This window comes from Rousettus aegyptiacus, unplaced genomic scaffold, assembly GCF_014176215.1.
Source record: "Rousettus aegyptiacus isolate mRouAeg1 unplaced genomic scaffold, mRouAeg1.p scaffold_m13_p_1, whole genome shotgun sequence".
NCBI lineage: Eukaryota > Metazoa > Chordata > Mammalia > Chiroptera > Pteropodidae > Rousettus > Rousettus aegyptiacus.
Genome location: NW_023416284.1, coordinates 45,993,618 through 46,065,706, shown reverse-complemented (window position 1 = coordinate 46,065,706; position 72,089 = coordinate 45,993,618).

Genomic DNA, 72,089 nt, shown 5'->3' with positions numbered 1-72,089 from the left:
TGCAGTGAGCAAACTGTTATCTGACTGTCCATTATGAACACTTTACTCCCGTGCTTCATGGACCATATCAGTTTGTGGCAAAGTGATGGATTGTGTTTAACATTCTCCTGTTGACCTATAAGGATTTTTGCCATATGTTCTAGCTCATCCCCTTAAGATATAGGATGGGGAGGGCACATTAGTATCACTGGCCACTAAGCAGAAATGTGTCATGGATTTTGCTTTCTCAGCTGGAACGTCACCCTTGTCAAGCTGTCCCTCCTTATTTAAGGAAACCATCACCATCAAACACAACAAGTCCTATTTATAGACTCATTTGATTGTTTATATTTTATGCCTGTCTTTTAGGGACGTTTTAAAATTTCAACGTAAAGATCTATGTGGCTACTTTGCATGCACAGCAGACATAATAAATCTAATTTGATGTCCTTCCAAGAATGTAGCTTGAATGATACATAATCTTAGGCAGGTTTTTTACCCTCTCCATACCTCAGTTTCTCCATTTGTAAAATATTTTTGAAAAATTGTTTTGGAAGAGAACCCTTTCCTCAAAAGAAATAGTAGGCATAATCCCCACATATAGATAGATAAAAGCAAAAGTACTCTACCTGAAGTAGCCAAATGGAAGTGGGGCTGACGGACAGAGGTCTGTAGGTTTAGGCCTTCTCTTATCCCCTCCCCCTACTATACCCATGGTCTTTGAGATATACACAGTGGTCATAGCTGGAAACTGAAAAGTTTGTTCTATAAGCGCCTTCTAGCTCTAACATTTTTTGCTAATTAATTTTGTTATTCTAATAATTATTCCATAATTTTCGGCAGCCATCAAAAAATTTCTAATATCTTACTTTACCACACAAAAAAGTAATTTTTCAGGGCCTTAAAATTTTAATGACCAGATAATTTGCCAAAAGAATTAAAAACACATTCATATTTTTCTGCTTTGATACCAATTTCTAAAATTTTCTATTCATTTCAGTAGGTTAGTTAGGATTGTGTTACAACTTGCCTTATTAACCTTAATATATTGCCTGGTTACCAAATGCTATGGAGTATGATTTGGCACTGTGTCTTAATAAACAGGTCGCACCTGGGAGCTAGTGGGAACTCTCCCATCTGAGAAGAAACAGCTACAACAGATGGTAAAACGACTGAAAACCAGGTGGAGTCATTGTTTAATGACCATCTGAATTAAGTTTGGTTAATTTGGCGTGTCTTTCATTATCCCTGGCAACTGGACCCTTGACTCCATTTTATAAGTTTGGGTTCAAATCTTTTACATAAACTATCAAAACAAGTCCATCTGTGATCCTGAAGCTATATTTGCCTTAAATCCAACCACAATGTAAACCTGAATTTCTTTGGTTCTAGCTGTGAGGAGCCCTTAAATGCAGGGCTTGGGCATCACTCTGCAATTTGCTTTTTCTCGGGTTACTTCTTGTCATCCACGAACTGAACATTTTCTTTCATTCTTTTCTAAGTTTTTATTAATAAAAATAACTTCCTTTTAACTTAAAACACTTATTAACATAGTTTCTAAACATCTAATATGTCAAAATTTCAACCTATCTGCAGAAGGAATTTCTTCTCAAATTTGTATGCAGCAGTGAATTGGCTTCCAGGGATGTTTCAAAACATTTCTAACTGGATTGAGATTTATTCATGAAAACAGTTAATATGTTACATACTTATCATATGCTTGGCACAATGATAAATTCTTATTTAAAAGGCAGACCCCATCTTTGAGGTCAATACCGCTATTTTCATTTTCCTGCTGAAGAAACTGTGACTTATTGGAAAGGTTAAGCTAGTCACTAGGTCAAAGGACTCCTATTTAAGTGGCAGAGCCAGAATGCACATCTGTGAGACTCCAGATCTCACTGTCTTAAGCATGGGTATTCTTCCTTAAAACAGAGAAAGTATCACACAGTATCAGAGCAAGGTATTCAGAATGCAGACTCTGGGTTCAGGCTTGGGCACCCTAACTTCTTTTGTCTCTTTCCTGAGTAATAGTAGTACCTACCTCATAAGTTTATTATGATAATTAAATAACAAGACACGTATAGCACTTACAGTGCACGGCACACAGAATGCCATATGTGTTGATTATATGGCACTCATTTTCCAGTTCCTACTCTGATTTTCTTCATTTCTAATTTCTTCATCTAAGTAAAATGTTGTGTTTCCATTTTCTCTGACATTTGCGGCATCGTCACTAATGGTAAAGTACTGGACTTCTCTGTTTCACCTAATGATGTGAAAAATTCTATTGAATTTTAATACAGCCACAGAAGACTCCAGTATACGTGTTTCCTTTCTAACAATAGATGTACCAAGCTTTCTCCATTTGAGCATTTTATATCTTTATGTTGTTTTGATAGCCTGAATGATGTACTTCTGTGTGCTAAGGAAAGGGCCTGATGTTTTTCAAACCCTTTTCTTGTGTGTGTTTAATACAGAACAATGAGTTTCTCAAACTGTAGAATAATCTTACATTTCTTTTATCCTCTGAGAGCTTCCTGTATTTGTGAACTCATTTCAAATCAGCAACTGCAGCCTCAACATCTGGGCCCTCCCTGCTGCAGGGAACATAAATTAACTGGTAGTATCCTGTAAATGTTATGGGCTGGAGCTTGGGGAGTACACAGAGGCAGGCTAGGGTGCTTTCAGTATCTAGCAGCTGGTCCCGATGTAATGCCTCAGAACTGGTTTTAGCTGACGTCAGATAACGCTGATGTGCACCAGATTGGCTTGTAGTACCAGTAAAGCTGATCCTTCCCACTTCCCCTCCTGCCCCTGTGCTTGCCAGAATGCTGGAGACCAATATGAACTCACAGTTGTCATTTGATCTCCATCTGGCTGCTGTCACTAAAGCTGCCTTTTATCACTTGCCAAAAGTGTAAAGCTAAAGACATTTCTCTTTCTCACAGATCTTTGCTTCTAGTCCTTACTGTTCTAATTTTCTGGGTAGTTTCAAATAATTCTCCTTCTGTCTGAATCTGTGTACTACCATCAGGAAACTAACAAAGGACCCACTAGAATATTTACCCACATGTCTTCTTGGTGAACTAGATTTAGCAATAGATTTTTAAGACGTGTTAGAGGTGGGCTGTGGCTTTGTTGACTTCAAATATTATGTCTTAAGTTTGATGTGGTTTGAATTTCCGATAAAAATATGAGATTTGCGTGTCTGATCTTATGCTGTGGTAAATTTTATGGAGCTGTAGATCACCATAGTCTAGCCATACAATTATATGGGTCCTGTATTGAATTAGAATCTACATGAATTAAACAATAAATATAAGGGTTACATGCCATAAATTGGATTTTATAACAGTTTAATAATCTGTGGAGGATAGAAGAATGAATTCTGAGGTGATCTTTAACGTACTTAGTCACTAGAATGTTCTTAGTTAAAGCTGATCGTAAATCTGGTACTAGCTTAAAGATTTACTTTTGGTGATTGTTCAGTAGTTAAGATTTAGCAATCTTAGCACCACAGTCTGAAGATTATTTTTGGTCACGAAACCTCTTTAGAGATGACATTTCACATTCAATAAGTGTTGATGGTAACGATGATGAAAAATCATAGGCTCTAAAAATTTTGAACAAATTTAGGATCCTGAATTTACTTAGTTAAGCAAATTAATCTCTTTAAAAAGTAATTATAAAGACGCTTTTTATGTATGCTCTTAGTATACCGTTCATCAAAAAAAGCAAATTATGAGGCACTACATTCTGTTTGAATCCATATTGTGTGTTTATGTATAAAAAAATGAAGTAATTTGGAAGGACACAGAACACAATGAAAATAAAGTTCCTCTTTGAATGACAGAATTACAGATCATTTAGATTTTCTTATTTGGGATTATTTTTATTTGATAATGTTTTGTATAATAAGCATGTGTTCCTCTTTTAAGTAGTATTTTTAATAGAGGTAAAATTTATCTTTATTGAAAGAACCAGATCACAAGTGTACAATTTGATGAGTTTTGACAAATCTATACACTCATGTAACCTGATCGAAATGTTAAGTCCAATCAAGATATAACCCCAATAATAATATAACCCTAGTCGAGATATATAACATTTCATTGCCCCTTTCCAGTAAGTCCTCACACCCAATAAGAAACCACTATTCTGATTTCTATCATCATAGATGAACATATCACTTTTTAAATTAAAAAAAGTATCACGCTATTTTTTTGTTTGTTTGTTTTTTGTTTTTTTTTTAAGCAACTTCTGTGTATACTAAGATAGGAACCAAAAGAAAAAAGTTGAAAAAGTTCCCTGCCTTCACGCATCTTACCTTGTCAGTGAAGAGATGAGAAAAATAATAGAGAGAGTTTAGGAGAGAGAATTTAAGAGCTAAATCATGTAGCTCAAGAAAACTCAGAGAAGAACAAGATAATCATGAAAGGTTTTAGAAGATCTTGAATCCATAATTTCATTTCAGTAGAAAAATAGGGAAAGTCTACTAGACTATAAGCCCTAACAAGTTAGAAATTGTGTTTATTTTGTTCACTGTATCCACAGTGCCTTAGACATTACCTGGCAAAGGTACTAACAAAAAATATTTGTGGACTGAATAAATCAATACTATTATTCAGTTACTCAGCCAACAAAGATTTATTCACTCTTCCAACAAATACTTATTTACCTGTTACCATGTGCCAGGGATTATGCTAAACCCTGGAGGTAGACTGGTAGACAATGGTCCCTAAAAATGATAGACATAGCCTCTACCCTCATGGAGCTTATAATGTATCTTGTCAGGAAGACTTACATTAACTGTTTTTAGAAGCAGACTGAATGGCACTTGTAAGGGATTAAAGAGGAAGGAGCTTAGTGAGCCTGAGGAATTGAGAAAAGGGCAGTGCAGTGAGCGAGAGTGACGAAGCAGGAGATGGGGCTGCAGAGTTAGTCAAGGACCAGATGATGCCAATGGGACCTTGTTGGTTGTCAGATGAATTTGTAATTTTTATCCCAAGGACAACAGGGAGCCATTGAAGGATTTTAAGCAGGGGAAGGACACAATCTATTTTGTGTTTTTAAAGCATTTTTCTGGCTCTTGGACAGAGAAGGAATGGCTTAGACAAAGGCAAGGGTAGTCTTTCTAGACTGGTCAAGAGGCTATTATAGAAAGGGAAAGTTGGTTGAGGGCCTTGGAGAGGATTGCAGCAGGGAAATTGAAAAGGCATATTCAGAGGTAGAATAGAGCCTTGGCAGATGATTGGTTGTGATGAATAAATGAGCAGAGGTGTCAAGAGTGACTCTAGGTCCTGGCCTGAGCAACTTGGTTCATGGTGGAAGCACTTCATTTTTTTTTTTCTCTCTAAATCATTATGCAAAAGAAGCCAAGCTCATAGATTGACCACGGTGAAAGTTAAACCTCTGATGGGTAGAATCAAGCCACAGATCTACAATCAGTCTATTGCATGCCTGAGGTGCAAAGGTGGCAATTTGGAATGGCTGGTGTAGGGCAAAATAGTGAGGGTGGAAGGATTTTTATGTCCACAACCTGTTCTCTTGGGTACATTTTCTTGCTATTGCCCATGCTCCTCCCTTTCTTCCACCAACCCTCATATCCTTTTCTGGTACCTGAGAACTCATTCCTACTAAGGTAATTACTGATAACTAAAGTTTTAAGGTAGGGCTGCCTTTTCCCTACTTCCTAAACCCCACTTACTGTGAGTCTTTGCCTTTTAAGAAGAATCGAATGGGTATTAGGAAGATAGGATGAGTCACAAAGCTAGTTGTTGCAGTTGCAATTTCTTAGAGAAATAAGGCTGCCCTCAGCCTTTGTAGGCTGGACCCATCTTATTGCTCTTTATTTATCTTGTTTTTTCTTCTTTGCCCTTCTCCAGTATTTTCTTTGTGCTCTCTGCCTGTCAATTGTCTTTATTTAGGATCCCAGCTCTGTGGCTTTAGAAAGTATACTTAAGATCTCTGAACCTCATATTGAACTATAATTGGAAGATAATATCAACATCAGTGGATTTAATGTCTTCTACATGGTAACTTCTCACTATTAATGTCTTCTACATGGTAGCTTCTCACTATTAATTGCTTTCCCTACCACTCAGTTATTGGTTCCATTACTTGGAGTCCTCAGGAAGTAGATTCAGGAAGCCACTCTTAGGCACATTTAGTATTTATAGGCAAGCTTAAAGGTACCATCACAGTGAATTTGGAAGGTGTTTCTCTTATCTCTATTCTTCTCCTTACTTGCCCACTGCACGAAGACATACCTTCTTTGAGAGACGGTCATTTGTTTCACCAAGTTGTAAGTCTATGCTGTTGGACACAAAAATTATTAGGGAAGATAGTTAGGCTAGATCCACACAAATTCATCCTCATCATAAGAAAAGCAATTCAATAAGTATACTGTATTGATTACCAATCACAAATATTATTGTATATGAAGACTAGGCCTTTGTTTGAAAAGTACACATATGAATCAAGCAAACTAACCTGTATCATTTATATCTATGAATAATATATGTTTCTATAGATCAATGGGACAGAACAGAGAGCCCAGAAATAAACCTATGCATTGTCAATTATATGGTCAATTGATTTATGACAAAGAAGGCAAGCACATGTAATGAGGAAAGGAAAATCATTAACAAGTGGTGTTGGCAATACTTGATAGATATATGCAAAAAATAAAACTGAACCACTATATTATACCATATACAAAAAAAATCAAAGTGGATTAAAGACTTAAATGTAAGATATGAAACCATAAAACTCCTAGAAGGAAATATTGGCAGTAAACTTTTTGATATTGGTCTTAGCTATATATATATATATATATATATATATTGCTTTATCTTCTTGGATAATGACCAAAAAAGCAAAAATAAACAAATGAGACTACATTACAATAAAAAGGTTTTACACAACAAAGGAAACCATTAACAAAACAAAAGATCCATCCTATAAGGGATTATATACAAAATAAATAAAGAACTCATACAACTCAATGTCGTAAAACAAATAATCCAGTTTAAAAATGGGCAGAAGATCTGAATAAACATTTCCCCAGAGGAGACATACAGATAGACACCAGTCATATGAAAAGATTGTCAAAGGCACTAATTATCAGAGAAACGCAAATTAAAACCATAAAATGTAATTCGCACCTATCAGAATTGCTATCATCAATAAATTAACAAGCAACAAATGTTGGTGAGGGTATGTGAAGACAAGAGAGTCCACTTGCACTGTTGGTGGAATTATAAATTTGGTGCAGCTGCAATGGAAAACAATTGGGAAGCTCCACTAAAAATTAAAAATAGAACTACCACATGACCAGCAATCACATTTCTGAGTATTTATCCAAAGAAAATGAAAACACTAGTTTGAAAAGATAATATGCACCATATGTTCACTGCAGCATTATATACAATAGCCAAGATATGAAAGCAACCTAGGTATCCATTGCTAGATGAATAGATAAAGAAGATGTGACATATACATATGGTGATCATATTGTAAACTACATAAATATCCTATCACTATGTTGTATACCTGAAACTAATATATTGTTTGTCAACCATACTTTAATGAAAAAAAAAACACAATATATGTGTTTATTTAAATTAGTTAACAAGGGCTCAGCATCTACTCATTTAGTCATACATTGTTGTTATATATGTACAATGGAATATTACTTAGCAATAAAAAAGAATGAATTTTGTCATTTGCAAAAACATGGATGGAACTAAAGGGTATTATGCTAAGTGAGGTAAGACAGACAAAGAAAGACAAAACGCCATTTGATTTCACTTATATGTGAAATCTAAAAAAACAGCAAACAAACAAAACAGAAACAAACATATAGACACAGAGAAAAAACTGTTGATTGCCAGAGGGGAGAGTATTGGGGGAGATGGGTAAAATGGCAAAAAGGAATAAGAGATACAAACTTCCAGTTATAAAATAGTTAAGTCATGGGCATGTAATGAATAGCATAGGGAATAAAATCATTAATATTATAACTTTGTACAGTAACAAACGGTTACCAGATTTATCATGGCAATCACAATGTAAGATATATACATGTCCAATCACTATGTTGTATACCTGAAACTAATATAATATTATATGTTGACTATATTATATAAAAACAATATATGCATTTATCCAAATCAGTTAACAAGGGCCCAGCATTCACTCATTCATTCAGTCATATATGGTTGCTAAGCACCTACTATGTGCAAAAGTGTGCAGTAGGATCTGGGTCCACAGTGATGAACAAGACAGAATTTCAGTAGACTTCACATTCTGTTGAAGAAAATGCACTTGAAACAATAATTACAGAATTAATCGCTCGATTATAATTGTGGTAAATTCTACAAAGAAACAATTACAGTTTTCTAAGAGAACTTAAAGCAGGGAGAACTGATCATGTGGGGAGGTCAGGGAGGCTGGGGGAGACTTCTGAAGAAATTACTAGTAAGCACTGAATATGAAGACTAAAAGGCATTTTCTGGGAAGAAAAGGGTAGAGCCCTCTAACTGTTTGGAGGCTGAAGATTCTGAGTTTCCCAACGCTGGTTGGTGCTGTCTCAGGGTATGACTTTCCATGATTTGGTGTTATGAGGCTGGAATTTGTAAGAATCTTCCCACCCAGTTACACCCAAATTGGGGAAACCCATTCAAACACTGTCAGAAACAATCAGCGAAAATTGGGTAAAGAGTATAAAGGTATTAAATTTCGTTAAATTTCCCTTCCCAAAGGGATATATACAGAGGCTACTCCAAAACCTCACTTTATTGAAGGTCTGCTTTGAGACAACTATTTTACACATATGTGAACTTCTTCAGTCCTCTATTCACCTTGCAAAACCCTCACATCCAGAGTAACTGAGAGCGTGATTAGGAGAGTTTCTACAAATGTGACAAACCATGAAAAACTAAGTGGAGGAACATACCACCAGAGGATAAAGAGAAGTAGTTTGGTTGTGTGAACTATTGTCAGCCTCTCACGATCCCTGTATGAAACTGATATTGCTGTCTTTACACTGAACTTCTATTTCCAAAGCACTAATGTGTTATTTAATTTTATCCTTATTAGAGATTATATTCAAATAGCACCAGAAAACCAAAAAGAACTCAGGAAGCTTCTTGGGAACAGTTTGGCAATTGAGTAATTACATCAGAAGGGTTTGATGATCATTTCTTTTTCTATTTCATGGGAAAAATTCAAGTGACCCAAAAACCCATGGTTCTTTGGAATGAGATCAAGAAACAAATAAATAGAGTCTTCATGTGCTGCTTTGCTTGTGGGAGTTGCAGAAATGGAAGTCTACACAAGGACTTTATTTCTTGCAATTTGTGCATTGACCTTCTCCAGGACTGGGGGTGTCCCTGATATAAATGATGTTAAATAATTACATAAGTTAATTTTAAAGCAGTGCTGTAAATTGGACTGGCCAGGCTTAAACAAAATGGTGAAATGTTCTCTTGAACCCCAAAGTCTTGGTTGAGCCTTTTAGTCCATTCCTCTTTCCTCGCAGGCTTCTTATCCACTTTGAGTGGTAATTCCTGCAAACTATGCCTTCTATTCATTTCTTATGATAAATAACATGCCCACTGAAAAGGCTAAGTTCAAGATATGAGCTTCTCTGGCCCATATGATTGCTACTGGTGCTGTGCTTTTCCTCTCATACCCTTCATCTACTCCAACAGCTGCCCCAGAAGTATCTTTTTGCAAATTATCCAATCAGGTTGCATCACTGCTGAGAACCCTACGATGGAACAAAGTTCGAGTTGCTTAGTATGGCATGTGACCAGATCTCTGCTGGCTTCACAAGTGTCATTTCCTGCCTCATAAAGTATTTCTGCCCCAGGTACTTCTTGTTCTAGCAAGAAGCATTTATGGTGCCCAACAGGTCTGGTTTTATGGACATGCAACCTGTCCCTTTGCACAGGTCCCTGTGCTTAGAAAGGCTGTCTGATTTAATGCTCTGCTTTAATTGCTGAAATTCTTAATAATTTATGAACAAGGGGCCCTGCATTTTCATTTTGTCTGGGCTATACAAATTACATAGCTGGTCCTTGTGCCCAAACTTCATGTTGCTTCTTTCTTCTGTGTGTTGCACGTACACTTCCCCTTATCTAGCGTGTCCATCTCAAATGCTCTTCTTAGACTTTCAAATGTAATTGAGTGCCACTTCCTTACGGAAAACTTCCCTGAACACTTGTCCTCCACCTTTGAATATGTTAATCCCTCCCTCCTCAGTGCTATTCCTTTATATTGCTCAAATGTCTATTACAGTTCTTCCATGTTATATGGTGATTAATCACTTACCTGACTGTCTCCCTTTACCAACCTTTGATCTCCTTGAGGACAGGGTCCATGCAGGGCCTAACAGATGGAGCATAATGGTTAAGAACTCTGGAACCAGACTATCTGGCTGGGTGTGACCCTGGCGAAGTCTCCTGGCCTCTCTGTGTCTTCGTTCTCTCACTTATCAAAAGGAAGATAATCATAGAATCTATCTTGAAGGGTTGTTGCTTGAGATGTGAATAAGATAATCTACATAAAGTACTTGGAATAGGGCCTGGCATATAGTAAGTGCTCAATTAATGTTTCTTGCTCTTACACATTATTCTTTTATGATGTTTCTGGAACACAATACACTTGTTTTTGAACATTTATTGAATACCTACTGCACACCAGGCTCTGTGCTGGCTGACTGAAATAAGAAGTGAAATAAAACACGGTCTCTGCTCTCAAAAAGTTTAATTTTACTCAAGGAGAGAGATAAGAAATTAACAATCATAGCATGATAAAATACTAAATGCAAGTTACTTTGAGAACACAAAAGGAGGCCATCTGAATCAGACTGGGGAGGTGAAGCCTGATGTGAATTGTACAGAATTCATAGGAGTTAGCTAAACATAGAAAAAGAGGAAGATTATTTGGGAGAGAGAGAACAACATAAGACAAGGCACATAAGTGTGAAAGTCTCACATGTTTAGGAAACTATATGACATTCTATGTGGCTGAAGCAAATGATGATTGTTTGGTAATATTTTAGGAGACCAGAGAGATAGACTGGCAAGACTAACAAATAGATTTTAGCTCTGGTCTATTGGTAATAGCTGCCTGGAACGTTGTATTGAGAAGGAGCCTGAAACCACATCCAGTCTCTGTAGGAAAGAATGATGGGATGCATTAGTTCTATTTGTTATGGGAGCAGAAGAGGGGAATAGACACCTACATGTCACATATCTGCCATTATTGATAGATTATGTAGGGCCTCATATGCTGTTATTAAGAGGTTTGATTTTATCTTGAAAACTGTAGGGAATAATTGAACAATTTTAAGTACTGGAGTGACACGATCGGTTTACATAATAGGCGTCCCATAAATGCTTGAGCCCCACTAACTATGAGCCCCACTTCACCTATTAATGATTTAGTGTGTCAAATGCACCCAAATGATCTGAACCCAGCAAATAAAACATGCATAACTGAGCCAACCCTGCTCAGAGCATTGTGCTAAGTGCTGAAAGCATTTGAGCAACATCTAATGATGCTTAACATGCTCCCATGGTGTGGTTTACACAGTAAAATAGTCTGGTTCGTGCTGCAGTTTCAAATGGAGGATTAAAGTGGTGTTAATAATTTATGCAGCTATAATATTTCATGCTATGAGCTGGATGTATCTCAAAAGAAAGACTTTGAGGGGTTTTTTTTTTTGAAACTTTAACCATACTGCTGATTACAAATCAAGCAGTAAGGAAATGATTCAAAGAAACAAATTGTAATGCTTTAAAATAGGACTATATTGACATATATTTTTATGAATATTCCTTTATTATTATTATTTTTATTATTATTTATGCCTACAGTACCTGGTCTTCCTAGGTAGTCTCCCATCCAAGTACTAACCAGGCCTGACCCTGCTTAGCTTTCGAGATCAGACATTGGGCTTGTTCAGGGTGGCAGGGCCATAAACCATGGACTATGGCTCCACTGGGGTGCAAACCCAGGACCTTTTGCATGTAAAGCAGACTTGCTAACTGCGATACTATTGAACCATGTCTTGAATATTTCTAATAGGTATTTCATTTGTAATGAGGTAGAATGGGCTCTGACATTTGGGCTATTAAAAAAAAAATAGACTTCTTATTAAGAAAATAAATTAAAGCCCCATAAAATCGGCATTTGTTATTGCAAGCGTTATCTTTTAAGTGTAACTGGTAAAAAAAAAAAAGTTTTTGAGAAGCTGTGCTTCTGAAAGAATACAAAAGGGAGGTTATCCTCAACAAATTAAGTATTATAGCCAAAGGTGTATATTTCTATTGAGTTTTCCTTGACTCCAAAAAGATTTAAGATAGCATTGATTGATGCAAACAATATGGCAAAGAAAAATTAATTTAAAATAACTACAAATGATGGGGCAGAGAAAATTCGAATGTAAGGAAACCCAATGACTTTCATATGTGATTAGGGCACAATATAAGAAAAAGCACATGTATCTCAAGACTCTCAAGCCAAGCAACACTTGAATTCTTATCATGTACCACAAAGAAGACTGAAGTAAATGACATTTCCGATTTAGTTATTATAAGTGAAAAGACTAAAAGCAGATTTTTCAGATATTGCCTAAAAATGATTACAAGAATCAGTGAAGATATTGAGGTTAAAATTAAAATTTGTACTACAATGACTAACCATTTTACTCTTCTGTATCTGTTTTATCTTTGTAGCTTTCTGGCATTTCCTCCCTTGGACTTCCTATCATTATAAAGGCTGAGAATGGTCACAGATAAGTATGATAGAGTTTTGTCTTTGTAAAAATAACCTTTTTCCCAGTCACTTTTCAGGGTTTGAGGGTAAGAGGAAATGATGTAGACTGCAAACAACTTGAACAGACAGTGTTATGTCTATATTACTAGTTTCTAGCACAGTTCCTAATATACAATTGATCCTTGATAATTGTGAGTTGAAAGAAGAAATGAAGCTTCACAGAATTTATTAATCCTTACAAAATGCATAACCACTAAGGACTTATGACTATATAGTACATGCATCATAGCTCCCAAAACACAATTCTTAATTTATATGGTCCTGTTACCTGGACATTTTGTGCTAAATGCATTGCCACTACAGTGCAGCCCTAAGAAGGTATGTCAGGAAGACAAAAAATGAAAGTCAAAGAAAAATCAAAGAGAGGGAATACAGCAACTCCTCTTCCTTTGCTGCTCCATTATTTGTTGTTTCCTTAATTCATGCTTTTGTGAAAACAGGAAGACATCCAGGGCCTCAGACAAGACTCTTCCACACCCACCCAGCCTTCCTATACTCTCAGAAAGAATTTTTTTAGTTTCCTTCCACCAAGACTCTAGAATGCACAAGAGATTTGGGAGGGAAAGAGGAGATCACTTTTTCTTTTTGTATCTAATGGGCATTAACATTGTTTTTTATATTTCTATTACATTTGGTATTAACTGTTATCATAACAGATCAATCCAGTTGGCCAGGTACTTTACAATGATCTATTGTTTAAGCGGAAAAAGGAGGCCATGGCAAGTATACAGAAAAATACTTCATGTACTATCATGAACACGATAGATCTCTAGTTCCATGAGTTGACCATTAAAATGTGTTATTCAAATTACCAGTATGAGATAATAATGATGAAAATGATGACGTTAGTAACATTCTCATTTCGTGAACATTTAACATATGTCAGGGATTGTTTTAAACACTCCTGTAGTTTAACCTTGATAATAACCCAACAAAATAGGTGTTATTGTCTTCACTTTACAGACGAGAAAACTGAAGCTCAGAGTTGTAACTTACTGAGTTCTTAACAGTACTAAATGGCAGAGTTGGGTTTAAACCCAAATTTGATGTTGATGCCCCTATTTTTAGCCATGATGCCACATAGCCTTTCTGTAGTAACAATTGACATTATGTTGCTGTCCCTTAGATTTTAGTTTTACTTTCATGTCTCTACCAGAATTTGTTAGATCTTTTTTCTGGGTGTGTGTGTCTGTGTGTGTGTGTGGGTGGGTGTGTGCAGTGTGTGGTTGTAGTTAATTCTGCCATAAGGGAGAATTCTAACAACAATTCTACAACTCCAAGCGTCTCCTTGGCCAGAATAAACTGGTTTTTCACACAACTTAATTTTACTATAACTTACAATGCTTCCTTTTTTATAATGATCTCTAGAACATGCTATTTTAATACTTTATTTCACATATGTATATGTGCATATATATGTATGTTCACATGCAATATGAAAAACTTGTGCATATAATCTCAGTGGCATGATTTTGCCTTTCAGATAAAATAAATGATGTCCCCTCTTATAACCCAGCCTCTGCCGCTTTTCACTCATCTAATATTTTGAGTACCCACTGTAAGTTAGATACTCTGCTAGACATCCAGGACACAAAGATGTAAGGACATGGTTCTCACACTCAAGGAATAGATAATAACTTATTCTAGTTCACATTTGAAGCATGGATAAGATTGATCTTATTAGTAGAATAGTCCTAATTTAATTATAGTCCCAATAACTTTGTTTCCCACTCTCCAAAGAAAGCTGGAAATAATTTATAAAGTATGCAGAATAAGAGATGTCCGATAGCCTATGGATGAATTTTTGTAAGTCCCTGCTCAAGGATTTACCCAAAGTTCTGGAACACAAGATATTGAAGGAGTTCCAGAAACTGAGATCACCTTCATGACTGTTAGAAGAGTCTATTATTTTAACTGCATTATTCAAAGCTTTGAAAAGCATGCCCTACAGGCAAATTCTGGCTTCTTCAGCCACTGTCTATATCATATTGTTATATTATATAACTTTTCCTGAGCCTTGATATCCTTTTTTATAAAACAAATAAAATGTCTTTTATTGGTTTGCTTATCATGCAGAAAATATTTTTAAAAATCATCCAGAAAACATTAAAAAAAAAATACCCACTGAATTCCAGACCTTCAGCTAAGGTACTAGATAAACAATGTTCAACAAGACAGACACTGTTCCTGGCCTCATGAACCCTACAGACTGATGATGGAGAGAGGCAATAAATGAACTGGGTGCTACGATAGAGAATAAAGGGAACAGACTACTTCAAAGTAGGTGGTCAGAGAAGGCCTCTCTGCAGAGGTGACACTTTGACATCTAAATAATTCAAAGAGCACACTTGTAAATAGCAAGTGGGAAAAGTGTTTCAGGTAAGGGAAGTGGTTTGTGCAAAGGCCCTGGGTTAGTCAAGAGGAGTTAAGAAACTGAGAGTAGCTTAGTAGGCTGAAAAATGAAAAAGAGAGCATTATCCTAAAAAGTCAATATTGTCTACCCTAAATCCCAGTAATTCCATTTTGGGGTTTATATCCTAGAGAAATTCCTGCCTGTCTATTAGGAGACACATATAAGAACACTTCTAGTAGCATTAACCCTTGTTCATAATAGCACAAAACTAAAACAGTACAAACATTGACAGAAGATAGAAGTAAGTTTTGGTGTATTCATTCGATGGAATGTTATACAGTGGTGAAGATGAATGAACTGTAACTACTTGGACCATCTTATAAACATTATTTTGAGTGGAGAAACAAATGATTAAAAAAACAATTTAGGGTATTATTTATCATGTATTTAAAGTCACCTTAGAATACCCAAAATTTTAAAATATGTTTGTGGATACATATTATATTGTAAAAGTATTTTTAAAAAGCAAAGAGATGGAAATTTCTACTTCTGGCTAAGATGTTGGCTTTAAACAACTAGAAAACTATAAAATTATAGAAACAAGGGTTTTCAGAAATTGGACAATAGCCAAGAAAGATGGCAATGCCTGAGTAAAGGAAAACAAACTAGGTGGTAGGGCAGAAAGGGGAAATGCAGACTCCAGTGGTCTTGCTGAGTGGAGGAAACAAAGATTAAAGTTAGCAGAGAACCAGGCAGCCACAATTTGCTGAGCAGATTACTACAGAGGAGGGAGATGTGCAGAAAGAGAGCTCCAGAGATCTGCAGAGGAATTACCTTAATGTAGTTGGCTGAGTACCTGTCGATACTTGAGTAAGACTGACTTACCCGAGGTCAGGGAAAGATCTATAATAAAAAAAAAGTAGGCAGAACAATTCCTGGACTTCACATGGAACTGGGAAAAGCTCTTGTTCCTTTCTACAAGCCAGAATAGAAAGATCTCATAAGATCTGGGACATCGGGTAAGAACTTTAGAAGTCCAACACCTTAATAGTGGGTCTAAAACTTTACTAAAAGCTAAAATAAAAAATTTAAAAAGCAAGCCTGAAATGATCCAATGTGATCCAAGTAACTTAACCGTGTGTCAGGAAGAAAAATAACTTGATTTAAAGGAATACAAGAAAATCTAACAATCAGAACATGAATTCATTAAAAATGAATTTGATTAAAAATATTTGATTAAAAATACAATACATGCAAAAAAAAAGCAGGAAAATAATTACTCAGAACCTAGACAAAAACCGATCAATAGGAATAGGCAGAGAAATAATATTAATGATTGAACTTGTGGATAAGGACATTAAAACAGCTATTATAAATAGGCTCCATATGTTCAAAAAGTAGAGGAAAATATAACCATAATAAAGAGAGAATTTAAAGATGTGATAAAAACCCAAGTGGAACTTCTAGAGATGAAAAATAAAATGTCCAAAGTGAAAAACACACTGGATAGCTTTTTGCTGCTAAATTTAAAGTGCATGTCTGGTAAAAAATATATATATATATCTTGAATCTTGCTTTTTAAAATCCAGTCTAATAATATCCAAATTTTGGAATGTTTAGGACACTGATATTAAATATAATTACTAATATGGTTGAATTATGTAGAAAATTTTGCTATCTTTTTCTTTTTATCTCATCTTTTTTGTTGTTGCTCTTCATTCTTCTTTTACTACTTTTTGTGCTTAGAAAATTATATTTTCTATTCTATCTTAATTCTTTGTTAATTTGATAGCTATATTTCTTTTCCTTATTTTTAGTAGTTTCTTTAAAGATGTACTATACATCTTTAACTTATTCCAATCCACCTCAAGTAAACACTAATGTGCTTATGACAAATTATAGGAGCTTATCACCAGTCTCGTGACATTTCCCTCCCTTTTGTGCTATTGTTGTCATATATAGGACATTTATATTGTTGTAAACCCCACAATAAAGTATATAATGTTTTCTTTAAAGATTTGGATATCTGTTAAAGAATCATATGTAATTATAATTCTCTATATGTAAGTATAATTTTTTTATATTTATGCACATATTTATCAATTCCAGTGTTTTTCCTTCCTTTCTGAGAATCTGAGTTACCATCTAGTGACATTTTCCTTTTGCATTTCTTATAGTGCAGATACACTAACAACAAATTCCATTTGTTTGTTTGGAATTGTCTTTATTTTATCTTCATTTCTAAAGAATAGTCTAGATATAGAATTCTTGGTTGACAGATTTTTCTTTTAACATTCGAATTGTTATTCCAATGTTTTCTGGATCCTATTGTTTCTGAAAAAAAGTCAACCATTAATTGTATTGTTTTCACCCTTTATTCATTCAAATATATTTTCTGCCCCTTTTTCTTTCCTCCCCTTTTGGGATTTCAACTACATGTAGAATAGACTGTTCCATGTGATCCCACACAGGTCTCTGAGATTTTGTTATTTTTCTTTAATCTTATTTTTCTCCCAAATATCCAGATTTATAATGTCTATTAATCTGTTTAAGCTCACTGACTTTCTTATTTCACATCAAATCTGTTGGGCTCATCTAACAACATTTCGTTTCAGTATAGTACTTCTCAGCACTAGAATTTCCATTAGGATCTTTTTCACAGGGTCTGTTTTTCTGATGAGTTTCCTTATTTATTCACTGTAAAAATGTTAACATACTTGCCTTAATTATTTAGAGTTCTACTCTTTTTTTCTATTCTTTACACATCTTTATAATAGCTGCTTTGAAGAACAAAAAAAAAATTTACATCCAACACTTGGGGCAATTAGGAATCAGTTTTTATTGACTGGTTTTTATTCCTTATATATGGGTCATACTTTTCTGTTTTATTGTTTATATAATACTTTTTTTATTGAAAAGCAAACATAGAAAAATAATGTTTAATAATTTTAGATTCTGTTTTATTCTTGTTATGATTGTTTTTTGTTTTAGTTGGCCTTTACTGCCTTCAAAATTGCAAAATTCGCTTCGCCCAAAGTGTACAGCCATTGATATCTCTGCTCAGTTTCATTTTGCTTTGTTTTCCAGGAAGATGAGTGCTTGTCTAAGTTCTTCCCTACACTTACATACTTTATTGGTAAGTCAATGATTTGGGCGGAAGTTATGCTCAGATACCTCAAATCAATGAGGTCTTCACTCTCTGCTGTCTGAATTATGTGTAGGCTGAGGAGCACATTTAAATTCACAAGTCTCCCCAGACTTTCCATTTTCACTGGGTTCTTTAAGGTACATACATAGTTTAGCACTTACTCATAGCTATGTCGACATTTTATTAAATCAGCCCTTCTGTGGCTCTCTCAATTCTAAAATATCCCTATGCTCACTATTCTGCTATCTTCCCAAACCAAGGTGATAAAGCTGTAGGTTTTTGCTATTCAACAGGAGGTTGGAGGTCTGCATCCCCAGCATGAAGGCCATAAACTAATTATCCTTTTGGGTATGATAGAGTTTTCATGAGTAAAACTTCTCTCATTGTTACTTGAAATGGTTCTTGCTAATAATTTTGTCGTTTTATACTAGTTCGCTGTGGAGGAGAATTTCTCTACTTCTTCTTCATGCCACCATTATAGAAAGTAGAGTCTCCAAACAGGCTTTATTTTCCTTTTTGTAGAAACTGACAAATTTATTCTAAGAGTCATATAAAAAAGCAAAGGACCCAAAATAGTTAAATAACTTTGAAAAAGTAAAAGAAACTTATTTTATGTGATTTACTATACAACTAGTGTGATATTAGCCCAAGGAGAGACACATAAGATAGGTAAATGGAAAAATAGAGTCCAGAAACAGACCTGCTTATACATGGTAAACTGATTTTTGACAAAGGTGCCAAGGTATTTCAATGGGAGAAAGGACAATCTTTTCAACAAATGGTGCTATGACAACTGGCCCTTACCCTACAGTACATGCAAAAATTAACTTGGAATGTATAATAGACCTAAATGTAAGAGGTAAGATTATTAAAATTATAGGGGAAAAAAACTTAGAAGAAGATCTTTGTGACTTCAGAGTAAGCAAGGATTTTTTTGATGAGACACAAAAAGTATAAACTCTAAAAGAAAAAAATGAATAAACTGAATTTTGTCAAAATTAACAGCATTTGTTCTTTGAAAGAGTTTGTTAAGAAAATGGAAAGGTAAGTCACCAACTGGGAGAATATTTCTTAAAACAGATATTTGGTAATGACTTGTATCCAAAATGTATATATATAAAAACTCCTTTAACTTAATAAGAGGATAAAAAGCTAACTTAAAAGATAGGCAAATAATATGACAAGGTATTTCACCAAATAAAATATATGAACGACAAACACATAAAAAGATGCTCAACATCCTTAGCCAATAGAGAAATGCAAATTTAAACCGCAATGAAATGCCACTTCATGTTCACTTGAATGGCTAAAGTTAAAAAGATCCTTACAATAACTATTATAGTGCCAGGTGGGTACTAGACTAATCAGGAAGATCACTTCATAAATTATATAAATGTCTAACCATAATTCTGTATACCTGGAACTAATATAAAATAATATTGAATGCTAACTCTAACTGAAAAATAAAAATTAAAAAAAGGGATTAATTATACCAAATGTTAATGAGGATATGGAACAAATGGACCTCTCATACATTACTCTTGGGGATGAAAAAATGGTTCAATCATTTTGGAAAAATCTTGGTCATTTCTTATAAAGTTAAGCAAGAATCCAGCAATCCCACCCCTGGATATTTACCCAAAAGAAATAAAAACATATATTTACACAAAGAAGTGTAAACATGTATTTACATATATGTTTTGTATAAACTATGTTTACACAAAAGACTATAAATTGCATGATTCCATTTATATAAAATTCTCTAAAAGGCAAGACTATAGTTACAGAAATCAGCCGTTGTTAAGGGTTGAAGGTGGGTGTGGAGATTGACTGAAAAAGGGCAAGAGAGAACTTTTTGGGGTAAAAGAAATGTGCTAGATTATGATTATGGTGGTGGTTGTATATGGTATATCTTTAACAAAATTCACTGAACTGTACTCAAATTACATGAATTTTATTGCATATAAATTACTTGATAACACATCTAATTAAGAAAAAGTAAAGGAATGATAAAAACAGACAGTGTTTACCTCTGGAGGAAGTGCAGGGAGATGGCATATGAGAGATACACATAAGAATCTTGAGTACTGGTGATGTTGTTAATAGTTTTTTTCTGTATGTTAAATTAAAGTGAACAATAATAAGAGGAAAATGAGTAAATAAGAGGGAAGAAATGTAGACAAGTGCAGATAACCTGAGAGAATTAAGGCAGTGGCTACAGAAAAATGTGACGCCAAAGCTTTTGTTTTTAGATATAGGAGATGCTAGAGCATGTTATGCCAATGAGGATAACTCACTAGAGTAGGAGAGAATAATGATGGAAGATAGGAACAAAAAAGAAGCAAAGTCCTTGGGAGGGTAAAACAAGATGGCTTCTGGAGCCAAGTGGAGGGGTTAGCCTTCGGGCATGCAAAGGTCTCTTCCTTTACGGTAACAGTAAGGAATAAGGAGATGGGTATAGATTCAGTTAGGCTGAAGAACTTAGTGGTGGGAAGATGAAGTGATTTCCTAATGAAGATTTCTCTTGTCTCAATGGAGTATGAGTTAAGGCCATCAGCAGAAGTGGAGAGGAGTAGCATATTTGAGGAGAGGTATGCTTAGTACCTGGTATACTACATCTCTTCCTTCGGCATCATGTACCCACTTTGGCTAAATTCAGTGCCTCTGTTGGCCGGGGGGTTATTTACTCCTTGGCTGTGGTCTGGAGGGAAGAAGTGCTCAGTATGAGTAAGAGTCAGCAGAGGAGGCAGCTGTCTTCCTGGCAGTCTCCTTGTCCTGGATGTGCAGTCAAAAACATTGCTAGAGATCTGTTTACAGCATTTTGTAATCCATGGAGAGCAAAGGAAGTCTCTTCTGAATAGTTAACTTGCTAATCTGATATTTCCAGCTAGGCCACTGTTTAGCAGAATGTTTCTCAGGTAGTTTTGTTTTGGGTATTTGGACATGGTGCTTTTGATGGGTACAGGATCGACCAATTGGTTGCTCCATTTGCTGTGCTCCCACTCTCTGTGCCATGATATAGATTATACTATATATTATTTCCTACTTTAATATAATTTGGGCTTTACCTTTCTGTCTGAGGTTATAGGCATGTAATAAATGTGGAATGAACTAATTAGTCAATCAAGATGTATTTACTGAGCACTTGTTGCAGTGCTTGGAAGACAAGCTTTTACAAGAAGTGCAGACAGACACTGCCCTCATGTCACCTACAATCTGGTTGGTAAGACACATATATATTAAGGAGATAGTGTGGTATAATATCAACATACAGAATTTAAAGTTGAATTTGACATCCATAGAAATTAACTATATTTATGACCTTTATGACCTTGGGCAAATTGCTTTACTTTCTGGGCCTCAATTTCCTTGTTTATAAAAAATGAGGGTTTGGATTGTTGTGAGAAACAAATAATAGTTGAACTGATTAGCATAGTACCTGAGTATAATCAGAGCTCAGTGAAGTTGACCCTGCCACGTGAAAAAGTCTCTTTGCTAGGTCTATCTTATTCAAAGTGTGCACAATCGTTTTCTCATCTGTAAATGGGACCACAGCAGCACCCTCTTCTTCGGATCATTATGGTAATTGTGCTATAACAATACTAAACTGATTACCTGTTTTATTTCATGTGGTCTTCATAATAACCCTGTGATGTGGGAGGATCATTATGCCCATTTCACAGATGAGGAAACTAAAATATAGAGAAATTAATTACTTTCCCCAAGGTCACACAACTAGTACATGGTAGAATTAAGGGATAGAAACCCAGGCAGCCTTTTCACTAGATGTTGGTAATAGTAGCAGTTTTAATGATATTAGCAGTCTTACTGGTAGGAGTAGTAGAAGTAAGAGTAAAGAGAGATCACATACATATGAAATGCTTACTTTACAGTGAATACTTAATTAAAGTCACTTCCTTGTTTATAGACAAGACGATGAGGGTCAAAGATGTTAAGTAACTTGCCCAGGTTCACAGAGCCAGTAAGCATTGGAGCTAGGACTTGAACATAACTCCTTTGCTCCCAGCTTATTTCGTTTTCCACACTCTACATTGTCTCCAATGTAGGAGGAAGGTTCCCAATTGGATTCTGAGGAGAAAATAAGGGCAGTGAGAATACTTGCAGCTACGTGACAGGCACAACAGTCAGTGCTAGAAAAGTATTGACTGAATGAGCAAACAGAAATAGAGAACTAATAGCGTATTTAAAGCCAGCAGCTGCAACAGAAAAACCTTATCAGAGCATGGCAAAGGTACTGAAAACTCCAAATTCTCAGTTGGTTTAACCTAGTAAAGGTTTGTTTTTCACTCACAGCAAGGCCAGTGCTGGTCAGGAGACCTTTCTCTGTGGTTTGTCTATAAAAGGCAGAATTTGCTACAGATGCCAAGAAAAGGGAGGAGAGAGCTGGAGCTTGGGGGTTGGAGGATTTTAGGAGTAGCCTGCATCACTTCTTCTCACACCCCATTTGCCAGAACTCAGACATATGACCTCAACTTAACAGGGAGTGAGGGAGGAGAAAAGATCTACTCCTGGGTGCCCAGGAAGAGGAAAGTGAAGGCTAAGTAAATCTATAACATTATCTCTGCCACATGGAATGTGCCATGGTGTTTGGCAACTAGAAACTCACTGTAAACCTTAAAAAAGATGAGTATAAGCATGAGGAGTTAGGGAAAGGATAGAGATATTTAAACTCATCAAATATTTTAATCGAGTGAGCAGGCGGTCCAATTGCAAGAAGGAGTGAGAGTGGAATGGGTTGTAAAGAAGTGAAGGTAACTCAACTCTGCCTCCAGGAAGCCTTCCATGCTGCCCACCTCCATCCTCTGACCCCGGGGCTGAAAATCGCCCTCTTGTTTCCCACACATCCTTTGTATTTGTCCATCCTTCAGCTTCATGAAAAGTACTAGTTCCCTTCAGTTGGTCATTAGCTCCATAAGGAGGGGATGGTGTGTGCTGATTATCTATATCCCCTGGCTCTAGCACAGTACCTGGCATAATCATTATCTGTTAGATGAATGAAAACCATTCTCTATTCTGGAGATTCTGATATAAGGGCTCTGGGGTGGAGAAAGGGCATCCTTCCTTTTTATTTATTTATTTATTTATTTATTTATTTATTCATTTATTTATTTATTTATTTTTTAATTGTGGTAAAATGTGCATAACATAAAATTTACCATTTTAACCACTTTTAATTGTATGGCTCTGTAACATTAAATACATTCTCATTATTCTGCAACCATTATCACCATCCATCTCCAGAACTCATCTCATCTTGCAAAACTAAAACTCAATATCCATTAAACAGTAACTCTTCATTCCCCCTCCTCCCTGCCCCTGGCAACCACCATTCTATTTTCTGTCTCTGTGAGTCTGACTACTCTAAGTACCTCATATAATTGGAATCATATAGTATTTGTCCTTTGCAAATGGATTATTTCACTTAGGATAATGTCCTCAAGGTCCATCCATGTTGTAGAATGTGTCAGAATTTCTTTCCTTTTTAAGGCTGAGTAATATTCCACTGTCTGTATACATCACATTTTGTTTATCCATTCATCTGTAGTAACTTGGGTTACTTCTACCTTTTGACTATTGTGAATAATGCTGTTATGAACATGGATATACAAATATGTTTTCTAGACTCTGCTTTCAGTTCTTTTAGGTGTATTCTTGCTTTTCGAATGCACTTTGGGTGATCTGAAGCACAGTCAGGGTTGAATACTTCCCTTTCATATAAAAGAGAAAGAGTTGAAGGGAATGATGACGAATGTAGGCGTTTGGGGGAATAGGTGACAGACAGTGCAAGCATCAGGTGGAAACAGGCAAGGAGAGATCCCTGAGACCGGCACAGAGAGATCCTGGGTACAGCAGAGAAGCTTATTGTGGCCAGGAACCAAGGAGAGACAAGGAAGAGAGTCACAGGACTCCGAAAAGAGAGGATATCAGATGAACTAAATCCTAGAGGTGATATCATCTGCTGACCAGAGCAGGAACCAGGGTGAAAGTGAGGTTGGATCTTGAAGAAAAAGGGGATTTAGAGCAGTGTTGAGCAGAATGCAATTGGGAGATAAATGATTAAAGGACAGAGATGAGGAAAGGACCCAGTAATATATGTTTATTGGAAGAGAATGGGTGGAAGTAAAAGGAATTCTTTTTTATTAAAACCAAGCTCATTTGCGGGCAGAGAGTGAAGAAAGTTAGTGGCAAGTGTGCTCAGAAATGGACAAGAAATCATTAGAACGCTAGAAGGTTGTTTGTGAGGGCCCAGACGTATGGGCATGTGGCAGGCCAGGTCACGTGGTGGGCTTGGGGGCTCCATGGTAAGGTGGAGAAAATGGATTGTGGAAGTGATCCAGGTTTGGAAATGGGCCAGAGGATGTGGCAGAAGGTCAAGGGGGAGAAGGGAGGCTAAATGCCAAAGAAGTGCTGAGCATTGCATACCTAAACAAACCCATGGCCTCACAGAGGTTTCCTAGTACACATAAGGAGGGTCACTAACGCATACTCAGACACTATTATCTAATTCTGTCAAATCAATCGGAATGTCCCTCTGAGCCTTCCCTCACCAAGATCCCTCTCTATCCCTAGACTGCCTGTCTTCCTAGCCAGAGAAAACTTATAGATCAAGGCTGCATTCAGGATCTAGAATTCTCCCTTTGTACCTGCCTCATTGCTCCATCACTACAGCCTGCAGTTCGATCCAGGGCCACCAGCAACAGTTATCTAAGATCTTAAGGAGTCCCTTCAATGAGTCATGGCAGTGACTTTGCACTTCTAGAAGTCCTTGACCTTTCTACTTTGCTATGACAGCTGTAGCCTGCAGTAACAATGTCCCTAGTGATCTCATTGTGAGCTCATCTTTGTAAAAAAAAGAAGTTTTCTAAGCAATTGTACTGAAAAATCCATTCCCATCCTCCTCTCTTCCTCCTCAATAAACCAATCTATCTTTTTGATCTGGAACTTTCTTTATCTGGTATCTTACGGCAAATTCAAAACTTCGCTCCAATTTCCCTCCGATGCCCCCGTTTGCCCCTGTCTTTGTTGGCATTGCTCCATCTCTTTTCACTGCTCTGCAGGTCTCAGCCCCATCCCTGTGTAATTGCTCAGACTACCTCCTGCCTGCTCTGAGAAATCTGTCAGCTGCTGCCTGCTGCTTGCTGTCTGTTATCTTTTATTTGCTCCACTGGGTTTTTGGCTGCCCTGTGGACATTGCTGCTGTTCTAGGACTAGATATAGATCTGTTTGTTTTTCTAAGTAGACTCTTACACTAGCATTTTGCTGTCCACATTTTATTGCCTTTCTCTCTTTTTCCCCTCTTCTTGCTTACTTCCAATTGAGAAGGGGCGTGTTGGAGGCGCTCTAGAAGGCAGCAGCCTAGGGAAACCACTGTCTTACTAGAGTCCTTGGAAGTGTCCAAAGTGATAGTGTCCTTCACTTGCAAATGTGCAGACAGCCTGGCAACTGGCCAGCTGACTCTGGGACAACAAAATCCTCAGCTCATATAAAGGAAATTAATTTCGTTTAATAAATAGGATAGCTAGACAAAGTCAACTGTAAAATCTGTGAGGCTGGGAAAAGAAAAAGATGTGAAATGAAGTGTCATCTTGATTTTTCTTTCGCGTATGCCAGAGCAACACTTTCGTATGTCACGTGGTTTCTGACTGATAATGGGAAGCGAGGTCACTCCAGAGCTCTTCTTAGAAATGCCCGTGACCCTCCTTGCTCCATTTCCAGCCTGTTTCCACTTCATTCCAGCTTCTGCAGAGCTGTTGACCTTTGATCCTTCTCTTTAATTCTAGAAACTGGTGTTGGCCCTTGGCTTCCTGTGTTGTACCGTCAGCACTCCTTGAGAATATGGACTGTTTCAATTCTTGGATGCCCCAGGCAGAATAGCTCACACTAGTTTCAGTCTCATTTTGAACTAACTCTAGGCACTATAGTCAGGCTTTTCCTCTCTGTCCAGGCCCCCAGAAGCTGTTAAGTGTGGGAAATGTAGTTTGCAAGGAATATTTGACTGATGCTTGTCCCTGGGTGACAAAAATGCGAGAAGAGAGAGTTTTTAAGAAAGAAGTGGAAAGAGGTTTAGAATAAGTCCTTTGTAATGAGTAAATGAAATACAAGTGGGGAATTAGAGTATTAGTCAAGCAGTTAAGAATATCATGAATCCAAAATTGGTAAAAGTCTTAAGAAATAGAGATAAACATTGAGTCAAATATTGGAGTTGAACGTAAGAATCTGTGTAAGAATCAGATATGTGTAAAATGTAATAACAATAATATAGACAATTAAGTCACAACTGGTTTAAACTGTCTAAGGTAAATACTGCTCTACAAGCAAAAGAGTGGGGCTCTCTGGCCTCATTCTTTTATTCTTTCACAGACCTATTTTATAGATATTTTGGAACACCAGCCAAATACCCGACTTCTGCTAGATACCATGGGAGATATAAGAGACCAGAACACTTAGTGCATGCCCTCAAGACAGACACATGAAAAGTTAAGTTAGGATAAAGAAACAAAAGGCGCTGCAAGAGAATAAGATTAAGTATTGATTAAATAAGTTCAACATGACCAAGGTCACTTAGAAAGACTCAGAATTGAGTGTTTCCCTTGATCCCACTCTCTCTTTCCACCATTCCTTGTAGTCTCCTCTATACCACACCGTGCTTCCTGCTCACATTCTCACGTCCACCCATAGGACAGAAGCCTTCCTCATGGAGGTGAGCTCTGCAAACTGATGGGAGGGAGGAACATCTGTGCTGCGGTTCTGTAAAGGCAGTGGCTCGTAGAAAATGGAGCCTCTTTGATGGAGAGAAGGAGATGATTTAGAATGCCAGATCCCTGAGGAAGCTTTTGTTTCATATTTTGCCATTTCTGGGTATCTTTTCTGAGCTCTCCAGTCATCTCATTGTACGTTCTCATTCCAAAAGTTCTTTCAGTAAAAAAAGTGGTTTTACACTTCTGGGCAGATTTCTTATCATCCCCAGGGCTTTGGTGATACAAAACAGACGGGAGTAATGTAGGCTGTATGCGCACAACTGGAGGAAGGGTGAGAAACTGCGGCCACCCACACTGCTCGCCAGAGAGGCTGGGCACTCCTGTGGCTCAGAGAGCATTTACTTTGTTAGACCCTGCGCCAGAAGATTTGCCGGCACTCTACTGAGACCATGGCCCCAGACTGCAGTCATTACAGAACTTCACTTCTCCCAGAGAACATGCACAAAGCCATCTGGGCCTGTGAATCATACAATAAAGTGAAAGCACAGTAATTTCATAATTTCACTCTTAGATCCTCATGTTCTTGCTGGAAGTGTCTTCGTTTAAGGACTTCATTCACTAGACATTTACTCAACAAATATTTATTGAATGTCTGTTTTCTGTCAAGCAATGTGAGGTGCTGAGATAAAACAATACTGATTTATTGGTCTGAACTACATATAAATTACATATTTAGCTGAACTATAAATAAATTATGTATAAATTTATCTAAACTATCAGAGGTAAAGAGAGGCACAGATAATTTTTAAGAGTATAATCCAGGATGCATCTTTATATAAAATAGTATTCTTGCCATCATGGTTCAGTAGTATACTCACCATCTGGACCAATTCTTTGTCTCTGACAGTGATATTAAAACATGTAGTATAATTCTAGGAATCTATCCTAAGGAAATAATCAGATAGGCAATCAAACATTTACTTATATGGGTGATCACTCAATGTCAGCAAAAAAGTGGAAACCCTCTAATTGTTGAATAGAGAGGTTTGGTAAAATATGGGCCTGTCTATATGATGGCAAATCATTATAAATCATTATAAATACAGTTTCAAAGAATATTTAATGATATGAGAAAATACTTCCCTTTTGGATTAAGATTTAAAACTCAAGATATGAAAATATACATGGTGTATGTTTTCAGTTAGGGGGAATATCTATGTATGCAGAGCAAAAAAAAAGACTAGAATGATATATAATGAAATTAATGTATCACAAGGAGTGAAACTATGCGTGCTTTCATTTCCTTTACACTTTTTTTTAATGTTATCCACAATTTTTACTACTTTTGTAATAAAAAAAAACATAAAAACAAACCTTTAAAAGAAATTTGGTGCAGTGACATATTTTCCTCTATAAAATTAATTTTTAAATATTAAAAAAAAAATCTAGTCTCTCATTGACATCTCTACATTTCCTTAAATACTCATTCTGGATCTGTCACACCTAACTTTATTTAAAACTTTTGAACCAATTTGTAACATTGTGTCAAGTTATGTTTATGACACATTAGGTAGGCGATTAAATCCACAAACTTACTTTCTAATATCACATGAAGTAATACTACTTACTTCCCCCGGGCTACTGGGAAAACTAAATGATACAAAAACTGTGAGGAGCGATGTTCAGTCCCTGGCCCCTAATGAGCCTCACTACTGGTTCCTGCCCCCTCTGCTTAGATTTATTCCTCTCGCTACTCTCTGCATTGTATAATGTTAGTTTTTTTTTTTAATAATGAATAATTCATTTCTTTTTTTTATTGCGGCAAAAATATAAGTAACATAAAAATTTACAATTTTAACCAGTTTTAAGTGTCCAGTTCTTGGCATAAAGTATATTTACATTGTTGTAAATGACCATTATTCATGTCTAGGACTTTTTCATATTACCAAACTATACCTCTGTACCCATTAAACACTAACGCCTTATTCCCTCCTCTCCCCAGCCCCTGGCAACCACCATTCTACTTTCTGCCTCTATGAATTTGACTATTTGAGGTATTTCATATAAGCAGAATCATACACAATTTGTCCTTTTGTAGCTGGCTTATTTCATTTAGCATAATGTCCTTAAGGTCCATCCATGTTGTAGCATGTGTCAGAGTAATATTCCATTGTATATATCATCTATCGAAGGACAATTGAGTTACTTCTACCTTTTGATTATTACAAATAATGCTATGAGCATGGTTGTACAAATATCTTTCGAGCAATTATTTTCCTCAAAGTAGAGGTCACTGGATCATACGGTAATTCTATTTTTAATTTTTCAAGGATTTGCCAACCTGTTTTTGTTCGTGGTTATACCACTTTACATGTTATAGTGTTATTTTTATTCACTTTTCTTCTCCTTAATTAGCTCGATAGCTTTTTGAGATGAACTGAATCCCCCAGAACAACTAGAAAATTGCCTGAACCATTGTAGATGCTCAATATATACTTAATGAATAAAAGTTTATTATTATTATTATTTTAGCATTTGAAGCTCATCCCCATTTAGTGTGTTCCTTCTCTCTTCATCATTCTTCCATCTGTTCCACTAGATCTACTGTGATTTAGTAAACCTCTACTAATAATTTCCATATCTTTAATGATTTATAACCTGTGTCAGGTAACTTCTTCTTTTGGTGCCATGCAGCTGTTAAGAGCATGGCAAAGGAGTCAGAAAGACCTGGCCTCCGGTCCTGGCTCTGCTCCTTATAACCTATATGAGACTGGAAAAGATTCCAATCTCTTCCTTCAGAAGTTTTTGCTGCATAACAAAACTCTGAAACTTTGTATCTTAACACAATAACCATTTTATTATTCATTATAATTCTGTGGGTCTACTGGGTTAATTCTTGTACTTCATCTGGTATCTACTGGGGTCACTCATTTATGACCCCAGCTATGATAAATGGCTGCACTTATTATGGAGCTTGGCTAGGGTTCAAATAACTAGGAAGGCCTCACTCATGTGTTTGGCGCCTCAGCTGGTGTGGCTAGAATCACTGGAGGCTGGCTGGGTCTTTACTTCTTTCTTCTTTTTCTTTCTTGAAAACTAGGACCCTTCATCTGTGTGATCACTCGCAATAATTTAGTCAGACTTCTTACTTTATATGGTAATTGGCTTCTAAAAGAACAAAGATGAAAATTGATATTCATCTCAGGACATAGGCCAAACAGGCCGAGCACCACTTCCAATCAAGATCAGTTGAGACTTAATGGGAAGCCAATTAGATTATAGATTCAGCACTTAGTGGGAGGAGGACCATGAGCATACTGGGATGGGATGAATTAGTGGCCATATTTATAGACAACCCATCATTTCTAAGCCTCTATTTCCCTCTCTGTAAAATGAGAGATAACAATAGTAGCTATCTTTTATAAGATTAGAGTGAAGATTCAGTGTGATAATGCATTTATCAATATTATAATCATTATTCTTATTGCTATTTTATTCTAATCAGGGTGGAAGTTGCTCAGGCTCATTCTGAAATTCACCTCTCTTCTCTTTATTTATTTAATGAGATCAACGCTGTGCTAATCATTACCCCAAAGAGTACTGGAATCAACACAAAAATCCCTACTCTCCCTGGCACAAGCCAGGGCTGACCTCCCCAGGAATCCTCAGGGCTTTCCAACCTATATCTGCTCTCCACTTCCCTCCTGAGGTGTGGCTCTTGGAGTGAAAGGTCATCACTGTCTTTGGAGTTTACCTTCAAAATGTAAGAGTTTCCACAATGTGTTTTTTATAAAATCAACATTTTGCTCCTTGGGAAGTCTTAATGCCTTCTCTCTGAACTTTGCGGCTTTCATCATGTGCTTTCCTGAAAGAAAAATAAAAAGCAGAGAGCGGCACAAAATGCACTCACCTTATAACTCAGACATTTGAAAAAAATGTCATTTCCATGTTGATCTGGTCTTCCTCATTAAATTGTGTCTATGGATGAGTGGGAGGAAAGATTTGCTCAAGAGTCAATCTGCTTAAAGAATACTCTAATTTGATCATTTAAGCAGTTTCTTTTAGATGGTATACCGCATCTCTTGGGAAAAAATGTTCTGTCTCTTAGACACTCTTTCCTTCCTCCTGGTTTCCTCTCTATGATGGTCTCTGGGTGTAAGGGGGGCAATATGGCTATTGATGCTTCCTGGACAAATGGAAGAACTAGAGTCCTTGGGGCCACATCCTGTCCCTCTTCTGGTCTCCCGGATAATGCCCTTGTCCACTTCCTTCCTCTTGCTGCAGGCATTGGCAGCTGAAGTCTGAAGCTGGTAACTAGTCATTTCATCTTTCGGTTAGGGTGGCACTCCTAGTTGTGCCATCGGCCTGATTCAATTTTGACTGTGTTCCTGTGGGGGCTGTGGCTACTCTGAGGCCTGGCCATGGCTCCCAGGCCACCTATCTCGGGCAGTCAGCTCTGTAGCCCTCTCTTGGGAACAACTTTACCCCAATACAGCAACCTCTCTGGCATTCTCCATGGCCCAGTTCTCAGCCCCTTCTGGATCCAGCCTTCCCCTGGTTGACCACGCTGCCAGTGTCAACCAATACCTCATTCTTTAGAAGTTTTTGCTCTCATAAATAATGCCTTGGCGAACATATTATATGTGTCTAGTGTTTTCCAGGAGCAGATACAGAGAAGTGGGATTATAGTTACATACATTTTTATATCTTAAGATAGTCCCATTTTTACCTCCAAAGTCACTATTACCAATTTATACTTTATTTTCCCACACTCATGTTAATTCTAAAGATCATCAAACTTTATAAAGTTGGCCAATCTGATGGTTATTGAAAAGAGATTTTCGTATTGTCAAGCATTTTTCTTGTTTATTGACATCTATTCTGTGAATTTCCTATTTATAACATTGACTTTTTTTTTTATCAAGTTTTTGCCTTTTTTTTCTTACATATGTATATATCCAAATGCATGTAAGCCTGAGCTACCATAACAAAATACCTACGATGGGATGGCTTACACAACAGAAATTAATTTTCTTACAGTTCTGGAGTCTAGAAAATCCAAAATCAAGGCGTCTGCCAGGTGGGTGTCTAGTGAGAGCTCTCCCCTTGGGTAGCGGTCTTTTTGTGTGTACTCGCATGACTTTTCCTCTGTGCATGTGTGTGGAGAGTGAAAGGACTCCCTCTTATTCTTCTACAAGGCCACCAATCCTATCAGACTATGATCTTTTAAACTTAATTTCCTCTTAAAAGCTTTATCTCCAATTAACATCACAGTTGGGTTAGGGCTTCAACATATGAATTTTGGTGAAGACATAATTCAGTCCATAGCACCAGGGTACTATTCTTTTGCTTGTATAAATTTGCACTATATGTGTGTATATGTATTTTTGTGTGTATTTTTGTATATGTATATATACATAGACGTATAATGCAAATATTGTCTCCTAGACCATAACTTGCCTTTTAATTTTGTTAATCATGTCTTTCGTCATACAGAAGGTTTTAGCTTTAATATATCACACTTGGTCATCTTTTGTTGCTTCTTACTTTCATTATTTGTTTAAGAAGACTTTCTACCCTAAAGGTCATAAACATATTATTGGTTCTTCCACATTTTAGTAAGCCTTTTGAGGCTGATGCCCTTTGCAAGGTCAGGAAAGAGATACATTTTTAACTAATAGTTCATTTTCTTTAATGGTTATTAATATTTTCTATTCCTTCTTGGACAAAAATTTTTTAAATATTTTTCTAGAAAATCGTTCATTTCATTTTGGTCTTAAGTTTATGGTATAAAGTTGTTCATAACTTTCCCTTTAAAAATTATTCTTTATATGTGTACACCTGTCACTTTTCATGCCCGATATTGCCTATTAAGTATTTCCTTTTTTATTATTTAATCTAGTCAAATAATTTTTTCCCTTAAAAAAACAAACCTGTGGTTTTATTAATTAATTTTGCTGATTTTTTCCATTTCATTAATTTCTATTTTTATATTAATTCATTTCTTACTACATACTTTGACTTCATTTTGTTTTTCTTTTCAATCATTTTTATGTTCTCATAAATAAATGTAAAACTAGAGTTTTCTTCTGAAAATTGCTTTGGCCATATCCCTTTGGTTTTGATGTGTGCTGTTTTCATTGTGGTCCAGTTCCAAGTAGTTTATTTCCTCTTTAAACTAAGAGATCTGAAGAAGTATGTGTTTATATTCCAGAAGTATAGACCTTTTTGGCTCCCTGTTTGTTAATTTCTAAATTTATTACATTCTGGTCAATGAATGAGTCCTGTATAATATCAGTTTTTTGGTTTTTTTTTTTAAATGTGTTGCTATTTCCTTTAGGCATAGTGCAGAGCCAAATTTGGTGAGCTCTGCATGTGTGCTTTTAAAATAAAAAAAAAAAAAAAAGCTTACTATTACATATTTTTACCTTCCAGTGTTGTCATAGCTTCTAATAGGCTATAATTTAGTTGCATTTGATAGCGAAACTATTATTGACTCATTTACTCAACAGATATTTATTGAATGCCTGCATGTTCTAAGCACCATAGGCTTTGGGGGACACAAAGTTGAGCAAAAACAGACATTATCTGCCTTTATGAGTTTATAGTCGAGTGGGAAAAGCAGACATGAATCACATGGTCCCTTTAGTGAAACAATGGGCCAAAGAAAAAAAGCATTTGAGTCTGTGAATGCATATCACAAAAGATCCTATCCTAGGGAAAGTTTCCCTGATATTTGAACAGAGAGCAGAAAAGGGAGTAAAAATTAACTAGGAAAAGGGCTGAGAAGGGAGGAGAAGAGCATTGCATGCAGAACAGCATGTTGCCAGCCCTTTGTGCAATGTGAACGAGGTGTCCCGGAGTCCTGGAAGCTGGCCAGTATGGCCGCAGCACCCAAAGCAGCATGTTCACGGTGCTGGCCAAAGCTGGGAAGGGCTTATGGTTGTGGTGGAGGGAGAGGAGTGTGGACCATATAAGGCTTTATAAAGAATTTTTATCTTTATTTAAGAAAAGTGGGAAGCCGCCAAAACCTTTTAGAGAGGCTTTAAGCATCATATTTGTGGTTTTAAAATATAAGTTGAAGAAAAACTTGTAATGTTTGTGGCAGGAAGATTTTTTATTCCTTGGCGTTATACGTATAGAGGTCCATTCCCTCCCTGTCTTTAGTGAAGTTGAACTAGATATGCTTTTAAAAAATCATCCTGCTTATTCTCTATTAGAGGGCGACAAATCACCCTGTACATTTGTAACCAAGCCTGATAGCAGTAGATTAAAATAACAACAATAATAATCACATAATAAGAATGACAGCTGCCATTTTTGAGTATTTACTATGTGACCTAGCTCTGTGCTAGGTTCTCTTCAAGTTTCATCTCATTTACTCTTCACAACAAACTTATGAGATTTTTTTTTCTCACACATGTCAATCACCATGTCTGCTGCCCCTTGTAAGAGAAACTGCCCTGCCTAACACCTCAGCTGAATGGGGGCTGCCCCTAGTGGCTTTGATTTGTCCAATGTGATTGTCCTCACACAGACACGCATACATGCCTACCTCTGATTGGTGATACCTGCATCCAATAGGAACTCATTCATTCACCAGACAGCAGTTTTTAGGGTATCATAACACAAAAAGCCTTGTCCAAATAGGAGTCTTGCTTTTGGAGATTTCAAGTTGTGTATATAAAGGAAATCAGTTAAGTGCAGAAATGGAAGTTGAAAGATAGACCAGAAAAGCCATGATGGGCCGGAGTGATGTGAGGGCTGGTGTAAGCCAAAGGCATAAATAAGCACCCCCTGTGAGGCAGAGAAAAGGTATCCAGGGAGGGGATGGGAAAGTTGATTTACAGAGGAAAGAAAAGCAGACTCAAGAAGGCAACTCTTGTAGAGTAGCTGACGGGCACTAGAAAAAAACTCCACACATTCATGCCTGGGACCCAACTTCAGCCTCTGAAAGCCCAGCCATGGAGTGATTCCTACTCTCTGCTTTGTATGAGATGCCTGCCATCCTCGTCAGGCCTTACCAGAAGTTCATTTCAGAGCATTTCTGAAGGAATCACCCCTCCATGACACACAAACATTTCCTTATGCAGATGGAGACCCGGAGGCTCAGAGAGGTTAATTAACTTCCCAAATTGTCACAGCAAATTGACAGAGCAGAAATTCAAACTCAAATTGACTGTAAAGTCCTCATCCTTAGGCATAATACTGTGACTATTACTGCAGCAGGAATTATCTGCTTAAAACTATTTACTCAGATCTTTAGCTTTTTTTTTTTTTTACTTTGAAAATAAACACAAGGAGCATACAGCTTTCAAATTAGTAAACCAAGTGACTTGGCATTATTGGCCTGTTGTTAAGCATTGTGGCTTAACCATATTTAACATTAGAGGACCATTGCTTCTGAGTAGACTGCATAAACGTAGTGTTTTGACCTAGTCAGCTATTTGGAGAGCAGGGGTAAGACGGGGGGGAGCAAGGGCAGGTACATGTCAAATGATAGGTTCATAATTTCTTTTCCAGTAACTAGTTAGAGCCTTGTAGTTCTGGGAGCTGATTATCCATTCACCCAGGGACTGGCCTTGGGAAAACTGGATCATGCAGAAGAAACTTCCAGCAATCATTAAATTGCTGCTAATATAGTTTTTGGTAGTAGAAGAACAGGGTTAGGTGCCTAATCAACCCTAATCGTGGTCCTCTATGTAGAATGTTCTTTTTCGTAAAAGTGTTTCCAGGAGGAGTGGCAAGAGGAGTGAATCCAGAACAAATTTTCTGAGTTCTAGTAAGCATGAGGTCTCTTGCCAGGGAAAGCATAAAGGTCAGAGTCATAGGTCCACAAACCCTGAAGTAGGTCACCTTCACTGTGGCACAAGAGGAAATCTCTGAGGCTACAGATTTCTGATAAACCAATAACCCTCACTCTCCAGAGACCCTTCTCTCACTGTGTGCACTGACCAAAGAATTGCCTCTCTGGATGGTTCCAAATACTGTGCTGAGGGCAGTGGGGATCCTCCTCTTTGGTGTCCCTTCCTAGAAATCCCTTATGTGTCCTGAGCTAATTGCAACTGAAGATATTTCCTTTCCTGACTTTTGCCAAACCACCTTTTACCTAATTCCTGGCCTTTTACCCTGTTGAGAGGGGGCATAGCTATGACCCACAGACCAGACAGACCCACAAAAGCTAGACAGATTAGGAAAGTTCCAGTGGGACACAGCAAGCATCAGTTACATGTCCCATGAGGGTCAGCCAGCTAATAGTCACAGAGTCCAGTGGCAAAGAGCAAAATCAAGTCTTGAGGGTGGCCAGGATTCCACAGACTCAATTCTGTCTATCTTTATTCTTCTTCCTTATCTATAACCCACTATTAACCTTTTTAAAAAATTCACTTTTTAACAAATAAAACTTTATATCAGTATAGTAACCAAAAAATGAGGATAGCTTGTCAAAAATAAAGAAGGAAGCCTTAAAAATAGATTTAACTATTAAGGTAAAAATCATCTTTCCATGTTTCACCTAAAATTATAGCTCACTGCCATAGGGGAGTGCCTGTTTTGCCTTGGCCTTCCTTGGGCTGGGCTGTCTGAGTCTGACCTATAAGTCAGCCCTGCATGTTGGTCTTGTTTTCACCAGCCATGGTTGAGAAACTGCAGAGAGGTGATCTAAGTTAGCTGAGCCTGTTTCTTTCATTGTCAACTAGGAACAACAATAGTACTTGCTTTGTGGGGGTATTGCAAAGATCAGATAAAATATTGCAACGAAATCACGTACCACAAAACCTGGCACATATTCTATACTTCATATATGTTGTCTATTTTTTTCCCAGAGTTCTCCCTATAAGTATACTTGTGATTTCCAGACCACCCATCACACATTTGTTTGGGAAATAAGGTTTTTATGGATAAGACAAAAGTTCAACTTAAAATAAAAGGCATCTAAATTAACAGTGAGAAAGATATAATTATAGTGCTGTTACTGTTAAGAAAAAGAAATAGTAAACTAGAACAATGGTTCATGAGGTTCAATTAGCCAAAATCAAGGGGTTCCAGGGCTACCTCTAACAGAAGGTGTTGGCCAGGTCTTCTTTAGCACATCCCCTCAGCCAAACAGCTTTTTTGAAGAAACTAATGCTAGATTCTTGGCAGCACAGGCTAGAAACAAATCAGGTCTATTTGAGTCCAGAGTCCTCAGCCCCACTTGGCACAGTTACAACCATAGGTCTGGGCTTCACAGCCAGCCCAGTTCAGGCCAGAGGCATGGCTCTCCACAGTCAAGATGTCTCTCAGCTTAGGTAAGGGGGCATAGTTGTGGCTAGTCCCCAGCCTCTGGCACAGCAACTTCCAGACATTCTGCCACAGAATTTTCCCAAGTGAAACATCCCCCTTCCTGTATAGCTTAGCTCTGGCAGCCTGACCTCCTCTCACTTTTAACCACTTCCTCTCTTTCTCAACACCAGCTTCCCTTTACAGGTCCTCAGTTTCTTCACAGTGTCAGTTCGCCCATTTCCCAGAATACTAATCTATCTTTCTATCCTCTCCTCTCCTCATTTTCTTTCTTATTCTGTCTTTCTCTTTCTATTTCATCCTACTTCTCCTTCCCTCCCTCTATTTCTCCTTCTAAAAGGAAAGACTAACACTAAGAAGTAATTCCTTGAATAATTATTTTAACTATACCAATAGTAACACTATAAATAATGGAACCAGTGAGCCAGATTCTACAGAATTCATTCAACATTTTCCACACCCAATAGGCATATCTAATACACTAGATTGTGACAGTCCTATAAAGAAAAGATTACATCTTCTTTGTATTATATCTCCAGTGTTTATTGCAGAGCCTGGCATATATACAGTACTCACTCAGAAATTTCTTGTGGAATAAATGAATAAAACACTTTTGAATATAATCTGTTAGTGCTCATTTACACACAGGAGTTATGAAGGGAAGGTAGAGGTGGCAGATCTCCCTTTTCTCCATCCCGCTCCCCACACACCTTCCTCCCCTACCAACAACCAAATAATTCATAGTCCACTAGGTGCCAAAGGTATGAGATGCGGAGGGATGGATGAAGTCAAGTATCCTCCAAGATTTCCTGTCCTCAGCTCTCCCACTGAGAAAAACCTACCTGTGAACCTCTTTCCAGTAATCCCTAGCTCGGGGGACAAAATAGGCTTTTTTGGTGTGGGACATTTTGACTACTCTCCCTATGACCAAATAAATATCTTTCAATTTACATCCACTTTGGGACTTTTGGTTATGATGACCTCAATCATATGGGAAGCAGTGAGTTACTGAAAATCGCATTAATATGATCAGCTATGAAAGAACTTAATCCAAAATATGTATGTGTGTGCGTACACATAACTTTTCAGTAATAACTGAAAAGAGAAAATATCCAGAATACATTTATTCCATCACATTTTCACTTCAAGCTAAAAGTAAAATAAGATATTAAAAGATTATTGGAAGCAAACTGAGAAAGAAAACAAAACCTTACATCACAGCAGAGGCACCATTGAGAGTCAGGTCGGTAAGGGAGTGGGGTACCAGAATCACCTTCAAGAAGATGTATGGCGGTCACCCTGGATGAGGAGCAAGATCAGGCATCATGCAAGAGGCAATTAGCCTTGGGCTTGACCTGATAAGAATCTGTTCAACTTGGCAGTGATGTGACCGTAAATTCTGTGGATCAGAACAGCATAATTCATGCCAAAAAACTTGATTGCTTTTTGGACAGAATCATCCTCATCGTTACTGTGAGCTAGATTTAAAAAAAAAAAAAAAGTGTAAGACATGCAGCATCTCTAACTTTCTGGCTTGGGACACAATCAGCCCTTTTCTCCCTGATACCCAGGGGAAGGAGGTTGATGTAAGGATTGGTGAGGTCACCTTCAGTGTGTTATGTGTACCCAGCAAGCATGTCAGAGAGAAAGAGAGATGGATACTCATCCTACTTTGAGACAAGCAATAGCTCCAGGGGCTTTCTTTATAAACTCAGAATTTTATAGCTGTAAGGTATATTAGTGACCACTCAGTCCAAAAGCCCTGAACTAGTTCAACTCATTGTTGCCAGGGTGAGACTGAGGTCAAGACATGGGAAATGACTTACTCAGAGAACAATGCCAAGTTAGCAGTAGAGCCAAGACCTGCACACAATGTGTCTCCTCCTCTTTTCATTACTCCCTGCAGTAAGTGCTAGCCATCATCATCATCATCATCATCATCATCATCATCATCGTCACCATATATTACTGTGTGCACTCACAAACCCTGTATCAATTAGCATCTTCCCACTTTGTAAATGTAGAAACGAGGTAATTTACTGAGGGCCATACAGCTAACCAGTGGAGAGGTCTGGAACTCGGGTATTCTGGTTCTACCCTCAGTGCTCTTTCCAGTCCTCACACTGTGTGTCCTGTGATCTGTGTATGGTGCAGTTATAAGCCTGAAAGACCCTGTGGTCATTGACTCTAGAGAATAACTCTGCTAACTTTGTCTCCACAGTAGCTGGGTTGTTGGAATCCTCCCCATAGGGACAAAATAAGCAATATCTTCAGAATGAACATTTTCTTTTCTCTCTGGTGAGTAAAAAACTGGGAACCATGCTAGAAAGCATAAGCAGGTCAGACATGATGCTAAAGAGGTAAGCAAAGAGAAGATCCTAGAGGGCCTTTAATCATATTGGAGCAATTGAACTTTAGTTTACCTGTGGAGCCTTCGGCGGGTTTTAAGCAAAGAAATTCCACGGTAAGATTTGTGCTTAAGATATTTTTTGCTAGCAGTTGAGAGAAGGATGGATTTGAGAGGGTTTGTGAAGAGGCACGGAGAAATGAGAGGAAGCAGCTGCTTAGGTGAGATGATGGGGGCATAGCAATGGATTTAAGGTAGCAATGGATGGGCTGATTGAGGTCAAGATGAGGAAGAGAGAAGAGTCAGGATAAGTCTCACTTTTAGCTTTGATTGAGTGGGACAGAATAGAGGAAAAAGAGTTGGACTGGGGAAGAGACTAAGAGTTCTGGTTTAGACAGTTTGAGATAAATAAACCTAAAGGATATTTTAGCCTGGATTCCTCCAAAACAAGGCCTGGGGAAAAGATTTATGTGTTGGTTGTTTATTTGGGAAGTGATACCAGGGAATAAGAGTGAAGAACCAGAGAGGATAATATAAGGCAAGATGCAAAGTCAATCAAGGGATATGTATCATGTTTGCCACCTCTGTGGGACACTGCAATGGATCCCTCTGGGCCTCCTGGGGAGCATTTGTACTGCATCTCAGGACTGTCCACCCAAGAAGCAAAAGGGAAAAAGGGTTATCCACTGGTTATCATACCTCATGGGTCCAGGGCTTCCCCATAGGGTGTTATGCCCTCCTCCTGACCCCTGCACCTGGGTGACACATGCATAAATGTCAGGTGCTTCCATAGACATCCAGGATAAATGAATAGATATCCAGAGGCATCAGAAAAGCTCCAAGTCACAAAACAAGGTATAAACCATTTGCCAAAGTAAGTAGTCTAAGTTATCTGGAAATTATTAGTGGCTTAACAAAACAATGTGTCACTTATTTCTCTTTCACATGAAGTCTCTTGTGATTCTCCAGGGTAACTGTCCTCCACACAGAGACTCAGGCACCTAGGAGCCTTCAACATCTCAGTCTGAATTTCCTTGGTTACTGTGACAAAGGAAGAAAAGAAAGACTAAAGAACTTGCCATGGGTCTGTCAGTCCTGCAGCTTGGAAATAACCCACCATACTTTCTATGTACTAGTCACATGGCCTCACCTTGAGGGGAGCAAATGGAATATTTGTCTCATCACATGGGGAGAAAAAGTCTATAGATATAATAAATAAGTTATATACTATGTACGAAGGTGGTAAGTGCTATGGGAGAAAGCAGAGCAGGGTAAGGAGGACGGACAATGTGGTGTCAGTGGGGAGAGAGGGTAGCATTTTTAAACAGGGTAGTTAGTCATGGTAGGCTTCACTGAGAGGGTGGCATTTGAGCAAAGCCCTAAAGGAGATGAGGTTGCCATTTGAATATCTGGGAGAACAGTGGTCTTTGCAAAGGGAACAAACTGTACAAAGGCCCTGAGGCAAGAAGATGTTGCGAGGAGAGAGTAGTAGGAAGTGAGTTTGGAGAGGTAAGGGGAGCAGAAGGAGGAGAGATACAGCAGGAAGATAAAGTAGAGCCTTAGAGGCCATTTGTCAAAACTTTGACTTTGACTCAGAGGAGAAAGGGAAGACACCATAGGGAAATCAGGTAGAAGGCCATTGTAGTCACCCACGTGGGAGATGATGGTGGCTTGGACCAGGATGGTAACACTAGTGAGAAGAAGTTGAATTCTGGAAATTTTTGGAAGTCTGTGTCATGGAGTGGAGTTTCTGGGGCTTCTGTGCTTCACTGGCCTTAACTGAATATGTCATGACAGCACAGAGTCCCCAAGATGAGTATCTCTGAGTCTGAGGTGGAGTGGGATATGTCAGGGCTGAGAAATAGGCAGTTTCTAAGCCAGGTGCTGCACGTGGAGACTTCAGAGCACAGAGAACCTGCCACAGGAGTGATCACACCCATTTACCACTGGGTAACAACTCTGCAGTCTCTCTGCCTGTCTTCTATCACACAAATACACACTGGAGAGCAAGGTGAAGAGACCGAGGCCTGCAGAGTCAACATGAGCTAAGAAGCCAGGGTCAGAGTCAGAAGAAAAGCCTCAGTGTTCTGTATCCCAGTGTAAAGGTGCTGCTTCCTTCTCCTGCTGTTCCCTCTTTTAACCTATTCTTGCCAAGATCAAGAGAATTGAGGTAGGGGATTGGGATGGGCAGAGTGAGACTTTCTTAGTCTCTCACACCCACCCCACTCCTCTATACTTGGCAGAGGCTTTGGGAGTCTCCACACTCAGCAGAACTGTGTAGTTCTAGTGCTATGAAGTAAATGAACTATATCAGGAAGTGTATCAAGACAGCCGTAGTCTGTATAGTGGTTAGAGATGAAAAGCACAGACTCTGGTATCGGAACTGTTTCCAGTCTCAGTTTTGTCACAGTGGTTACTTTAATCTCAGTAAGCCTCAGTTTTCTAATCTGAAAAATGGAGATAATAGGATTGTTACAATAGATATAATATGTGTAAAATGCCTGGCTCAGAATAAGAGGATATGACAAACCCTGTATGTTGGCTCACTCAAAATCTACTCTTGAGCACCTTCTTCATTGTCTACTAGAGAGAGTAGAAAAAGAAATAACAATCAAACTTTAAGCATCTCTGTTGCTAGGGGTGGCCACAGACCTCAGTTATAGCCAATGAGATGTAGGTAGAAGTCCTTGACTTTTCCACATAAAAAGGCAGAGCTTCTGAGCAGCAAGCACTTACTTTTCTCTCTCTCCCCCACACCTTCTAGCCTGGAACTCAACAAGGAAGATGGAGGTAGAGCAGCCATCTTGCAGTCATGAAATAACAAGCACAAGGATTACAAGTGAAGGATAATGGGGTGGTAAGATAGAAAGGGCTGGGTACTTAATGATGCTGTTAAGCTGCTATTTTAATTCATGACTATCTGCCCAGATATGTGCTGTTGTGAGACACAAATACCTTCTTACTGGTTTTCGCCTGTGTTTGTTGGGGTTTCTGCTATGTGAAGCAAACACAATAACAATAGCTAGCTGCTATCATCATCATCATCATCATCATCATCTATATTCTCCTGCATCTGCAATGACTTCTAGCTCACAGCTTTAGATTTTATTATCTAATTGGGAGCCAATTAAGATTTCTTAAATGTATCTCTAAGGTATCATTTCCCAGGGAGTATTCCAAGAAACATTGGCTCTTCCAGATATTAATAGATATTCTGAGAAAAGATAAAGCTTCATTGTCAATTGAAAAAATGGTGTTACCTGGCGGAGATCTTTATAACAGAGGTTTCGGTTCGGTGTACTATTTGAGGTCTTTCCAAAGCATATATATAAAAGGATAATTTTAAAGAGTCAGTTACAAATCCTCGACCATCATAAGCACTCTTTCCAAAAATTAATATGTCCGAGGAATCGTCATATGACTCTCCTCTACATCCTGTCCTTTCATCACGCCCATCCTCCCACCTTAACAAAAGAAAGGTGCTTGTCTTTCCCAATCAGAAACTACCCTGGCGCATTGCACTAAAGTGTAAAAACTTCTGTGCAACAAAAGGACGACTCCAAATATTGGTGTTTAACTAGATTCTAATGACTGAAATAAATCTTTTTGCGAGCCATGTGGTCCCAAATTCTTTGCTTTCAACAGAATTGAAGGACATCTAATTGAATCATCAGCTGGTCAATTGTTAAAAATATTTTATGGTAAATGACTATATGATGCTTGTCTTATTCCTCTGAGTTTGGATTTGAGTGGCAAAGCTATGAAATTCATTTTCATCTACTTATTTATGTAAACTCGGTTTCTCAATGCCTATATCTGTAAAAATAATAAATAGGAATAGAATGGATGTAGCACTCTGTCTCATCCTAGTAATAAATAACTTACCTATAGATATAAGAAGCAATTGAGAAAAAGAGCTACTCAGTTTACTAATGAATGCAATTGCAATAAAAATTTACTTTTTATGTTTAATAGTTATGCATCAAATTTGCAATATTCATCTGTTGTTTTAACTAATTCTGTGCTTATGATAACTAAATCCAGGACAAAAAATTTTTAAACTCTTTGCAACTCTCAACATTTATGTGTGTGCGTATGTGTAGGTAGGCAGGTCGATAGAGAAGTATGAGTGACCAAGCTAAGACTTTCAAGCATTAAAACATTATTTTAGAATAAAATTCTGCTGGCAAAGTGGAAAGGAGAAAAAATGGTGAAAATGTTTATTAAAGAAAAGCTTGTTCATGTACTTTTTAAAAAGATAGTGATGGATATCAAATCATGGTGGTTGGTATCAAATTGCTGTGGTATTTAGAATTTCTTGGGAAACATTTAGGAGAGTAATGTAAGAGCTTTATTTTTAAATGGCACTATTTATACTATGTCAGAAATCACATCTTTTGCAACTATTTAAACTTATCATGAAACTTTTAAAATGTTTACTTAAGAATGGATGGGGGTATACAGTTTTTTAAATTTTTTGGAGGAGTATGTAGGTAAAAATTTAAAGATTATTGCCTTAGAGAACCTGCTTTCATGAATAGATAAAAATGCCAAGTAATTAAGAATGATATTGTGAAAATAGTGCTTCTACAACCATTTGTTCTTCTTTAAAAGGCTAATTATATTCACCGCCTTGCATATTATAGATGTACCCAGCAAACCTTTACACATAGATAATGAAAAGGTAAACTTTATCTCCTGTTTCTCTCCCACTTCATCACAAAAGACGTGTTTGGAATCCAAAGTTATTAATCAATTAATAAGATTTCATCTAAACTACGAACAAGAAGATAATACAGTCCACAATCAAGAAGCTTTAAAAAATACATTTGGAGAACAAAATACAAAAAAAAAAAAAAAAAAAAGAATAGGACTCATAACAAAAAGCAAATTAAATATGTTGTCAGTAGGGCTGAGTAGGAAAACTAGGCCGTGCGGAGGAATGACAGTTAAACATGCTGCCCCAGCTGTCTTTTGTAGAATGTTTTATCTACTTTTATGGGATACATATATTGGGGCCTAGTTTTTTTAGAAAAAGATGAAAAAGGCAAAGAATAGCAATTAAGAAATAATGAAGAGATGATTTTATTGAAAGGTCTCTATATACTTTAGCACATTTATTAAAAGATGTGTGTTTCTTGCTAAATGTAACAGGAAGTCAGTGATGTTTTAGAGAGACTCAGACTTCTCAGAAGGAGGGAATTACTTGGGATGTATTAAGGATGCATTAAAACATTTTTTGGTGGGATTATTTATTTTGGTAGCAACTCTTTGGCAATCAACTTCCTGCTTAGATTTCTTCCACTATGTAAAAGGAAAAATGAGATAAAAATAAAGAAACTAAAACTTCAGGTTAATATGGTAGCTTGAATGAATTCTAATAACTAAAGCCAACTTTTAGTTAATAGTAATAATAGATATTATTAATAATAACCATATTTATTATTTAACAATTAATACTAATAACTGAATAAATTATTCATTTTCAGACCTAATTTTCAAGCTTCATTTAAGCCAGAAATTCTAACATCTCATCTGGTAAAAGTGTCAGAATGATCTAAATACAGAAGAGATGTGGGAAAGACCTAACTGATTTACAGTAGAGAGAGACCCTTGATGTCTGAAAAACAGGAGCCAAACGAACATAGCAGGGAAGTGGATTTTCCAGGCCACTCAAGAGAGAACGGAAGATCTGCCTTTAAGAAAATAAAACAACAAAACTATTTTCTCAATTCCAGTCCATGCCGACATCATCTATCATGTTGGTTGTTGTCACATGAAGAATAAGAATCTTCCTCGTTGAATTTGCTCCTCCTTCTGCACTGCCTTGCTTGCCATGAGTCCACAGCCTGCACACCTGCACATGGCAGCTCGGATCCACTATCCATCCATTTGCCTAAACTAGAAACCTGGGAATCATCCTTGAGTTTCTCTAGTATTTCTCTTATTAATTCTTTCCCTCTCAATAGTTGCTCCCTTGTCCCCAACCTGCTCCTGAGAGTAACAGTGTTTGTCTCCTGGCAAACAGCTCAATAAACACATGTGAAATAAATGACCTGATTGGCTCTGATCTATGATTTATTGACCTCTTTACTCAAGGAGTGCTCTGCCAAGAACAAGGAGATAGATACAAAAGCTCCTTATTTTGGAGGCTCTTCAGGTGCTACCTCCTCCAGGAAGCTTTCCATATCCTCTCCCATCAATCAGACTGGAATGACCCTCCTCTGGTTTCCCAAAGCACCCAGTGCTTACCTTTACCAAGGAACTTATCATTGTCTTACAACCATTGATTACTTGTCTGAATCCCCAACTAGTTAGAGACTTTTATACCTGGATCCCCAGCGCCCAGCAGCGTATCCAGTGCAAACTACAAAGACAATGAACATTGTTGAATGTTGTTGAATGAATGAATGAACGAATGAATGATACAATAGATAAGTGCAATAAGAGGTACATACAAAGTAGTCCTATAGGGAGACAAATGAAGGACCAACCAATTCCGTTATTGGGGTAACAGTAGAAAATATCTTTTTAACTGGTCTTGACAGATGAATTAGCTTCCCCAGAGATCAAGGCAAGGAAGGGTATTATAAGCAGAAGGAACAGCATGAACAGAAGTATGTGGGCAAGAAAGCACATGAAGTATTTAAAACACCGGGAGCCTGCCAAAGCTCAGGATCAACTTTGAGTGGGAGGAAATGGGGCAGATGTGGCTAGAAAGGCTGTTTTAAACAAGTTGTGAAAGACCTGGAAGGTCTTTCAAACCAAAGAATTTGAAGATTACAAAGTAGAAAGTCACCAAAGTTTTTAAGTAGAGTAATAACGTGATCAGATCTTTAAAAGAAAAAATATATATATATTGTTTCCTTTTTGGTAACTGAATGCCATAAATCTAACTTCCTCCATTTTTATATTTCTTGATGCTTCATGAAAATAAAAAAAAGAAACAAAGGCCAGCTGAAACAATTCTTCTTTCCTTGCCTTGTCTGAACTGGGCATATTTTTTTTCTTTTCCTTGTTTTCTGGCCATTTTGTGAAGTGAGTGCATCATACAGCTGGGAAAACACGAGCTTCTCAAGTTTGTTTGACTTTGCAGCTATGTGGGTGAGCGCGAGTCTGGGCAGTGTGTCAGCTCCTTCCTGAAAGTCTGGGTCAAGGAAGTCCACAACATAACCTTGTTTACTTGATTTTGCTTTCAGTGTCGAGAACACTGATTCCGATGACTGCAAAGGTGTATGTGGTCGCTGTTGGCTCACAACCCTGTAATTCCTTTGAAAAGATGATCTGATTGGGACAACTGTGAGTTTATTTTAATACCTCCGTTCCTTTTGAAACACTTAGATGAGAAGCAAAGCATTATTTTTCTAGTGGCTTTTGTCCCTGGCTATAACAGTTTGTGGGGTCACTGGAAGTAATTCTGCAGGACCGAGTTTGCTCTGCTGGCAGATTTGGAGGGGCGGACAATAAATGACAAATCTGAAGCAGCTCTTCTGGCCCAGATGCTTGAAATTATAGTTAATCAACGATGTTTTCTAAGTGCCTGCTATGTGCCAAGCTCTGTACTGGGCATTGAATACCAAGATGTGTGAGACAGTTACTACCAGAGACTAGTAACTAGACTTGAAAACTCATCAAAGGTAAAAGCTAGCTCTTATTTCTCTTCACCTCTCCCAAAGTGCTTAATGTACTAACTCAAGTCGGAACTTCAATAAACACTGAATGTCTGAATAAACTGGTATATTTCAATTTCACCTAATAAATATTTACTAAGCACCTGCTATGCACTGATATTGTGTTAAGTAGTAGAGAGATAAAGATGAGAAAAATAGGGCCCATACTCTCTAACTGCTCACAGCCTGGTGGGGCAGACAGACATTAAAGCAATTTTCCAGCCTGTCAAACCTGAGCCTCAAGGAACCCCAGATCCCCTAAAACTCCTCTTGCTACCAGTCCCTCCTCTGAAACTTCCAGACCTTCCTATAAAAGGGGTGATTGCTGGCATAGAAGAAAGACTACAGGATGCTGTCCTAGCACATGTCCTTTCTGCCTGGTGGATGCCTTTGCCTTTTCAGTTGATAGTGTTTTACTATTATTTCTGCAAAGAGCAATAGAGGCACAAGCCACTCATATATGAGGATCAGAGGAAGGAATAACTTCATGATATGAGAAGGGTGCCTGATTAGATCTAGAAGATTATGCAACCTCCAGCAAAACCCAACACAACAAGTGGTATTTTCTTTCTAGCAGTGTAGTCAAAACACTTGCCCCCACGAACATGTGCAGGGACTCCAAATTCAAGGAATTATGCAACCCAGATGCAAGGGGGCACCTGACTATTATTTCATGCTAATAATTGTGGATTCCGGATACAGAAAGCCATTTTGAAATGATATTATAAAGCACTTTTATTTAAAAAGTTAATTTAAATGTTTTTATTTCTTCCTTTTCCAGACCAACCATTATTCATAAGCCTAGTTTTGTAGCCATTTGGTTCAAATAATCTTGTTACCTGCTGAATCATTAGACTCCCTCATGAGCAGCAGTGATCCAGAGAGCCTTCCAAGAATCAGTTTAAGAGTCTCCAGAGCTAATCCTCCAGGCAGGAGAAAGAGGATTGCTTTTGCTTTTGTTTCCTTTTCATTCTTTGCAAATCTGATGGTTCAGGCCTAGAAATGTTATGAAACCTTCAACATTTCAAAGAATTGAAAGAAAGAGGTGGGGAAGGAGTAAGAGGGAAGGAGAGAGGGAGGGAGGGAAGGAGGGAGGAAAGGAGGGAGGGAAGGAGGGAGGAAGGAAAACAGAAGAGAGGAAAGAAGAGATGAAAAAGGAAGAAAATAACCAACCAAACAAAAAGCATGCAATGCTTCCCCAAACTTCTCTTCAGATTTTCAAAATATAGATTCATAAAGTCCTAATGCTGGAAGAGTCAATTTTACACTTGTAAAAGCATCATACATCACCTGAGATGATTTTTCAATAGGAGCCACAATTATTTCATGGAAACATGTCAATGATTCTCTGCTCAATTTTATGAGCAAATTATACTTGTCTGTGTTCTCTAGATAATTGAATTTGGCTTCTTAAAATTCAGGTGTTGGACTGTTGAGAAGAACATGCTAGTTGCTTTATTAACTCTTTTGTTTTAATCTCCTTCACTCAAAGCAGTATTTCATAATATTAATTATTTTAAGATAAATTACTAGTACAAGACTAGACAAGTCTCTAGTCACTTTCCAGCCTCATCCGTCTTCACTTCCTTCTTTGCACATAAACTACAGTGCTCTCTGTTCCCATGCAGACATCATATTATTTCACCACCAGGCATTACTCATGTCTCCTCTCCATGGAATGACATTCCCCAGTTTTTCCTGGAAGTAGGATCTTCTCCAGGCAGGCTTTCTTCATCTCCCTTCCTCCTCTGGATAAGGAGCCTTTTTTTTTGCTCCTATCTCAGGCTCAGGACATCTCCATTATTACGCTTACCACCTTGTGTTGTCAGAACTGTGTTTGTGTGGACACCTATCTCCTCCTCTCCGCAAACATCGTGACTAGGCATCACTCATTTTTCACATTCTTATGACCTAGCATACTACCTCAAAATGTAGCAGCTTAAAACAACAGTATTTGTTATCTCACGATTTCCATGGGTCAGAAATTCAGGTGTAGGTATAGCTTAGTTGGGTGATTGTGGCTCAGGGTCTCTCACAAGGCAGCAATCAAAGGGTCAGCCAGGCTACAGTCGTCTCAAGGTTCAACGACAGGAAGATCTGCTTCCAAGCTCATTCATTCGTGAGGCTGTGGGCAGGCCTCAGAAAATCCACTTCCAAGCTCAATCACGTGGTTGTCAACAGGCTTCAGGTCTTCGTGGGCTGTTGACTGAAGAGATTATTCCCCTGCCACATAAGGCTCTCCATAGCATTGCTCAAATCATAGCAGCTGGACGCAGAGTAAGTAAGGACTCAGGGAGAGGGAGTCGGGGGAGAGAGACAGAGACAGACAGACAAAGACACACACAGAGAAAGGGAGCATGAAAGTAAGATGAGAGTCATGATCTTTTTTAACCTAATCTAAGAAGTGATAGTCCATCACTTTTGCTACATTCTATTTATTAGAGAAAGTCACTTAAGGGGAAGAGACTGCACAAGGACATGAATATACCAGGAGGTGGGGATCATGGGGACCGTCTTAGAGGCTGCCTACCACAGTGCTCAATAAATATATTGACCAAATGGATGAATCTCTACAGTCATAATGAGTTTTTTCTTCCCTGAAGATCCATAGCATTTGAATTCCTAATTAGGGAACACAGCACAGTGTGACGTGCTTGCTGAACATATGTTCCTACACACCAGTGAATCATTAGCAACTGTGTAAAACACTGCGAAACATATGACTGACACTCAATAAATAACTACAGATTGGGTGAATAAATGGAAGGTTGGAAGAGACTAGTATGTGTCCATCAATATTTGTTCTTCAATAAAGGAATTTTTTATTTTTAGCTAGACATATAGGTGTTCTACTTGAGACTATATTTCTGAATGTCTCTTACAACTAGAAGTGGCCATGTTACTGATTTGCGGCTAGTGGGTTGTGAGTAGAACACTGGGTAAGCACTTCCCTTTCTCTCTTCCCCTAACTGGGATACAGAGTCTTGGGTGACACCCTAAAAAGGAAGCTACAAAATTAATGTGGAAGGACCACCCTGTCAGACTGTCTACCTCTGGGCAAGTACGTGAAGCAGAACGAAACTTCTACCTTATAAAAGCCACTATACTTTAATGTCTTGTTACAATAGCATAGACTATTACCTGTCTGATACAGGATTTAAAAACCAAGCAAGAAAGAGGTTTCTCACCACCCCTTCCCTACCCCAGAACCAGCGCCACGCTTTAAACATACTGTAGGAGCTCCTTAAATACGTGTTAGACAAAATTGTGCCTGTGGACCTTCTGGGGTGTGTTGGTAGATAAGAAAGAAATATTTAAGTCACCACCTTTACCCTTGGGCAGGCAAGTTCAGGCTTCTTGGGTCAACTCATAAAATTCAGAGCTCTGAGGCTTCTCAGAGAAGCAGCCCACAGCAGCAGGGAGTAGCCTTAATTTTCAGAGGTCCAAGTCAGAAAGCCACCACAGAGAGGCATAAATCAGAATAAATTCTTCTCAAGGAAAACCTGTCCAGATCGAGGTTTTTTCACAGGAAGTTGATTTGTTTTTCCAAAAAAGGGGAAGAGTTCTCAGCACAGTCTCTGCAAAGGGCTTGGCCAACAGTGCCAACAAATCCCTGCGACAGCCAAGGGCAGGTATCCCACTGGGCTGCAGCGGTCACTGTCAGCCTTGCTCCTCACCCCTGTGCTCTTGAAGAGCTGGCCAGCAGTCCAATCCTGCAGGAGCAAGGCTTCTGCTTTAATCTGGAACTGGACAGGATCCATGGCCTAAAATTGAATGTTTTCATTCAGTTTATATCCTTTTACAGTACACGGATAGAAGGCTCTAACCGACACCATCTTGAAATGCCAAAATAAAATGCTCACCCAGCCAAATCATCTCTGCTGAGGCTAGCTCAAGGAGATGACAAAACCTTGTTAAAATACAGGAAAGGGATAGGAAGGAAGTGGGATAAGCTTTTTTTTGCCTGGATTGAAAATCTGTTAATAGGGTAGATATGTGCCAAGTACAGAGTAATTTAAAGATATCTCTTTTTCACGGGAAGGCGAATTTGAGAAAAGAAAAGAGAAAAAGGGGTGAGAAACTCCAGGTTGAAGTCTGTAAATTCAGTTGTCTTGGGATGTGGGAAGGTTTTAACACACTTAGCATTCCTAGGCCTTCAAGAAGCATTCAAGATACTTGAGAGTACAGCCATGTTCACTACCAATGATGATTCCACTAAAAAATGTTTTCATGCTGTTGCTGTTAGAGGAGGGAGGCGGTAAATCAGACTGAAGGATGGTTTTATGGAAGGGGGCTGGAGGAACTCACCATTGAAAGATGATTAAGATTTATCAGGTGGTCACATAGGGATACAGTGGAGGACACGACAGGTAAGGAGCAGCATGGGCCGTGCTCTGGAGATCTGAGAGTACCAGGCATGTTTCTGGAAGTCTCAGTGACCTAGGGAGGTAAAATCATAGGGCACTCGAGTCAGGTCTTTGATAAAAAAGAGTGGCGATGACTTCAAATAGAAATGCAGATGAAATAGTGCAAAGGAGATGAGAAGAGATGAGGGTTAATAGAACAAAGAGAAAAGAGGCCTTCTGTTTTGTTGAATCCAGCTGTACCAGCAGTACAGGATTAAGTGAAATGGCTGTATTACTTGGTGTAAGTCACGGACTCTTGAGTCAGCCACTGCACTAGTGTCCTAGGGCCGCTGTGACAAAGCACCACAAACTGGGTGGCTTAAACATCAGAAATTTATTGTCTCAAAGTTCTGGAGGCTGGCAGTCCAAGATCAAAGTGTTGGCAGGGTGGGTTCCTTCTTAGGCCTACGAGGGAGAATCTATTCCATGCCTCCCTCCTAGCTTCTGGTGGTTTGCTGGTAATCGTTGGTATTCCTTGGCTTGTAGAAGCATCACCCCATTCTCTGCCTTCATCTTCACATGGCAGTGTCCCCCTGTCCATGCCTGTGTCTGTGTCTAAATGTCTCCCTTTTCATAAGGACACAGTCATATTGGATTGGGCCTACCCCAATGCCCGCGTTTTAACTTAATTATCTCTGTAAAGACTCTCTCATCCATAGGTATGGGGAGTTAGGATTTCAATGTCTTTTTGAGAGAGACAATTCAACCCATGGCAACCATCTATGTTTGAATTCCAACTCAGCCACTTTACTTACTGTGTGGTCTTGGGAAAATTACTGGCTGTGTGGTCTTGCAAAAACTTCTTAATGTCTCTCAGCCCCAGAAACCTGTCTGAAATGGGATGGAGAGCACCCCTGGTGCAGGGATTAGCATAAACTAAACGCCTAATAACCATCAGCGGTTACTGCTGCACACAATAGAGGACCTTGCGTGGAGGTCAAGCCCTGGTATCACTTCTAATTCAGGAATGAAGTCAAAGGGGCCGCTGACAGGTCCCTATTTGACTCTTTTCTTTCCCCCAACCTCCATCCCTGGTGCCTAGCCTAGTGCCAAGGATCTTAGGAGCTCAGTAAATATTTTCTGCCATTCATAACTCTACAACTCAACTTAATTTCAATGTTGAGCCACTATACCCCCAGGGTGAAAGAAATTGAAACCCTGTCAATTCGGGGATTTCCATTCCCTTTTTCTGGAATTGAAGCTAAATTTCAGTGAATTGTATCATGCCAAGACTTGGAGCAGGAGCGTGGAAGCTGGCTTCTGTCTCACTGGTGTATCAGGCTTCTGATGAGTGCCTCAGGACCCTGGTTGGTTCCAAGGCAGCAGTCCCCACAGACCTGGTTCCCTCCAAATGCTCCACACCAAGGTCTAGGGGCAGTTCTCCGCCACTTCCATGACTCACCAGGGCACAGAATCCCTCTGCTCCTCTGTACCAGGCTTGAACACAGAAGTCTCTCTGTGTGTGTCTGAGGCTTCCTCTCTGAAGCCACTCCCTCTTGGGGGCTTCTTGTTTCTCTCAGGGCTCTGCCCAGGAAGGAGTAGCAAACCTCTGTCCCTGTACTCCCCAAAGCTTTCTGAGGACCTGCAGCCTCCCTGTGCCCCTTGTTCTGAGACCACTCCATCCCTGCTCTTAACTTCCCCTCTACCTCCCTACACCCAACTAGATTGGAGGAATCTCTTATATCTCTTCACTGTATTTTCCCCAGACGTTTTGGGGATATCCCAATCATCTCCATTCCCTTAATGGTTCAGGTTTTGGAAAGCAAAGCCAGGAAGAGACCCGTGGCTCTTAGCACCTTCCTTCCTACACCTCCCCTCCTCCTACGCATTGACACTAGGCCAGTCTATTGCCTCATGGGGAAAATATCAAGAAAAAGAAAAACAAAAAGATAATATTTAAATAATATTATCCCAGCTTCTTTCTGTGAATAAATAAATGAATACATGGTACTTGGGGGACCTGGGGGGAGATCCTGAGCCAGATTCATGAAAAACCACCTTTCAGAGGTTCCACCAACACTTGAACTCTGAACAGGAGAGCCCAAAGCCCCCACACCTTTCTCACCCAGATGTCTGAGGTCGGGGCTGCAGCTTCTATGGTCTGAGAGCTGCCTGTCCTCCTGCCCTTTGTGTGGTCACAGGTTTCTTCTCCTGTTCTCCCAAGTGTGGCTGGTGGTTCTAATGAGCACTCAGCCTGCTGCCTGGTGTTATTACAGTTAATATTTTACGTAGCTGACCTCTTTCCTATCTGGAACCAGTTCTTACTCAACCTATGCAGCAAAGTGAAAGCTTTGCCACTTACTATTAAGGTGACTTTGGGTGACTTACTCAGTTTCTCTCAGCCTCATTTTCTTCATAGGTAAAATGGGGATAAGAAAACCCACCGGCCAGATTGCTGTGAGTAACATGACCTAAATTAAGTCTCAGCCTGTGGCCCGACAGGCGGTAACTGCTGTTGTGAATAACTGTGGTTGTGGCTTGACAGGCAGGGCTCTCCTGTGTCTCACCTGTGCTGAGAGACAGAGGCGGTCACGCTAATTGTTACCACAGCCGAAGGGTCTCTGCCTGTGGACTTCATGCAATAGAAGGGCAGCCACTAAAACCCACTCATGCCTTAACCACCTCAGATCAAGATCAGCATTGGTACATTGAGTAACTAAGCACTTACGAAACATCAGCTATGAACCTGGCATTTTCATATACCTGAAAAAGGCCCCTACAGTGAGACAGACATAGTCATAATAATAATGAAATGGGCTAAAACAACTGGGTTTGAAGTGCTGTGGGATTATAGAAGGAAATCATGTGTTTTCCTGCGGTCATTCATTTATTCATACTACTTTCATGGCCACCTGTGTTTCCAGAAAGGATTTAAGGAGGCTTGAGAGAAATAAGGAACTTTACACAAGAGATCATCTGTGAGCTTGGCCCTGAAGGCTGTCACTAGGCACAGCAGTGAGGACACAGTTTCTCCAGGCCCGGGGAAGAGCATGCACAAGGGTATGGCCATGTGGTCACACCAGACTCAAGATGCTCCTTCCCCAGATATCTGCATACCTTGCTCCCTCACCTCTTTCAATTTTCTATCAAATGTCATTTTCCCAACAAGGTCTTCCCTAACCACCAGTGGTGTGCTGGAGCTGGCTAGTAGCAGCTCATGATTGTCAAATTGTCAGGAAATTTGTGAGCCATTCATACTCGCAGACATTAAGGAAAATTAAATTATGTAAACTTAAAATTAAATAAGCGGTAACAGAAATCAAAATTTAAAGTACCCAAAGTCCTCACTTCTTAGTTATTTTACATTTTACTGTTATTTATACTTGAGATTATTTACATCTATTGTATCTATATGGTAGATATATAGAAAATGTGCTACTGTGCACGTCTTCCTGATTTCATGTTTAATAACGTGGCAGTCAGTGCTTGCCATCTGCCATTGAAACTGGCCATTGCTACCAATCAGGACACGTTTTCCTCCCAGAAAGCCAGGTATTCAACATTTACAGTGCACCACTGCTAGCCACTCTTTTTAAAATTGCAATCACCTTCTCATTTCCAGTCCCACCTACTCTCACTTATTTTTTCTGTAGAACATATCGCTTTCTAACAAGTGGCACAATCTGTTTAGTATCATTACTTCTTGCCTCACAACATCAGAATGTAAGCTCCAGGAGAGCAATTTTTTTCCTAATATGTTGTTCATGTATTTCCACACCCAGAAGAGGGCCTGGCACCTAGCTAGGGCTTGCTAAATCTGTATTGAATTAATATTGGTGAATGCTGGAGCCTCTGTCATTAAGACTGGTGAAGGCAGGGGCGCCTCCCAGCCCCTTGTCTTTGCCCAGTGTTGACTTCCTGACACACAGGCTGACCTGACTTGAGGCCGTTCTCTTTCTCTCCCTTTCTCTGTCCCTAAAGACTCTATGCTGCCTGCAGCCTGAGCGATGTCCTGTGTAAATGAGTTCCTCTCTTCGAAAGCTCGAGTCTGAGGAATCTCTCTTTATACTGCCAGCTCTGGCCATGGGCCAAAACTCACTCAGCACATGCCTCTTACTGTTCTGGAGACCGGTGCTTTGTCACCTCTAAGACAGTGTTTCCCAAGTGGCCCTGGACCAGTAGCACCTCATTAGAAATGCAAGTTCTCAGGCCCCACCCCAGACATACTGAATCAGAAATTCTGGAAATGAAGCTGTCTTCTTCTGTTGGGGCTGCTGTAACAAATTACCACAGATTGGGCAGCTTATAAGTAACAGAAATTTATTCCTCACAGCTCTGGAGGCTGGAAGTCCAAGATCAGAGTGCCAGCATGGTCAGCTTAGGGTCCTCTTCCAGGTCTCAAACCTCTCATTGCATCCTCACGTGAAGGGGTGAGGGAGTGTTGTGGGACCTCTTTTGTAAGGTCACTAATACCACTCATGCGGCTCTGACCTAATACTTCTCAAAGGCCTAATAGTATTACCTTGGGGATTGGGTTTCAACATTAGAATTTTGAAGGAGAATATTTCGACCCTAGCAGAGGCCTAATAATCTGTGTTTCTGAGATTTTAATACAGGAGATTCTGATGCACGCTCAAGTTTCTAAAGTTAGCAAACCACTGATCTAAGCCTTAGAGTCACTCTAGGCAATGGTTCTCAAAAGGAGCTATATTTTAGTGTTTTCTTCACTCTCCACCCCCTCTGCCCTGGAAAGCATCAGGCAGTGTCTGCAGACACTGGGTCATCACAACGCTGAGGCTTGTGGTACTACCGGCATCTAGTGGGTAGAGGACAAGGATGCTGCTAACTCTGCTACAATGTATGAGGCAGTCCCCCTACAGCAAACAATTATTAGCCAAAACGTCAATGGTGCCAAGGTGGAGAACCCTGCTCTGAGGCATCCTCACTCTCCCACATCCACCTGGCCCCTTCCTTCCTTCTTTCCTCTACCATTGTCTCTGCATCCAGCAGCTTCTAATAACCAACACATGAATCTCTGACAGTTATCTGTGAGGAAGGCAGATGAGACCGGGGACTGCTTCCTGCAGGATTCCCTGCACTGAGGAACAGACACCTCAGCTGACCTTTACATTAAATACTATGATTGGGGAAATATCAAAGAGCTACACACAACCCAAGCTTGGAACATCAGGCAGGACTTCCTGGAGAAAGTGGCCTCTGTGCTGAGACTTCAAGACAGAGTTAGAGTTAATCAGGGGAAGGGTGGATAGAGGATAGCTTTCATTATGGAATATTTACTATGTTTCAGCCACCATGCTGAGTGTTTCACCCGATACTTTCTCCTTTAATCCCTGAGGTTGATACTATTGTTGGCTCCATTTTACAGATGGGGACACTGGAGTCCAGAGACACTAAGTAACTTGCCTGAATCCACATATCTAGAAAATGTTGAAGCAGTGATTTGAATCCAGGTCAATAGACTCCAAAGCCTAACAGGAGCTGAGTGCTATTTACATAGGGCAAAGATGGAATCTTTTCTAAAACAAAGTAAACCCTTGTGTTATGGGCTGAATTGTGTTCCCCCAAAATTCACATGCTGAAATCTCATCTCCAGTTCCTCAGACTTTGACTATATTTGGAGGTAAGTTTCTCAAAGATGTGATTAAGTTAAAATGAGGTCATCAGGGTGGGCCCTAATCCAATATAATGGATGTCCTGAGAGGAGGAAATTCAGACACAGAAAGAGACACCAGGGATGTGCACATACAGGGAAGACCATGTGAGAACACAGTGAGAAGGTGGCCATCTGCAAGCCAAGGAGATGCCTCAGGAGACGTCAAACCTGCTGATACCTGGATCGTGAACTTTTAGTCTCTAAAACTTTGAAAAAATGAACTTCTGTTCTCAGGTCTCCAAGTCTGAGGTATTTTGCTATGGCAACCCTAGCAAACTAATGCACCTGTTTCCTCTTTGGAGACATTGCTTTGATGGTGGGAAAATTTAAGCCATGTTAATTGTGTTTTGTTTTCTCTGCTGTAGGATAAAAGAGAATGAAAGATCTCATGTCTTACACATAGCATCCCCTGCCTCAGGGGCATCTGCTGGACCAAAGATGCTAAGAGATTATTTCTCTTCCTAGTTTTTTAAAAGCTGAAATCCACTGAGGAGATTGCACAGTACCTCCTAGAAGGGGAGGAGAGTTGGGAGCCCCTTAAGTGGTAGAGGCAGATTCTCTGAGGTGAAAAGGTGATGGAGATCTGAGGGCGCCACCAAGTAGGACCTGAGCCTCGTTTCCTTGCAGCGCCACAGGGAGTGGCCACTGGACAACTGGTATGGCTGATCAGGCCTAAATGCTTGTGCAACAGAGCACTTGCACCTCAAGGCATAGATCATGGGCATCGCAGCAACTGCCATTACAGATCCAAAACCACAGGCAAGAACCACAGAGAAGATTTTCTCCACTTATGGGCCTTATAGCTGATAATACTTCTGGAGGATGTGGGAAGCATTTAGCACCAATACAAGCTGAATCTCTCATCAGACCAGAGAGTCGGAGGGCCAAGTGGGACTGAGCTGAATTAAAAGCCAAAAGAAAAGCAAAATGATATTTTTGTATACTTAAATCTATGCATTAAGATTTAAACTGACTATGCTTTATTTTCAGAATTGGGATAGGCAAAGCTTTAAACACTTCTGTCAGCAGGAGAAACAATAAGCCAAGGAGAAGGAGAAGTAAGCTATCCAGTGTTTTTCTTCTGGCTCTGCCCCTGACTCCTGGCTCTGTTTTGTCTCCTGACTAGACCTAATTATGCTTGTCATCTGCATCAGAAGGATGGGGCTAAGATTAACAAGTTAATATGGGCAAAAGCTCTTGGAGCTCATAGATGAAAGGGGATCTAATTAGCAAGGCCAGCAATGACCGCAGGCAGGCCAGCTAGGGCAGACTCGCCCCTTGTACTCACCAGAAAGCTCGTTATAGCTCCTGGGAGGGGCTTCTGAGAATTCTACCCAAGCCTTCAGCACTGAGACATGAATCTTCCACATTTTCCTCCAGCCCTAAAATTCTGTGAGTCTGTGTGTGGAGGAAAAAATGTATGCACCTTTCTAAACTGACTGAGGAAGGGAAAAGGTGCAACTCTGATCCCTTTCTTCTCAACACTGGCTGATCTGCATGAATAGGGGTTAATGACGCACAGTGAGGCAAGCAAAGTGTAAAGGTCACTGAGTTCCACCATGGTATGAGAAGGACGGAGTTTCAAGTCCTGACTCTGTCGCTTACTAGATATGAGAACTTTGGCAAAACATCCATTATCCTTCAGGCTCTCATTCTTTCTTTGCCCAAATGAGAATAATGCTTCCTGCTTCAGAGTTGTAAGGCTTAGATTTGTTTGTGCTGGACCCAAATAAGAGAATATCTTTATTAAAGTTAATAATAATACTGCCTGGCACATAGCAGCTGCTTGAAATACTGGTTTGATTGAACTCTTTTATTTAACAAAGGTTATCTATTATGGGCCAGGGAAAACAGATGCTGTGTACCCTTAGGTGTACAATGATGAGCCACAGACGCAGGTTTGCCCGTGCAGAGCCGATGTGCACATCAGGCGAAAACCTCCATAAACTCTCACATCTCCTCTCAATGCCTTGCTCTACTCTTAAAAGGCATCACTTGAGAATTAAAAAAAAAAAAAAAAAAAAAAAAAACAAAAACAAAAAACAAAAACCAAAAAACAAAAACAAAACCTAAAATCTGCTCGTAGGTATGTTTGCCTGCCAGAAAAAGACAGTTAATTTTACTCTAAGAATTAAAGGAGATGATTAGTTTAGAACACTCTAAATTAGCCAAGAATTTTAAAGTGCAGATGCTAGCATAAGTCTTTTGACCTTTCCCTTTCAACTCTATCATGTGTTATCCTGAGTTGCTGTTTTACCTGTTATGCAAATGATAGCCTGGCAGAGTGGAAACAAGGGAAAAACTTGCCCTATTTATGGAGACTGAGAAAAACCAGTTCCCACTGGCCTTCTCCTTCTCAGCACTCGTTTAACCTCATTGCCCCTGAACACGGGTTTGTGTAAATATTTAGTTTGTGGCTGTTTCCTCACCCTGTCTCACAGTGACTTGGAGGAGGGCAAGGCCCCTGATATTGGGGTCCTCTGGGAATCTCCAGAGCCTGGTGTCATGCCTGGCATCATGGCAGGCAGCATTTCTTGACGTTTTCCTGCACTTAGAACTCAAACACTTTTTGCATGTGTGGAGTATGAGGCATAGTGGGGTTTCCAAACCTGCTGGCAATTCTATAGCTTGTGAATGGCAGGGCAACTCAGAGCACACGGTCAGGGTGCAGAGTCCTCTCCTCACAGCCACCTACTCTACCATGCTGTCTTGACACATATTTGAAGAACAAGGTAGGTGGGGTAAGCTGGCTGGAGAGATGGGTGTTTGGGTTTAGCGAGGGCTACATTTTAGGCCTGTGGGCTTCAGCTGCTGAGTTCCAGACCTGCCCCAAGAATAGAATGTGGTACAGAAGCTGGTCACTGCCGATTACTGGACCACCTTGAGCAAGTTACCTCAAAGCCTCAGTTTTCTCTTATGTGAAATGGTGATTTAAAGAAACAAACCAGCAAATCAAAACGCAACGAGATATTCCCTCACACCCTTTGGGAAAAGAAAAGAAGAGAAAGAAGAGAAAAGAAAAGAAAAGAAAAAAAGAAAAGAAAAGAAATAACAAGTATTGTCAAGGATGAGGAAAACTGGAATCCTTGTGTACTATCAGAGGGAGAGTAAAATGGTGCAGTAGCTATGGAAAACAGTTTGGATGTTCCTCAAAATATTAAAAATAGAACTATCATATGATCCAGTGATTTCACTTCTGGGTATATACCCAAAAGAATTGAAAGCAAAGTCTCAAAAAGTTATTTGTACACCTATGTTCATAGCAACGTTATTCAAAATAGCCAAAAGGTAGAAGCAACCCAATATCCATGAAAAATGAATGAATAAACAAAATGTGGTACATACATATACTGGAATATTATTCGGCCTTAAACAGGAAAGAAATGCCCACACATGCCACACGACATGGATGAAACTTGTGGCTACTAGGTTAAGTTAAATAAGGCAGACACACACACAAACACACACACACACACACCACTCCAAATACACACAAACACTGTATGACCTTCACTTATATGAGGTACCTGGAGTAGTCACATTCATTGAGACAGAAAGTAGAAGGGTGGGTGCCAAGGGTTGGGGAGAGGAGAGAATGGGAAGTTATTGTTTAGTGGGACTATAGTGTCAGTTTGTAAGATGAAAAGAGATCTGGAGGTTCACAACAATATTAATGTGCTTCATTCAGACTACTGGTCTGTACACTTAAAAATGGTTGAGATGGTCAATTTTATTGTATATGTATTTTATCACAATTTTGAAAATAAGTAAAAAGAAACAAACTAATCTACCGCAAAAGAGTATTATGAAGATCAAATGAGATAAAGTCTGACACATAAACTATATCGAGTTCAGAGGTTTATGGCCCAAACACTTCGGATCTCTCTCAAACTCTTCATTTTAAGAGATGGTTTCTATATTTTTAACCCTAAAGAAGTGATGAGCGCTACAAGACTTTTATCCAGTGTGGCACACCACACAGAGAGGTTTATTGTTAGTAGTATGCTTTTTTTTTTTTTAAAGCAGGGAGGACTTTTGTTACAATTACCAACTTCAAAGCAGACACCTCTCACCACCTACAGGCCCAGGGAGTATTTGAAACTAGCCTCCAGGCAGGGTAGGACAGGAACAGGACCTGATGGGGTGAGGTCTCATTTTTATGTCTCTGCCAGACACTGGTGCCAGTTTGCTACCAGCTGCTGGCATCTTTCAGTGCTGCCAATAAAAGGTTCAGGAATGCTCACCAAGCCAGAAATGCCAGGCCTCCGTCCTGGTCGGCACCCAGCGCAGCCATCTGCACTAACTCTTGCACTGTCTTCAGAGCAGAAATAATAGATTCCATTTACGAAGCCCTGGTGCTTTGCCTGTTATCTCATTTAATCTTCACAACCATCTAATAGGGTATGTGATTAAAATTATTTTTTTAGGTGTGAAAACTGAAGTTCAAAGAGGTGAAGTGACTTACCCGAACTAGTGAGTAGAAAAAACTGGACTTGAACTTAGGTCTGTCTAATGCTGCTATCCATTTCATCATTCTATATTGGAACTGAGTGAAAGGATGGATGAATGACTGAATGACTGAAAACTGTGGGGTTTGTTATTTCCAAATTCCTCTAACCTGAGGATTTCAAAGCATTTTTCAAGAATTCAACAGTAATTTGCTGAATATCTCCTCTGCAGGCACCACAGAGTACTGGATTTATAAAATCAGGTCATAGTCGTCCTTGTCTTTGGGGAGCTCGCAGCCAGTTGGGGAGACAAATGTGTGGTAACTAGTAAGAGCTAACAATTAGTAACATTGCTGAGCTAGCTTTTACAAGGGTTATTCTATTTAATCCATAAAATATATAGCCTGTGAAAGAGGTACTATTATTATAACTCCATTTTTTCAGATGAGGAGATTGAGGCTTAGGTGGGTTGAAAAGCTTACCTGTGCTACTACGAAGTTATGCTTCTCAAAGTGTTGTCTTTGGATCTAATTGCTTGTTAGTGGTCTCCTACAGAATGAGCACAGAAATGGAATATAAGTGTCTTGTAGCAATTTGATAGAACAATTTTATGTGGGTTGAACGAAACTGTTTTTTTTTAAGTTGGTCTTGTATTTCATATGTTCGTTTCTTTTTAGTTCATCTCAAGTTTTTAAGGTAATTCACTTTATTTTATTTTACAAAAGCTATTGATCTGCAACACATTGGGAAAAAATGACTCCTTTGCCACAGGTTGTTGGAGAACTAATGAAACAGCTAGCAATAGCCGACATGAGATTTGACTTGGGCAGTCTAACTCCAGAGCCTATTCGTGTCTCTCAGGGTTGAAAGATGGCTGCAGCCTTTCTGGGCTCTGCATCTGCATTCCAAGGAGGAAGAAGGGAAGATAAAGGCCAAAAGTCACATACCATCTAGGTCACAAGCCTCCTTGTGGTTTGCCGGTCACACCAAATTGATTCTCCAACCCACAGTTTTTGTTCTCAATATTTTCTCTTCTCCAGATATCCACTTGTCCTGTCCCTTCTCTTCATTCAGATCTACATTTGGGTGTTGCTTCCTCAAATAAGAGGACATCTCTGGCCACTGTGTCTAAAATAGGCCCATTGTTTTTTTTTTACTCCCTAGCTCTGTGCTGTCCAACACAGTAACCACTACCCCCTCTTGACTGTGGAGCACTTGAAATACAGTTGGTCCAAATGAAGACCAGCTGGAAGTATAAAATGCCCTCTACGAGAGATTCAAAGACTTAGCTCGAAAAAAGAATGTAAGAGATCTCAATAATTTTTTATACTTACTACATGCTCAAATGATATTATTTTGGATATATTATATCAGAGTAAATATGTCGTTAAAATTAATTTCACCTGTTTTTTCTCTTTACCCTTTTAAATGTGGCTCCTAGGAAATTTAATGTGGACAGAACTTTCTAGCCCCTGATACTGCTTTAGTTTCCTTCGTGAGAGCTATCGCCACCAGACATTAGAGATTGTGTCTATATTTTACTTATCATTAACCACTCCCATTAGAATGTGAACACCACGATGGCAGGGACTTTATTTCCTGGTCACCGCTCTAACTCCAGTGCCTGCAACAATACCTGGCATAAAATGGGTGTTCCAGAACTGTTATAAAAATGGATGAATAAATGAACAAAATCGGACTAGAGAGTCTCTCGGGTCCCTTTCATCCTTGTGGTTGTATCACTGTGTGTGTCTGACAATCAATCCACTTAAAATTAGTTTTTTGTAAACAAGTGGAATTCAAGAGCGTATATTAACTTTATACCCTCAAGGTAGTGTGTGCTCTGCTTGGAAATCCACACTCTAATATAGTAATAGTAACATAGAAATATATTTCAAATATAAAAAATCTTTTCAAATATAGAAATCTATACTAGGGGGGTTGATAATTAGCATTTGGAAGGTCAAAAATAATTATTCATCGCTACAGAAATAGCAGTGTTCCAGGTGGCTTAACTAGAAAGACTATATAGCTCGGCTTACAGAACAAGGTAGAAGGATCAGCAAATTTGGCAGCATCGTACCTTGGGGCAAAGCCTTTGAGGACCTGTGCCTTTTTCTCTGTGTAGGACTTCTATGCTTGACTTGTCTCTGTGGTGGATTGGTCTACCTTGCAATGAATCTTTCACGCAGGGTAATTTTGGGATTTTCCCCTCCTACCCGTCATGCTTAGAAGTGATTGTGGGTTTTGTGCGTAACCTGCTAATAAATACAGGCCTGGCAGAATTTGGTCTAAGATCTGCTTTCATACATAATAGCACATCTGCAAGTAGCCAGGTGAGGGGATTGGATGTATGCCCCAACTCCATCCCCATTTTCCTCTCATCACTGGAGGCTACCGATATTTATGAAAAGAAACCGACAGTGGTTAAACCAACAGACTGGCTTAGGCCTGTCAGGAAGAGACTGTTAGACTTTTCATTCCAGCTGTTGCTCCTTAGTTTATGCCTCACCTTCGAGCTCTCCCTCCAAGCAACAGAACCTTGACCTTGGCTCAGAGGATGCCTGTCTGCACTTTGGCTGCAGTGCTCCCAGTCTCTTCCATGCCTGTTGCAACAAGCTGCTGCCAAAGTGGCAGATAGCACCTCCACAGCATCAGAAGTCAGGCTGAATTGCTCGATCTGAGCCAAAATTTAGGAGGCGGCCAACATTCCCACAGCCAGGCCTCTGAAATTAGCCTTGGGCTTTTATTCACTCCTTTGGAAAACAGAGAACTTTAGTTTTTAGAAACTCAGGGTAGGCCCCTCTCCAGGTTCCCGCCCCAGGGGCTACCTTTTGTCAATATTAGAATCAATAGATCCTAAAGGAACAAATACTATCCCTCAAGGTCTCCACACTGAGAGGCTGGGTGTGCTGAGCTTATTATAAACTTATGGGCTGGAAGAAAGTTTGGAAAGTACCTGGATAAGTGATTTCTAAATTTTCAGGGGTAGCATCTTTTTTCCGATTTTAAAAAGAGGGAGAGAGCAATAGTAGTCCCAGAAGTCTCTCTACATGACCCCATATGCAGAGGGCTGACTTACCCCAGATCTACCCTGGCGGATCTGAGCCTTAGATACCTTGGCACTTGTACTCCACAAATGTCTGCAGAGCCATGTACCCTTTAGCTACCCACTACCTCTCCCTTTGGAGGAGTCATCCATTCTATTATTCTACAAACATTTATATCCATCCACTGTGTGCCAGGCAGAATGATAAGCCCTGAGAAGAGTGTGGTACATAGCTGGCCAGGCTCATCAGACAAGGACACAGTGGCAGCACGGTGGAGACTGTGACAAGGCCATCACTTTCTGCTGGAAGTGATAATCTCAGGTGGCCTTCACAGTAGGTGGATGGAGGAAAGAGTGGGGATGCAGGGTGGGCTAAGGGACTGTCATGCAAAGGGGATAATTATTACGACCATTCCCTGTGACAGAGATCTAAGTATTTTTGCACGTCTACAATGTTCTCGGGTAGGTGCTATTATTAGCCCCATCTTGCAGATGTGAAAACCAATGGACAGAGCAGTTAAATAACCTGCTCAAGGTCACAGAGCTGGAAAATAGCAGAGTCAGGATTTGAACCTATATTGTCTAGAACCAGAGTCTTTGTACTGCCTGAGATATCAGAATAAGAAAAATCATGGCTGGGAGGGCAGACTGTGCTGACTTTGTACTTAGTATCGAGGAGTCTGGGCTTGATCTTAAGGACAATGAGAATTACCGCAGGACTTTAATCACAGAGGTGAATTAAGCAGATATTATTAAATTTCCTGCTACAAAACCAGATTCTCATGAGATCATCAACACAAATCTCATATTTTCCCATTTTCACCTCGGTCACCTCCTGAAGGTCAAGGCCCCTCCCAAGTCATCCAACATCACTCCAACCCTTAGCTCCATGGGGCTTTGCACATCTATTCATCTGACCTATTGCTGCCCTGCTCATCCTCTCAGCAGCCTCCCCTCCTATATCCTTAATCCCTTCTTAGAATGTTTCCCTCACCTCTTGTCTTGACTAGTGCCTGCATTTGCCCTAAAACTTTTGCTTCCATTGCTACTACCTGAAAGCAATTTGACATTCCCTCCCTCAACCCATACCTGACCCATATCACACAACCGGGAGAAGAGATAGGTGTGTGTCTTTCTCTTCATGGCCACTTCCAAACCACCTAACTCCCTTCTCTTTTAATCCCCTGTCCTTTGAAGTCTATTTCATCAGACTTTACGGCCCTCTCCTATCCACCCTGTCTCATCTCTTCCACTAATAATTTTAGCACCCTCTCCTTTCCCTCAATTGCCACCATTCTTGGTTACTTTAAAATTCAGATGACGTGTCCATCCGTTATGTGAGATGTTTGCTCTTCAAACATCTCACATCGATGACCCTTTTCTCCATTCTACCTAGCTGTCCTCTTCCTTGGTCTTTTCTGTTCAAGTTGTTAACCATACTGCATATACGACCTCCAAAATTCCAGCCTCAAATATCCGAGGCTCTAAACTCCAGTGTACTTTCCCTGGTCCTCCGGTCCAATAAGTTCTCAGCCTCACAGTGACCTTCAGTGATTATTAACCCAGTGTTTTTTCATCAATCACTCAGCTTAGGTTCATAGTTCTTTCTTACAGGCACTCCCCTGCAAACTCCCTCCAACAACCTCACCCGCCAAGTTCCAACTTTCCAACAGTCATGTCTGCATTCACACAGCTACATTTTCTTGCAGAATCCATTGATTACAATGAAGAGATTCCTTTTACATTGATGGATGCAAATCTCGAGTGGGTACTCTTCACTGACTGGCATGCATTTCTCCAATGTCTTTACTTTCCACTTTCTCCAAAACTATATCTCTTTTCTCCTACATTACTCCTTCCCTCACTCTTAGCTGATGGCCTTGATTTATAGGTTAGTGAGAAAAAGAGAAACAATAACATAGAAGCTGTCATATCTTCCCTCTGACAAAACTCCCAACTTAACCCAGCCTTTACCCAGGACCTAAGCCTTTTCTCTTGCTTTTACGGAAGGTGCATCTGTGCGCCCATCCCTATTTGGCCCCTCCCTGCCCTCATACCCAGATGGAATCCTCTCTTGCCTTCTCTTAGACAGCACTTCTCCAAGTATCTCTTTTGTTTCCTGCATCAATTTCTTCCTTTCTTTCTACTGGATCACTCTATTTGCCCTCCCTCTTTCTCCACAGAATGTCAGGAATCAAGGTTCTCAAAACCAAAACCAAAACTAAACAAACTTTTCTTAGCCTCACATTCCCTTCCAGCTAGAAGTTCAACTTGACTTTACTGCAAAACATCTTAGAAGTGGTTATCTAGAGTTGCCAACTGCCCATCCCTACATCCTATTCTCTTCTCCACTCATTCCTTCTGACCTTCCGTCTCCTCTCTCTGTTAAGATGATTCTTGGCAAAGTAGCCATGACCTCTGGATGACCCAACCCAATGGTCACTTTGTTCTTCTTACTAGGACTTTGCAGAAGTATTGCACGCAGTTTACCAGGCCCTCCATCCTGAAAGACTTTTTTTTTCTCTGTTTCTGTAACTCCAAACTCTTCTAGTTTTACCCCTACCCCAATGGCAGTTTCTTCTTCATTTCCTGTGCTGTTTCTTTCTTCTCTGACTTTACATATTGGAGCTCTTTTCTATATCCATCCTCCCCCTCGGTAATCCACATTAATCCCACAGCTCAAATACCAATTTAAGCCTGTTTCTTGAACTAAACACTCTGCAAATTTCAAGACTAATATGCCTGACTGCCTCCTTGACACTTCTATGTAGTTAACATATAGACCTTTCAAATTTAATGTGGTTAAAGTACAGCTCTCATTCTCTAGCCAGCCTCAACTTCATCAGGCTTCCCAATTATGGTAATGATACCACCACCCTCTCCGTTGCTCAAACCAAAAGCGTAGGGATTGTGTTCATTTCCTCTCCTCCTTTAGCTCTGTCAGCAAGTGCTCTTCACTTTTTTCCTCCAAAATATTTCCAGTATCTATCCTTCTTGTCCCCTCCACTATTACCATCCCCAAGCAAGTTCATCGCATCTTTCACCTTGACTATTGCAAAAAGGCTTCTAATTATGCTCTCTGCCTCCTCTCTTGCCCTCTCCCCTAAAATCCATCTTCCACACTTCTGCCAAGATTATCTTTTTGATATCATTTCCTCCTTAAAACCTCCAATGTCTTCCCAGCTGATTTAGGATAAAACCCATACTTTTGTCCTAGCTTACAGAGTCCTCCATGATCTGTTCCCTGCCTACTCTCCCAGTGTTGACTCTGTATCACTTGGTGCCCTTCTTTGTACTCTGGATTCAGAAGATTGTTCCAGTTTTGGGGTCCAAGGTCTAGTTCTACTCTACCTAGAATGTTCTTCCTCTAGATCTTTGTATAATTGGATCCTCCTCAAGTCTCTGTATCCTCAGAGAGGCCTTTCTCAGTCATTTAAATTTTAAAAGATCACTCCACCACCATCACTACCACACACGTCATTTGTTATCACACTATCTTGTTATATTTTCTTCATAGATAGTGAAAAAAATAACACTTGACATTTTTATATTTATGTGTTTACTTGGTGCCTGTCTACCTTCCTCCTCCGACCCCTACCACACACATACTCTAGACTATAATCTACACCTCTTCCTGTTCAGGGAGCAACTGGATATTCAAGATAGTGACTGGGAATACTGATAGATTTGTACTCAATCCAGATGTAGTATTTTCAAAAGCATATTTATTGAATGAATGGATTATTGACTACGCATTCCACATTTTGAAGTCCAGAAACTGTCCTTGTAGCTAGATGTACTGCAAGAGGAAGTGTGAGCAGTCAGGAGAAAGCTTTTCAGATAAAATATAAAGCGTTCTTTCAAATAATTAGAGCTAAGAATGGATTGAGCTTTCCTAGAAAGGGCAAAAGGTATTTAGTACTTAATTTCTATTATAAAAATTTGTCTCATCCTCATGACAACCCTCCAAGGTACATATCATTACAATGAGAACCAGGTCCAGAGAGGTTAAGTAACTGACTCAGTGTCACGCAGTAGGAAGAGGATCCAAATCAGGGATGTTTAATTCCATAGCCTATGATTTTGATTATCACACTAAGTCTGCCCCCACCCACTTTACCTTCTCAAGCCTAAGGATCCTCAACTGAAAAATGATGACGTCACACTTCAGAAGTTGTGATGAGAACTGCATTTAGAAGAGTACAGCCAGTGCCTACACATGGAGCACACTCATTACCTATTCGTCATTATCAGTGTCGGTGCTGTCCAATATTCCACAGTTAATGAATGGGAGAGCCAAAACGTGAAACGAGGCTTGGCTTACTCCAAATCCTATGATTTTCCCATGAAGTTGGGTGGGAACTAGTCAGATCTGCTATAGAAGGAAAGATATCAAGGATAGAAAATCTTCATTGTCCCTCCCAGGTCTGAGAATCTATAGTTTCACCTTTCATTTTCATAGGACAATAGTAATTAGAGTTAGGCTGGAGAGGGAAGATAATACTTCCTCTCTACTTCTAAGTGGCCATGGCATTTTGAGAGCACAGGTGAAGTCATGTGGTATAATGCTCATTTGTCAAACCCAGCTGGGTGTGGACACCATTCCTATACTGTCTTGAGCAGGTAAGTTTCTTTATCTCCTGAGGCCTTGGTCCTTTATCTATAAAATGGGGTTAATGATAAGATTTACCCCCAGGGATGGTAAGGATTAAAAGGGTTAATACACACGAAGTTCCCATCTCCATGCCCACAGAGCCTGGCAAATGTTAAGGGCAGCCTCCTCTAAGAGGTGATTATGTATGGTTATTATTCTCACCAGGAGCCCAGTGCATTGTTTTGGACCCAGGTAGGACAGATACAGATATGCAGAATTTGCTACTTTTGTTAGACCTGTTGGATTTGTAATAAGCTAATTAGAACTTGCTCACGTGTGTGGGGGCCAGGATGTGAGAGGAGCTGGATCCCTGTGCAGAACACATAATAAGGCAAACAAGTTATGCTGTTCCTGTTTTGGAACTGCAGGGAAAGACCAAGCGCTATTTTTAGCTGTGGTAGGTTTGGGTTCTGGGGAGGGCACTGGGGCCGTGTTTGTTACATTACATTTTAACATAATAGAGAGTCACCAGGCCTAAGGGATCTGTTTCAGGTTGTTTTCATTAATCAGAGTGTTTTTTTTTTTTTTCCAAGTTGAGATGTTCAGACTTAATGGGCAGCAAACAAACAGTACCCGATACACAGATTTAACCTAACAAAAATAATTCCTTTGTTCTATCAAGTTTCCATGAGGTATCCTAAAAACAGGAAAAAAGAAAGTCATAAATACAGCATTGCCTTTGCTTGAGTCAGTTTTTCTCTTAGGAAAAACATATTTTGAGATTATATTATTGTATATTTCACACAAATAAACTTTGGAAGAGTGTTCTGTGATTCAGGAATGAAGCATGGGCAAGACCTTCTCTTGGATATATTTTGAGCTCTTTTAGAGGCAGACAAGATGTCTGTTTGTCTTTCTCCTGAGATGACAAGCACAAAGTTGGCAGGGATGAGAAATAATTACAGTGAGTACAAATAATTTGGGTATGAGAAGTTCAAAAAAAAAATGCATATTGCTGATATATAACAAATTACATCCTTCAAAATCAGACCCAACAACTTCACTTAAGAAAAGTTAGTTAGTGCCTAGGTTGGGCCCACCCCTGGAGATGCAAAAGGAAACAAGATACATTCTGACCTTGTCCTAAGGGAGCTACAGCTCGGAAGGAAAGATAGATAAGAAAATAGTGCGACAGGCGTCTGATAAGGGAAATACCTACTAGACCAACCTGGGAACTTCCAAGTTGCTTAATATTTCTGAGCTTCAGGTGTTTCATCTCAGACATGAAACTAAGAATTCTCGTTACAGATGGCAGCTTAAGCATGTACACACATTGTCCAAACAAACAAAGAACCTCCCATGTCCTCTTTCTCACTCTCTAAAATGAAAGATAACCTAAGAAAGAGGAAAATATGTGACCCAGAAACAAGGCATTCTAGAGAGAGGCACAAGGAAGGCCCAGGATGACGGTGAAGGATCCTGAGGCCTAGATGCCACCTGTCCAGATCAGAGGCAGTCAGAAGGCCCTGAAGAAATTGCTTCAAAAAGATAAACTTGATAAAATACCAAATATATGTGAAAATATTTAGAAAAGATTTCTGCAACTACAGACAGATTTGAGGTTGAATTAGAGATAAGTACACAGAAAATTAAGCAAGCTTAAAAAATAAGAAAATAATTCCAGGGGAAACAAAAAATGGTGCAGGAAAAATAAAAAATCTAGAGTGATAGATGACAGCTGTGAAAATACTGATCTGGCTAAAATTAAGTTATATCTATACTGGGAATAGAAAGGATAAAAGGGGAAACGTGTGTATGTGTTGCAGGTGGGGTGGTGAGTTGATGGCAAAGCTAAATCCTCATCTTCTAAGGTGGAACCAGCTAATACATAATACTTAAAACTGAGAAATGTTACTGAGAGATATGGAAGTGAATAACAAAAAGAGTCTGCTTAAGTGCTGAAAGTGGTCATCTGGACCCTGGGAAATCACATATGTTAGGGGTGGGGAAAGAGTAGGGAACAAGGAAGTAATTCCCATCTTTTGTATCTAAGCATGTGGCACTTTTTGGCTCTTGACATGCATATATCACTTTGATAATCGTAAAACTAAGCTTAATATAATAGCTACACAAGAACAAAAAAATGCTGAAATTCTTCGTTGTGTTTGTTAATCAACACAAAAGTCATGTGCACATCACATGAAAACTTTTCTGAGAAAGAAGTGCCGTCACGTGGTGTGCCAGGCTGACTGCTCCTTCATATTATTTCTCAGATTTGTAAAGTTGGCTCATATAAAACATCATTTGCTTAAAAATAGAAGGGAGGATCATAACAGTATCTACTCCCACAATGTGGTTGAGAGGGTCAAATGAGAAAAGGCATTCACTTAGCAGAATGTTCTGTAAATATTGGCAGTTGTCTTCTCTGTTCTCCTCTGTTTTAATTGTATAATTATCTCCAGGTGACATCCTTAGAGTGACGGAGAGAAGGGGCTTGCTTGCTTTATTTTCTCTTTTACCGCTGTCTTAGTTCTGGCTGTTATAAGAGAATGCCATTGACTGGATGGTATAAACAAATATTTATTTCTCAAAGCTCTGAAGGCTCAAAGTATGAGATCAGGGTGCCAA